The sequence below is a fragment of the Rhipicephalus microplus genome, chromosome 3 (genome assembly GCF_043290135.1).
Source record: "Rhipicephalus microplus isolate Deutch F79 chromosome 3, USDA_Rmic, whole genome shotgun sequence".
Lineage (NCBI taxonomy): Eukaryota > Metazoa > Arthropoda > Arachnida > Ixodida > Ixodidae > Rhipicephalus > Rhipicephalus microplus.
The window spans coordinates 87156882-87228970 of record NC_134702.1 but is presented as its reverse complement, the minus strand read 5'-3'; the positions used below and the strand labels follow the sequence as shown (position 1 = coordinate 87228970).

Genomic DNA, 72089 nt, shown 5'->3' with positions numbered 1-72089 from the left:
AATTAGAACCATAGGTTTTCTAGTCCGGTAACGATGAACCGCTGCGTGCCGGAACTTCAAATGGACAAGTGTAAACTTTGTAATAAGAGAGAGGAATTGATCGAAATTCTGTGGGTATGCCCGCAGGCCCCCATGAGAGGCGAATTCACGGACTGGAGTAGATTGAATACCGTGCTCCTCAGCTCTGACTCACAATTACGAGCTTGTTTATTACAGCAGGCTGAAGACGCCACCAAGGCCCACGAGATTATGGCCGTCGTCTAGGTTGAGTCCATATCCCCACGTCTGAAGGAGGAGGATTCTCTTTATGCCTATTATATAAAGTTTGTTCGTCATTAAACAGATTAGCATTTGTTAATACGTTGGAACGCTTTCATTGCTTTATGATAAATATTACATGACCGCAGGCTCATGGTTTTGGCGACTAAAATGTTCGCTATGAGTTGTATTAACTTTGGTCATATTCAAGCCTGTGTGTGTGCGTGTGCGTACAAGCGATTCAAGAAATGCAGACAGAGAAACTTACAAATGCAGGCAGTGCAACTTGGATTTGGTCAATTGCTGCATTCGGAGAGATTTGGTAGGTAGTGCAAAAATGCATAAGAGAGGGAAGAACTTTTAAATAGTATGGAAAAGATAGGCAAGCCAGACATATCAGACACTCCCTGGTGCTCCAATGCATAAAACTTCATAAAAACTCCATGCCGAAGTAATGTGAGTCGCGTGTGCTTTAGTGTGATGATACAATTGACAAATGAACGTGTACAGAATAGTACTGCAACTAAGGACTTGTGGGATTACTTTCTTCGCGACGAAAGAGAAATTACTGGTGCGATGATGTTTATTAGAACAGAGGAGTTGCAACGAGGTCGCGACGGAAAATGGGCGAACAGCAAGCCTGGCAAAGGCGGCACAGGTTCTCGCGCAATCAGAGCACGGGCTTCTCGTTGTCTTCCGAAGGCGCATACGCGTTGGTGCGTATGCTCCACTACAATACCCCCGGGGTGAAGGGTAGCCATCCTGGCGACTCAGGGAGTAGGCACAATGAGGGGGTCGTAGTAGGGCTTGAGACGGTCGACGTGTACGGTCTCGCGTCCTCGACGGCGCAAATCTGGTGATTGTGTTAATGGCTCGATGACGTAATTCACCGGGGAGGTCGCGTCAATGACACGGTAGGGACCATGGTACCGGGCCAGAAGTTTAGAAGACAGGCCAGGAACGTGCGGGGGCACCCAAAGCCACACAAGGGAGCCAGCACGAAATGTAGGAGCTATGCGGTGAGCGTCGTCGTGTCGAGTCTTTTGTAGGCCTTGAGCCTCACTTGTCAGAGACCGAGCCAACTGACGGCAGTCTTCAGCGTATCTGGTGACTTCCGAAAGCGGGGAGCACGCAGATGCATCAGGGCGATACGGTAGTATAGTATCGAGTGGGTGGGAAGGTTCGCGGCAGTACAATAGAAAGAATGGGGAAAAACCGGTAGTCGCTTGTGTCGCGGTGTTATAAGCGAAGGTAACAAAGGGCAATACAGCGTCCCAGTTAGTGTGGTCGGAGGAGGTGTACATCCTCAGCATGTCGCCAAGTGTGCGGTTGAACCGCTCAGTAAGACCATTTGTCTGTGGATGGTATGCGGTAGATTTCCGGTGGATAATGTTGCATTCAGCGAGGATAGCTTGGATGACCTCCGACAGGAACACTCGACCCCTATCACTGAGTAATTCCCGCGGAGCACCATGGCGTAGAATGAAGCTGCGGAGAATGAAGAGTGCAACTTCGTGGGCGGTCGCTGCCGGTAGAGCTGCAGTCTCAGCGTAGCGTGTCAGATGATCGACTCCGACAATAATCCACCGGTTTCCAGAGATACTATATGGGAAGGGGCCATAGAGGTCTATACCCAGGCGGTCGAATGGGCGAGCCGGGCACGGGAGCGGCTGTAACATGCCAGTAAGGTGCCGCGGAGGTGTCTTGTTCTGTTGGCAAGTGGTGCAAGACTGAACGTATTTCTGCACAAAGTGATACATTCCTCGCCAGTAATAGCGCTGGCGCAGCCTTTCGTAGGTTTTCAGGACACCTGCGTGAGCACTTTGGGGATCTGCATGGAAATTCATGCAGATGTCAGAGCGCATATGAGTTGGGACAGCAAGGAGCCACTTCCGACCACCAGGCATGTAGTTACGGCGGTACAGAATGTTGTCTCGTAAGGAAAAGTGGGCTGCTTGCCGGCGTAGCGCTCTCGTGGAAGGGACAGCAGACGGATCGGTAAGGTAGTCGACTAACAAGGCAAGGTGTGGGTCTTTACGCTGCTCCGAAAGCATGTCAGTCGTGTCGAGCGGTGACAAGGTGGTAAAAGGGGGAGACAGAGAAGCCACATCTGGTGTTAATGGCGATCGCGAATTGCATCGGCATCCGCATGCTTGCGACCGGAACGATATACGACACGGATGTCGTATTCTTGCAATCGAAGTGCCCAACGCCCCAGGCGTCCGGACGGGTCTTTCAAGGTGGACAGCCAACATAGAGCGTGGTGGTCTGTGACCACGTCGAAAGGACGGCCGTAAAGGTACGGGCGAAACTTCGTCAACGCCCAGATTATGGCCAAACACTCCTTCTCTGTCACGGAGTAATTCAATTCAGCCTTCTTGAGAGCGCGACTTGCATAGGCGACTACGTATTCAGCTTGGGTGCCTTTCCGTTGTGCCAAAACTGCACCAAGACCGATGCCACTTGCATCGGTGTGAATTTCCGTGGCCGCAGCAGGGTCGCAGTGACGAAGAATAGGTGGTGAGGTCAGCAGGCGGCGGAGCTGGCGAAATGCGTCGTCACATGCAGGTGACCATGCAGATATGCCTTTGCTGTTGGAAAGCAGGCTCGTGAGAGGTGCGATGATGGACGCGAAGTTGCGCACGAAGCGACGAAAGGAGCAGAGACCGACGAAACTTCTTAAAGCTTTCAGAGATGTGGGCAACGGAAAGTCAGCGACAGCTCGAAGCTTATCGGGATCCGGAAGAACACCATCTCTGGTGATGACATGTCCCAAGATGGTTAGTATTCGTGCTGCGAAGTGGCACTTCTTGGAGTTAAGTTGTAGGCCTGCGGAAGTTAGACACGTCAAAATCTCGTGGAGGCGAGCAAGATGTGTCGGGAAATCAGATGAAAAGACTACGATGTCGTCCAGGTAACATAAGCAGGTTTTCCACTTGTGGGCACGCAAGATGGTGTCGATCATGCGCTCAAATGTGGCAGGCGCGTTGCAGAGCCCAAATGGCATGACCTTGAACTCATATAGGCCATCCGGCGTTACAAAGGCTGTTTTAGGGCGATCACATTCAGCCATTGGCACCTGCCAATACCCACAACGCAGATCCAAAGATGTAAAGTACTCGGCGCCTTGTAAACAGTCAAGAGCATCGTCTATTCGTGGTAGCGGGTAGACATCTTTTTTCGTAATATTGTTTAAGCGACGATATTCCACGCAAAATCGTACGGTGCCATCTTTTTTCTTGACCAGAACCACAGGTGATGACCAAGCGCTTTGAGAAGGCTGTATGACTCCACGTTTAAGCATGTCATCTACTTGCTCCGTAATGACGCGGCGTTCTTCGGCGGAAACGCGGTAAGGACGCTGTCGCAGAGGCGAATGTGAGCCGGTGTCAATAGTATGAGCGATAGTCGTGGTGCGGCCCAAAGCAGGTTCTTGAAAGTCGAAAAAAGAACGAAACTTGTTTAGGAGAGCAACAAGTTGGCGGCGATGCGAGAGGGGAAGGTCTGCGTCAATAGCATTGTCGAAGGCTGACGAACTTGATTGCTCAGACGCATGAGTGATTGCAGCAATGTGACATGGCGTTTCGGCTGGAAGAATAATATCATCGATATGGTCGACAGGTTGCACATATCCTAACGTTTCACCACGAAGTAAGCCAATGGGGTAGTTGCAGTGGTTGGTGACCAGCATTACGGTTAAGCCAGACGCAATTGTAAGAACAGCAAATGGGAGAACGATGCCCTTGCGTTCAGTAAAAACCGGAGTTGGCGTAAACACCACCGTGCCGTCAGGTTGCGCCAGACATGAAAGGCTAATAGGGACCGAAGCTTCAGGAGGCAAGGTGATGTCGTCGTCAGCGATGACTTTGCAGAGCAGAGGAGAGCGGTCGGGTGGTGGAAATTCACATGTTGGCACAAGGGACACTTCGGCACGGGAACAATCGATGATAGCTTCATGACGTGATAAGAAATCCCAACCCAGGATAAGGTCATGAGAGCAAGATGGTAGAACAAAAAACTGTACGACGTACAAAACGTCTCGGATGACGACGCGCGCCGTACACACAGCCGAGGGATGAATGCGTTGCGCGCTAGCCGTGGACAGCACCAAGCCACTGAGAGATGTGGTCACTTTCTTCAGTTTCCTACAAAAGTTTGCGTTCATCACAGAAACGGCGGCCCCGGTATCAATTAACGCTAATGTGGCGACTCCCTCAACATCGACATCAACAACATTTTGCGGCGAAAATGGAGGCCTTGGGAATCGCGCACAAGTTGCAGTTCTTGCCTCCGGAACTGCACTGATTAGTTTCCCTCCTCGAGAGGTGGTCGACGACGCATAGGCGATGGCGATCGGCGACGAGGTGATGGGAAACGAGCAGTCGATGGGTGGCGATCCGAGTCGGAGTGCCTCTGTTCATATGCAGACGTGGTGGTCTGCTGCGGTGCGTAGGTAGGAGCTCCGAAGTATGCGTGCGCAGGCGTGGGACGGCGGCGGCAGAAGCGTGCAATGTGGCCAGCGATGCCACACGCGAAGCAGATGGGACGATTGTCTCGGGTGCGCCACTCATTAGATGGACGGAAAAAGCGAGGTGGGGGCCTGTAGACTGGAGGCGAGGCCGGAGGAGGTGGAGCCGATAAGGCGACTGGATGTGGTGGGGGCCGCGCGACCACAGCTGCGTAGCTGAGAGGTGAAGGCGGCGCAGTTGGTGCGTAGCCAGCAGTTGAGAGATCAGATGGCACCGAAGTGCACGGGTAAGAGGCCGGAACTGTAGGGAGTGCATTGCAAATTTCAGTGCGTATGGCCTGCTGCATATTCGAAGGGGGGCTTGTCGTGGGCGCGTCACTATGCGGCAGCAGGGAAAGCTGTCGGGCGACTTCCTCCCTGATTAAGTCTTTAATCTGGTTCGACAGAGTTCCTTGGTGAACGTTGCCATTGGCGAGTGCGACGGCCGAGATCGAATCTGGTGATGGAACACTCTGTCGGGCGATGGAACGCTGACGACGCAATTCATCGAAGCTCTGGCACAGGCTTACGAGGACTGCCACCGTGGTCGGGCTCTTCGCCAGCAACATCTGGAATGCGCCATCCTCGATGCCTTTGAGAATATGTCGAATTTTCTCTTCTTCAGGCATGGATGAGTTAACACGCCTGCAGAGGTCGAGCACATCCTCAATATAGCTAGTAAAGGTCTCACCAGGTTGCTGGGCTCGGTGGCGCAGACGCTGGTCAGCGCGGAGCTTGCGGACCTCTGGTCGGCCAAACGCTTCGGTCACGAGGGTCTTGAAGGTGGACCAGCTGGCGATGGCGGTTTCGCGGTTGGTGAACCATAGCTTGGCGACGTCAGCCAAGTAAAAGATGACATAGGCAAGCTTGGAGTCGTTGTCCCATTTGTTGCTGGCACTCACGCGTTCGTACAAGGAGAGCCAGTCTTCGACGTCTTGCTCACCACTGCCGCTGAAGATTGGTGGGTCCCGCTGACGGGTAGCACCGGGGCAGGTCGACGGGGCAGCCGATGGTGCTGGCTGTGCTGGGATGGGCTGGTTGGCGACTGCGTCAGTCATGTTGTACGGTAGTCTTTCGGCCAACTTGCGAGAGCGGAGCTCCAGGTCTGCTTGGGGATCTCAGCAGTCTCCACCAAATGCGATGATGTTTATTAGAACAGAGGAGTTGCAACGAGGTCGCGACGGAAAATGGGCGAACAGCAAGTCTGGCAAAGGCGGCACAGGTTCTCGCGCAATCAGAGCACGGGCTTCTCGTTGTCTTCCGAAGGCGCATACGCGTTGGTGCGTATGCTCCACTACACTGGCTTTGCCTCGTAAAATGTGTGAAACGCTGGCAAACCCAGCCAGCATTTCTTGCGTATTTTTTTGTAAGAATGCTTGTACAATACGCTAGGCATTTTCTGCTAAGCAAAGAAATATGCAAAAAACTTGAAAAGTTTTTCTTCTGTCTTTTCAACACGATCAAATTGGACGAGAAAAGTACGTTCAAATTTAACTTTGTTTGAAAGAAAAGTATCACTGGATAAAAAAAAAATGCATCAGAAAGTAAACGATACATGGCATGAACCAACAGCAGCGAAAAAAAGCAGCAATAGGCTGATCTTCTGCCTAGGATTGAAAAAAAATACTTTTTAGCAATGTCCGATTTTTTTTTTGCTCACTGTACGTTTGCTCTGTCTTTTCCGTTTTTTGCGTCTTTTACACCACTTCAAAACTGCTCTTTTCTAAAATTTCGCATCCCATTCGAGTACACTCTGTAGCAAGCAACTTCTCAATATTTTGGCGTATCCGCTGTTTGAAAGGTGTCACTTTCTCGTGTTCAGTGGAGCCAAAACCTCCCTCAAGACGCGCAGTAACATTACGTTGCTTTAGAGAGTTTCACTTTTCAAAGGCGTAGCCTGCATGCGGCATATGGTTAAACAGAACACAATACAAACTATCGCAAGCTATACCTTCCGGCACGCAAGTTTATAAATCGGCTCTCCTAGTTCGCCTATTTATGGGAAAATGCATCACGTGTCCAAAGTGGCTTATCGAGCTGCTACACCCGGTTCCCCGGCGAAAAGGGCCACAACTGACGTCAACTTGAAGCAGCACGTCGCGACCGGCTGTTTTCCCAGCGGGAGATTTATCTAAGCCATTCAGCTCTATTTCTGCGAGCCAAATGCTCCGTAAAATTGCACTACGAAAGAGGGAACTATTGCGCAAAAATGTTTTTTATGTGTAAACAACCCAAAAATGGAGGGCCTGGAAAGCTTTTGAACCCCGGCTGCAATTCAGCGCCATCGTGTCATTGCGCCTGGCTCTTTTCCTCAAGAGATCGTTTCATTTCACGTTTTGCTAGGCTTTCAAACACGTAAATCAATCTTCACCTTGAAATTCAGCCTTCTCGTGTTACTGGAATGTCCGTCGCTGTCAACCTGTGTGGGGTGACGTCAAAACAAATGTTCATACACAGCCACTGTGTGCGGGGACGTTCAGTGGTTGTGTCATGTAGCGACAAGCAAAAATAGCTAAGCTCTTTCATATGTGTTGTATGCCAACAAACAATTTTCAGTCTTCTTGAGTTGATTTATTATGAATAAGGTTTTCAAACTGTAGCTCAATTGTTTTCTATTTGAGGGAGACGTTTTCTGTGCGAAAAACTGATACGAAGATTTGAGAGATGAAGGCTCAGTGTTAATCTATTTGATTTGCACCCCTTTACAAATTGCAACCAGAACCATTCATTTCGGAATGAATACAGTACATGGCACCACCTCGGGTTCAACAGTTCAAAAAAATAACGGCGATTTCAACCGGCATCCAATTCACTTCTTGCATATCATAACAGCAAGTGCCCAATAAAAAGCTAAGCTGTGCAGCAAGGCTTCCTTCCATAAAAGTGGTTGATTAAATCCTCTGAAACTTTCAAGATATTTATTGCAAGTATATTTTATTATTGTCCTTAGTTTATCTTGTTCGCGTTATTACCAGAGGAAAAGGGGGTGTGAAAAAGCTGGACAAAAACGTAGTACAACTGACGTTCTTATGCTTATGATTTAGTTCTCTCTCTCTCTCTCTCTCTCTCTCTCTCTTCGTGTGTGTGAGCGCACGCGCGTGCGTATGTGTGTGTGTGTGTGTGCGCTCACCTTTTTTAGATAGTGTAGTGCAGACCAACGGTATTACAAAAGTAACAAAAGCAACTGTACTTCTTTGTTTGTCCAGTAACAGAACTGTTTCATGGATCGGTCACTGTTTCGGCAGCTGCATTTCAGTTATTTGGATCTGAAAGATGTCAATTTCCGAAGCAATTATATCACTGCGCAAAAATAAAAAAATACGTAAGTAGCCTTATAAAATTCGTTTAAGTTTGCTACGTGTATTTCTTTACTTGTTTATTTCTAGTTTTTTGTAAGAATTTCTCTGTGTTTTTTTTTTTTTGTGAAGCAGAAGGCAGAGGAATAGAGTGGCCGAAGTGACAAAACTTCAAGCATGGCGGAACAAGCAAGTTATACCTTGGCAGTAGGAGCCGCTATTTCAAACGTGTATTTAGGTACGCTCAGTACACCACCAATATTGTACACCACAAAACTTGGCGGCATGTACACTGCTCTATTCTTATGTCTATAATGACGGAGCATCGTGAGTGGAACAACACGAGCGACATCTGCAGCTGAAAATACGCCACATCTTAGCCGCGCGGTGCTAGTTATAGGCCTGCGTTTCACAACTGATCTCCGTTTATCACCTCGGATGCAACAACCGCTTTGGCCGTCAAAAGCGCTCTCAACAATTTAGCAAAAAAAAAAAAAGAAAAAAAAGAAACCAGCAAAAAAACGAAGCAAGTCGTTCTTGCTGTTGTATGTCCACGTTACTAGATACTTTTTTCAGTTTGCAAACTGCGGCGCCGCGAGTGTCACCCAACGTGTCACCCTTCCCTGTACCGGTCAAAAAGCCGCAAGCGCGCCCCCTCTCGGCGGTGCCGTCTGACAACGGCACCGACGCTGTCAGCTTTGGCGTGATCTGCATGGTGCCGGGTGTTTTTTAATGTCTTCAACTCAGTCGTCGCTTTCCCTGTGAGCTACACAGCTCACATGTGTCATGTGACGGTTCTTGAATGTGAGAAAACATGCCTCGCTGCTTTGTGACTGGTTGCCGAAGTGGGTACGATTCGACGAAATCCGCGGCCGAAAAGAGACATTTTTTCAAACCTCCCGCTGACGAAGTGCGCCTTCAGAGATTTCAACAATAAATGAGAAAACAAGGAAAAGGTGGCTGTAGCAAACAAAAAAGCACGTCTCCTGTAACTCTGGCTCTTGCCTTTGAAGAAAAGTGGCTTCCAGTTTGTTTGTTTCAGTGTTCAGTAAATTGTGTTTAATTTGACTTTGTTCAGTGTTCAATAAATTGTGTTTAATTTGACTTTGTGTTCTCGTCATCTCGCGCATTTTATAGCTTTAAAAAGGCCAAATTTTTATTGAAGTAGTTCGGTATCTTTCTATGCTATGCACTTCAATTCAGGTGCACGTTAGAGAAACCCCAGGTGGTTAAAATTTCCAAAGCCCTTCACTACGACGTGCCTCATAATCATATCGTGGTTTTGGCCCGTAGAACCTTCGATATTATTGTACGATGAGCCACGCACTACAGCCATCTAATGACGCCGGATATGTTAAAGTGTAAAGCCCAGAACGACTTGTTCGTTCCAGATAACTGAATCGTATGATTCGCAATATTTTAGAAGAAAGATACCGAACTAGTTCAATAACAATTTGGCCTTTTTAAGGCTATAAAATGCGCGAGATGACGAGAACACAAAGTCAAATTAAACACAATTTATTGAACACTGAAATAAACAAACTGGAAGCCACTTTTCTTCAAAGGCAAGAGCCAGAGTTACAGGAGACGTGCTTTTTTGTTTGCTACAGCCACCTTTTCCTTGCTTTCTAATTTATGGTTGAAATCTCTGAAGGCACACCTCGTCAGCGGGAGGCTTGAAAAAATGTCTCTTTTCGGCCGCGGATTTCGTCGACTCGTACCCACTTCGGCAACCAGTCACAAAGCAGCGAGGCATGTTTTCTCACATTCAAGAACCGTCACACGACACATGTGAGCTGTGTAGCTCACAGGGAAAGCGATGACTGAGTTGAAGACATTAAAAAAACACCCGGCACCATGCAGATCACGCCAACGCTGACAGCGTCGGTGCCGTTGTCAGACGGCACCGCCGAGAGGGGGCGCGCTTGCGGCTTTTTGACCGGTACAGGGAAGGGTGACACGTTGGGTGACACTCGCGGTGCCGCAGTTTGCAAACTGAAAAAAGTATCTAGTAACGTTGGTTATATGTCACGAAGCGAGAATAACTTTAGAGTATATAAGGACCTATCCTGGCAATTTCTGCGGTCTTTTTTTTTCTTCAATTCTATAACGTTGACAGCGCTTCGACGGCCAGAGGAGCCATCGCAGCTACGGAGATGACGCAGGGTTGAAACTGCATGGCAGGCACATCACTGGGGCCACGCATGCTAAGATGTGGCGCATTTGCTACTGCAGATGTCACCCGTATTGTATCGGGCGCAACGCTCCGTCGTTAGAGACATGAAAGTTGAGCACTGTACACTTTATTCGACATGGCGATACAGCAACGGGAAAAACTGACAGATTAACTCAATACCTATTATTGAGCAGCATAGGTGCAAGCGTAGTTCTCAATCAAATAAATATAAAATAGGCGTTTCGTAGACGTGTGATGAATATCAATCAGGAAATTTCCGAGCAGTAATTCCTGAACATATGTCATTATAAGTAAATAAAATTAAGGATGGTGGTCTGTCCAGTTGAACAACATCGTGATCCATACCTTCTTCGTTCAATCAAGTAGAGCAAAGAGCAGAAACTTATTTTACTCGAGCCAGTGTGTGTCTATACGTGCAATGCGCACAATTCACCAGAAAGTTACGCGATGGCACACCAGCCTTTTTTCGTGGTTCACTGTATCAAGTGATGAAAAGTTTCTGGAAGGCACGTGCGGCGATCGTGGCAAGCCGTGGGCAGTAGCAGTCATGCAAATCTGGCTCATTTGCATATTATTCCTACGAGAGCTCATCCACTCTACTGAGCTTTCGTTTGCTCTCGGTATGCGCTCTTGGTCCACCGCAGTTCATTACGTATTCCATTCGAATTCGCGCCTTCCTCGAAGAGTCAACACAATTTTTTTTTGGTTCATTATCAGAAATATTGCGCTATTCTAAAGTGTGAGATAGCACGTAGACACGGTACAACAAACAACTTCTGTAGCGGAAGTACTCACTTCATATTTCTGTAGTCGCAGAGCCTATAGGTTAACTTGGCAACATTATCAAGGGAGTCCCGCAAAAAAAAAAAATTGCCTCAGTTCATCCCTAGCAAGATCATGCTGTGTTTCGTTGCTAAGAAAAGTCGGAGGCGTCTTGAGAACTAAGAAACTTTGTTGTGCCAAGTGTATGAACTGCTCAGTCCATCGACAAACTGTTTTGAATCGTAGGATGAGTACAGACAGTGTCATGCATGGTTGTATAACGCGTGTGTGCGTTCGGGCATGTTCGTATGTGTGCATGCGTGCGTGCCAGCGCACGTGTGTGTGTGTGTGTGAGTGTTGATTGATTTGTGGGGTTTAACGTCCCAAAACCACCCTATGATTATGAGAGACGCCGTAGTGGAGGGCTCCGGAAATTGCGACCACCTGGAGTTCTTTAACGTGAACCCAAATCTGAGCACACGGGCCTACAACATTTCTGCCTCCATCGGAAATGCAGCCGCAGCCGGGATATGAACCCGCGACCTGTAGTTCAGCAGCCGAGTACCTTAGCCACTAGACCACCGTGGCGGGGCTGTGTGTGTGTGTGTGTGCGTGCGTGCGTGCGTGCGTGCGTGCGTGTGAGTGTGTGTGTGTGTGTGTGTGTGTGTGTGTGTGTATGTGTGTGTGTGTGTGTGTGTGTGGGTGTGTGTGTGTGGGTTGGTCAGGCGAACTTACAAATAAGTGGAACACTTTCGCGACTACTTTAGCGAGATTATTATCGGAACTCCCATTTGTTCGTTTTTCAACTACTGTTTTATAGGCTGTCCAATGCATCAAATAGCACAAAAGAGTGCTTCTCGCATACCTTCAAAAACTTTATACGTCATCACCCAAAAGTCGGTAAACTAGGCTACAAGTACAAATGCGACTGGGTTGGCAAAGTGATATCCGCGAAGCACTAAACCAAGAAGCACAAAGCCGTACATGTGGGTAATCCTGTTCTAGCACAGACCTGTAGCTTTTGGAAAATATTTGGTATTATTGTAGAAATCTAGGGTGGTTAACAATGTACTCTCTGCGTGAAAGATACCTTGAAACGCGACACTTCCACGCATATTTCAAATACGGATATGGTCTATTCGTTGGGGAATTCACATGTACACATCCCGGAAAATTTCGACAGCCCTGCAAACTTCATCGTGATTTTCCTTCGTTTTAGAGCATCTGAACTCTCGAAAAGACTTTGTTTTCTCGACTTTGCGGTGAGTTAGACAATTAATGGCTTATCTTTCCCTCCCCGCTTTAGCGAATTTCACATTTAAACTACTATCCCGTTACGGTAACACGAAGTGCCACATCGCCTACACCAAATAACAAATACGCGCTATCACTGAGACTTCCCTAGAAAAAATTACTCTTCACAACGTAACGGAGGACAAATACTTCGTGGTTCCAAAAGCAACCTACAAGTTACTTTTTTTCTCTAAACAACCGGCTGCAATAAAACTCTACAAAGAATCTATTTCTTGAACTTCGTAGGCCAATCACAACAACGCACAAACATAAAAAACAAATGCATCTCAGCATTTTTTCAGACTGCCGCCTACAGAGCAAGGCACACTGTACATAAAGAAGCTCTTGGACACTTTTTCAAGTGGCCATAGACTGATTTCAGTATTGAAACTTATTGCTTGGGAATCGGCCATCGAAGAAATCTTGTGGATCCATCAAAAGCAAATTGCGAAAATTCGTCGCACGCTGAAATTGCTTCCTTTCTACTGTCGCTTCGACGAAAGTGCTGGAAACTAAGCAGGGACGAATGGCACAAAGAAAAAAAATGGTTCCAAATCTTCATGTTACACCGCAAATGTCATCGAACGATAGTCTTGCATCTGGAGATAGTGAACAAAACGTTTATTTGATGTTCTGCGCAAGAAAATTGGTGACTGGTATTGTGGAGGCGCTGCGTTAGAGTGCCTCGAGCGTGTAGCGGAGACGAATGAGCGCATCGAGGCCCATTAGATACAAGCGCCACCTGGCAGTTATCTTCGAAAACGAAGACGTGCAGCCCGCGGAGACAGATGCACGCCCGTCTCGGAGGTGATAAGGTGTAGAACGCAAAGCGATGGGCAGGTGCCACCACCGTGAAGTCAGAGCAAAGCGTTGAAAACACCTTTTTGAGCATCGTGTTGCACTGTCAGCGCAGCGCGATAAACGCTATATTCGTTAGAGTCACTTGCGTGGGCCTCTTCTAGTATTAAGACAGACATACAAAACATCGAAGCGTTGTTGTAGCGCCTCAGATATGCGCAATAATTGCTTTTCAATAGACAATCTTACATCTATAAACGCTATACCTGGAGCAATATTAGTGGGTGCTGCGGATGTGATTGTCCGTTTGGTGCCATTTGAGGTATCGTTAGGGTGGACAAACAGACAAAAGTACAGACAGAGAGACAGACAGACACACAAACAGACACAGACCAAATTTTTTCCGTCGAAGGTCCCGAAATCGTTTTTGAAAAAGTACGTCACCCTCGCCTCGTGACCATGACTACTCTTTTGTCTTTTTTGTTCTTCGAACGCGCGGCTTTTAAGTGCAATTGCGCGTGCACGCACGAACAGGTTGCGTCCGCCCATGGCGGTCACAGTAGTTCTCGTGCGCGCCATGCTTAAATCAGCCAATGGCGTGATACTGGCATGTGGCGCAGCGACTTTTGAGCATGTAACATTATTCATCGAGGGAAAAAACAACCAATTTTAGATGACTTTGAGAATTAGTTGTAAGTTGCGAGCTTGGTGCTGCGCTAATATATATGAATTGCGTTTTCTTTAGGAGCCTTACCTACCAATTTTCAGAACATGCTCAGAAAATGTTTCAGGGCCCCTTCAGGTAGAGTCGAAAACAAATCGGGTTTTATACCAAGCTCCTGCACCAAGCGTGGCTGCCTCAACTGTAATTATGTAAGATATAAAAGTTGAACGTCTTGCGCCAAATGGACATACGTAAACAATGATAAACTTCAAAGCGAATGCTCTATTTTTGACCGCTGCGAGTAAAAAAGACTACTTACAAAAATATGACTCTCTCTATAAGCATCACTCATTTTGTCAATATGTTTTGTCAAATTATATTTCTGATGTGTTGTAAGAGTGCGAAATGCGGTTCGACAATTTACTTTATAAAAGCTAACGGCATAATTTGTTGACTGTCAGCACGCGAAAAGTACGGAGCTCGCACTTCTTCCAAAGAGACCCCGTATTTTGTTGTCAATCAAGAAGACTACTGTGTTTTTTTTATGCTGTCTGTACAGGTAGAGTAGTAAACCCACTCATAACGCAATTATACATGTGTGACATTGATACCTACCGTACATGAAACTAAAATTTCGAAAGTAATTATCATGTGGCTGCTTCCGAGAACAAATACGATATAACAGAGCCCCTCAACCAGCCATGTTCTTCTTGAATCATTTTGGATATTATCTCACTGACGTATTCTCCGAATATTATGCGAAAGTGGTGACAAGAATATGTGAACCTTGTGACGCACAAATTTCTTCTTAATCTATAGGCTGCCTAAAAAGAAATCTTCTCATTAATGGAGATTGATGAACTGTTGGTCGCTCTCCAACTTGACCCACAAGTTTCTCAGTGTCACTTCTCTGCGTTCCTAAGAACGTCGTTCTCTCGTCCGATTCGCAGAAAAGTGAGCTGTTCAAGCATTTCCTGGGATACTTTCCTGGCAACACCAAGCGCAAGTGATCAAGTAATTTACTCCTTCTGCGGCCGTCGAAGCAATGCAATATCATAAAAGAACGTTCGGAGCCTGTAACAACCAAATCGCACTTCGAGGGACGAGTTTTCGGCGATCAATAACAGCGCGCGTCTCGCACGAACTGTTTTTTTTATGCGTGAGGTGACTCTCAAACGAATTAGCTCATACAGCTCGGCAGCGTAGTATCATTTTTTTTCTTTTCTTCGCATTCTACTCTCCTCATTATTTGTCTTCGTGGGCGCTTCCTAGACATTTTTCTATCGACACAATTTCAGCGGAACGTCTCGTTAGAGCGTTCCGGGTAAGCCAGCATAATGTTACCTTTTTCTTCGAATATCCAGACGCTTCCTCGAATCAGGCCATTTTCAGTGTGCAGTCGTGGTTGCGTGTGCTATCAAAAGTCTTTTACAGGCCCCGGTGAAGCCCTGACGTTTGATTGCAAGTGTTCTAATTTTGTTTCCGCACTTATTGAAGATATTTAGATTAAGATTCTCGGAAGTACACTTAGGAATTCTTTGGCACACGCATTTCTCACTTTTTTCTTTACGGCCGAGCTGTTATAGTCGAGGTTTATACGTACACTGTAGACAGAGCAGTATCACTATGAAGCACAGCTTCTCCTTCTCACATAAATTATAGTTAAGCCAAAATAACAATTTCCAAGCCTAATAAGGCCTTGTAAAGCTAGCTAACACTACATGGTTAGCAAAGCCTATTTAAAATTGAAGCAAAAGTTTATTAGGCCTAATCAGGTCAAGTTTAATCATTAGTGCGGTTAGTAAAGTCGGACTTCGCAAGTGTTACCTCAATGACATCATTATTACTAATTAGTGATAAATATTTATAGTATGATTTGCGGTAATTAACCAACCGGTAATCTTAACCTGAGTTGTCATTGGGTATGCAACATACTTGAGACGAAACCGATAAATATTTGTTAGCCTAATTAGGATGGTTAGGTTAGTTACCCTTATTACAATACTTAATTCACGGAATGATCTTGATGCAGTGCTGCTACGAAATGGCTAATTTATACCAGTCAGTACCATTCTATAAGCTTGTAGCCACAACTTGGTTCAGGAGAAAGATCATATAAAGACTTCGTGTGGCCGGGCGTAGGTGCACGTATTTATTGCAGTACTTATCATAACTTTGAGGAGGCTATAGAGGATGCCACGCAGAGGACGCCACGCATGATAATCACATACGCTGCCGTGCACGTACGAATAGGTTCTGTTTTTTCGCCCCGCCGCGGTGGTCTAGTGGCTAAGGTACTCGGCTGCTGACCCGCAGGTCGCGGGTTCAAATCCCGGCTGCGGTGGCTGCATTTCCGATGGAGGCGGAAATGTCGAGGCCCGTGTGCTCCGATTTGGGTGCACGTTAAAGAACCCCAGTTGGTCAAAATTTCCGGAGCCCTCCACTACGGCGTCTTTCATAATCTTATGGTGGTTTTGGGACGTTAAACCCCACAAATAAATAGGTTCTGTTTGTGGTGCGGCAAAAGACGTGGCAGTCACGTGCGAGACTCGGCACGCACGCCACGCAGTTTGTCAAAACTGCGCATCATAGCGTTCGACATTCAGCGTGCGAATGTTGGAGGCCTTAGTGCTGCTTCGTGTGGTTTCGCATACAGATTCCAGATGATGGTAGAGTTTGTTGCTGTTGTTGTTGTTGTTGTTTTCTCCAGCACATTCACGCATGCGCTCAGGGAACGTGCGTACACGTGTCTGCACGTTAATGCAAGCCTTGGAATCTCAATCAGATGTCCTGTGAAAAGCGGACGAGTACAGAAATAGGAAGCGGTCTGTTTTTATTAAAACACCTAGGTCTTATACAGCGTCAAGCAGGTATTATTCGCACGGGAGAATCCTATCGGCCTACAGGACGGGAACAGCCCCTAATTTTTCCGGAACACATTTCTCGTACCTGCACGATGAGAGAACAACAACAAAAAGAGAGGCCAATGTTATTGAAAGTTTGGGACCCTCATTCATCGCGTGCAAAGTGCCACTTTACTCACCATTGCCATGGTATTTTGGTGCCACGCGAAAAACCATACTGAGATATGAATGGTGCTACAATATATAGCTGCTAAGGGTCACACCACATCTGCTTCATTCATCACACTCGTCTACACGTTCCATACATTGGCGAGTGCAAACATAATCATTGGAGAAAGCGTTAGGAGGATAAAAACATGAAGGATAGTAAAGTACAGAAAGAAAGAGAAAGAGAGAAATCTAGAGATGAGAAGAAAAAAAACAGAAACAGAGAGAATGAGATAAAGAGCATGAAATAGGGAGAGGTGGGAAAAACAGAAATAAACGAAGACAAAGAATACAGGAAAAATACGAAGAAAAAAGAAAGAAAAATTAAAACAAAAAACAGAAAACACCATGCGAATTTCACCTATTTATTTGACAACGCGTAAGGTAAAGTTTTCGCATGTTCAGAAAAATAAAAAAAATGGCAACATATCCACGGAGTGAATGATGGAGAGTGGGGCGAAGCATTTGTCCGTCCATTCGTTCTTGCTTCCGGCCGTCCATGCGTCCGTTTGTGTGACCGTTCATGCGTCCATCCGCCCTAGCGGGCGTGCGTCTGATCGTGCATCCGTCCCTGCATTCATCCATGCATCCGCCTCTGCGTCCGTTCATGTGTCCATCCATGCATCTGTCTGTGTGTCCGTTCGTCCATCTATTCAACACTTCAAGTGGCACTATCTCGCATCTTTTCATCATATATTACCCATATAGAAGCACCGTCATACAGCGGACATTTCAAGGACAAACCGAGAGGTGGTACACGCACACTTTCTAACGGCTTGCGCTTCGGGTCTACTTCCCATCATAGAGTTTCTTGATATACACTAGAGCAAACTCTGGCGCTAGTGTACATTATGAACTCAAGGTGGTTAAATGTGGGAAACATAGAGTTTTTCAAAATTAATTAGAGAGCACTTTGGCGCTGCGATCCTTCAGCGACCATGGGAATGATGGGTAGTACACACACTTGCCTAGTCTTCGTACTTGCGGGCGGCGAATCGTAATTGCGGCTTCATTTATTGCCGGTACGCCCACGCTTCAAAGCTGCAACGCACGGCGCTTCAGTGAGCATGGGAATAATAAGTAGTACACACATTTCTCTAAACTTCGTACTTCTGGCCTGCTTTTGGCTCCGTGTGTGTTCGAATGGCTTGAAGCTGTTTTCTCACGAAACAAAAATCAGCAAATGTTCAGCGATTGCGCTTCACCACCCTATTTTTTTCGAACTACCTTTCCAAATTGGGTAACAAAGTTCAAAAGGGTTGAATCGTTCTTTCAAAACAAAACCAAAACCCAGCAATAAATGAAGCCGCAATTACGATTCGCTGCCCGCAAGTACGAAGACTAGGCAAGTGTGTGTACTACCCATCATTCCCATGGTCGCTGAAGGATCGCAGCGCCAGAGTGCTCTCTAATTAATTTTGGAAAACTCTATGTTTCCCACCTTTAACCACCTCGAGTTCTTGGTATATACTAGATCACTGTATTCATGCCACTGTGGCCAAATGCTCGCTAAACCTTTCTAAAACCAAGGAGGTTACTCACAGTGAGTATAACGTAGCAACTTTTTCCTGTCAGATATTGGTCAATGTACATGCCAATGGCTGCTAATGGAGATTGCAGCATGCGCGTTATCTAAAAGCCGAATGCTCCTGTCTCTCATTCCCCATTAGCACCCATTGGCATGTACATTGATCACTATTTTTTATTGTTCAACAACGCAGGGAAGAAATCTCTCACCGGCACCACCTTGGAAGTCAAAATGCTATATTTGTTACACACTACAACGGCTACGAGAGACGAACAGGTGCCGCTATAAGGAGCTTCGCGCCTAAAATCACTCGCTCCACGAAAAAATCGTCTGCAGCCCACAGACTAGACACATCGTGCACTGCGTTTTGCTCTGGTTGGGCCGTGGCGTTCAATAATTCGAACAAGCCGCGTGTAGCGACCTTACCTCAAGTCTGGCGTCCAATAAATCGCGTTCTTCTGGCTGTCCCATCACTTTTTTTTTGGTTCCGCACTCATCTATAACCACAATAGTTTGTTTATTAATTATTGATAGAGGTTACTTCGCGAAATGAAGTTGTATGACTAAGCCCTAACGTGCATCCACATTAATTGGTATTATAACTGCCAAACACCAATTGACACTGCGCAAGCGTTCTTATATCTATGTAGAGTGAACAATAAACTACTTCTGTAAAGACACGTTTTGCTTTCGTGTTTTACTGATTACACGACGGAGGAATCAAACATGTTTGTTAGACAAAGACTTGCACCAAATGAGGGAGTGCGACCCTGTATGTGTGTGTGTCTGCGTGTGTGTGACTCTGTTGTGTGCGTCCTTGTGCTTTCCCTCCACGATTTCTCTTAGGAATTCAATATACCAGCTCTGAGTTTTACGTTTCACTGCGCTGTTCATTGCATGTCTACTGTCATTGTTCGCTTGTTAGGCATACGTACAGTTACATACACATTCGATCTCCTAATATGAAGACACGTATCCGCGTACGTATACGTCGATATAGGAACGATTTCGCTCTATCAAAGTATGCAAAACATATTTAGAGCAAAGAAAGCCCGAAATCTACATTGCCACGATTTTGCTCTATCAAAGTATGCAAAACATATTTAGTGCAAAGAAAGCCCGAAACTTACATTGCCGTCCACTGTTAGGGAGGGTAAACACGGCTAAGCGCGGCTGCACTCCGTGACACTCCAATATGCCGGTACGCCCACGCATCGAAGCATAGCGACGCATGCGCGCATGGACACACGCGAGATGCTTCACGTCGTTCGCTACATCGCTTGAGCGTGCCATTCCGTAGTAGCCAAGTGCCGGTCTCGCTTGTCTATACACTTTTTCACAGGAAGAAAAAAAACACCGCCATGATGGGCTGTGCGCGGGAGTACAAAGTCTAAGGACGCAGCGTTGTCAGTGCATTTTCGAGGGGACGCGCCCATTTGCACAGCCCAAGGAGGGCTATGGCGGCGCCCAGGGAGGCGTTTATGAAAAGGTGAATAGTACACCAAGAGCAGCACGCTCGTATGCGCCTGCGCCACTTTGACTAGATGCGGGGCCGCGCAGGCCGCACTGGTGGTCTGCAGAGTGTTGCCACGCTGGGCTGCGTTCACGCTAACAGTGGACGCCACTGTACTTGCACAAAAAAAATAACGCGTAGTCGTGGGCGAGCGCAGTGATGAGTTTGTACGTCGTTGCTTTAGAATAATAACAACGCGATATGAAATTTTCATATCTGTATAACATTCATGTTGTTTTGATTTGGTGGAGCGCATTGATTCGCAAGTGCGCCGGTACTCTACGAAAAGCTGCAAAATGTTTCCACGAATGAAACAACGAGCAAGTTCTATGACCTTTATGTTGATTATCTTTCGCGAAGGCAAAATCAATCACTGATAACTTGATGCAAATGGTCATTTTTCATTCGATGGAAGCGTGCCCCTAGATACAGTGAACAAAAGCGCAAGCGCTCACATTCATGCGCCTCTACTGTTTATATGAATTCGGAAATACCTAGACTACCACATTCAAGTTTTACCTCGACAAGAAAAGCCAGTGGTGGAATAAGACACACAGAGAGAATGCAGTCATCGTTTCGCAACAAGTATGCTGGGGCTGCCTCTGCGTTTGTTTTTTCGCGGATGCTAAAACATTGCTCGGTGCATCGATCGGCAGCATTATTATTCTCTCACACGTCTGAGGTCGGTTGCGCGCTTTCATTAGTGGGCTCCTTGTAAAACGAAAACACTTGTTTGTTCAGCTGCAAAGTATTTACATGAACATGAACAAAAAGCATGGACCAAGAAAAACTCACCATTACTACGTCGCAGTTACCTGCTTCTTGTAAGCAGACTTTATAAGACGCCACTTCAGTTGTTTTTGCTGCTGTAAAGTGGATCGGTGCCTTGCTCGGGCTTTAGAAAGCCCAGCGAGTTTGCTCTTTCGGAGAGGCGTGCGTGTGCGGCAGTGGGTTGTACAAGTTCCAGATCTTATAGACTTTTATAATTGCGTTCATCTCTGCCCTGAGTGAAACCACATGGTGCGTGGTTTCGCAAACGAGCACGCAGAGGAACTAGCGCATCTATCAAAGTGCAAGAACCCTGTGCCGAACCATTTGGAGCAAAACTTTCTTAGGCGTAATCATTCGAATAAAAAAACGGAATACGTATAAAAGCCATATCATCAGGTAATTGCAAGAACAAAGTATGACTCCATATGATTTGAAAAAAAAAATAATAGGAGGACCCTCAAACTTCACCTTTAAGAATTGAGCTTCATATCCCTTTCGTATAGTGCGTGCTTGAACCACTTATTCTATTCATTGTATAATGTTACTCGAGAAGTTTAAATTGCCCACTACTACAATGTAATCGATAAATTAGAAAGTAGCTTGTTTCAGTGTAGCTTTCGCACACGGCCGCAATCTTTGCAATGGGTATTACGCTTTCAACGATAAGCAGTTTGAACCAGGGTCCCCGGGTGACAGCCAAGTATTCTACCGCTGAGTAATCATGAGCAATTACGCACGTGAAATGTTTTCGAACTTGCTATCCATCCTCACATGGTCTTAAGAGAATTTCATTTCATTTCATTTCATTTTATTACCTTAAAGACCCCATTGAAGGGGTATTACATAAGGGGAATATGCGCGTGTGGGCCTTTTTATGGAATTTTTTTTACGGAGAGGAGGATCTCCTTTTTGGGCTGTTGCAGGAGAGTACAAAAGCCGACGTCACAGCCTCGACAGTGCATTTTTGGAGGGGTCACACGCACTAACAACAGCCCAGAGAGGGCTATGGCAGCGCCCAGGGAACCTTGAGTGAAAAGGCCTATATAATGGGAGGCCGGCTTCAAACCACGAAGTCGTTACGACAAGACATTTTCTGACGCCCGATGGCAATGTATGCTCGCACCACGCAATTTTAATGCAATGTTGTATGTTGTATTGTTATAAGCCTGTGTAAAGTATACGTGTTTTTGTAAAGCAAGCGTTACTGTGACTGCTTTTCGAAGCAAAAGCATTTATTTTCAATGTCTTTCCAAGCATACGCGTGACTGTGTGGTTGAATGCCTGCTTTCTACGCAAACAACCTAGATGCAATCTTAACTCGGACTCGAACATTTTTTATAATTCAATTCATGTGCGTCTTTATCCATATTTCGGAAACGGACGAAATAATGATTTTTCGTTCGCCACCAACTGCGCTAACACCTTGTGCAAAATTTCTATAAAATGAGCTCTTTAACGCTATCCAGTTTTTGTATACAACAGCCTGTGGCCTGAATAGTTAACAACCTGGTATAACGCTCACTTCACTCTTCACTGTACCGATCTGTGGGGGCGTACTGGGCGTAAAGCACTAGGTAAACTTTCCAGCGCCCATGAAGTATACACCTCTCTATCTTCAAAGATGGTATTTTTTCTTAAGAGACATAAACGCAGGAACTATCTTATGTATTTCTTGACTTCGTCTGAACGGTTCAGCCTCCTGGGCAAACTTTAAGCTCTTGCTGAACGCCCAGCTATCTTGAAATGGTGTCGGCGTTCGTACTTGTAAACATAGTCGATCAAAAAGCAATTATTAAGCATATTTGAGGTGCACCATCAATACATAGGTATTAGGAGGTGTGTTCCTTTACTAGAAAATACATAGATGCGCAATTATAAAGGCCCTAGTGTTTCTTAGGTGGCACTCCAAGTGTGACGCTATGATGCCGGCAGAAAACTATCGTCTTTCGGCGACATTTGCAGCGAAGTGCGCAGATTCACGGCAATTTTTCTCCCTGAACTTATATTACGTTTGTTGGAGAGACAAGTTGACGGAAAAGTGAAAACGGGGGAAAAGGGGGGGGGGGTGTTTTTGATGTGTTACTAGTGCTGCTGACGTCAAGCGAGTTTCTCATGGTAATTGTATAGCCGGAAGTATACCGAATGGTGATCACTTGTTGCGTAGACAATACCTCTCCACTGATGCTTTCATTCACAGTCATCAATTTGCATTTTATTGATGGAGCAAATAACAGCGTAGCTTGATTAGTGCGTTACAATTAACTTGAAAGGTCATTACGACCCGTCTATCTCTTCCGTTCGAAACTGTACGAGCATCCCGTTCATCCTGATTGGGATGTACACCACACTAGATCAGTGGTCAGTGGTCAGTTGCTGGAGCGAAGTACGCATGTTCGGTGCCGAACGCAGCGGTCGTATTTCGGTGGAGGTGAAATTGTAGCGGCCATTGTACCGTGCGATGTCTGTGCATCCTAAAGAACACCAGATCCTCAATATATCCGGAGTCCTTCTGTATAGCATCTTTGTTAGCCATATCGGGGTTACCACACGTAAAACGCCAAGTGTTGTTTGTATAATTTTTGTCTGGAAAGGTATTGGGGGGTGGGCGTGCCCTAGGCCAGTGATGCGGGATGAGTAATCACTCATTAAAGGCATAAAAGTGCTTCTCGCAAAGCGTCATTTTTTGCATAACGTTGTAGTGATAAAGGTGGCACATCTCAACAAACAACCGTTTCTATACCCTAACTGACGGGTGCAATTGAATGAACATAGGTTTCATGGGTTGTATAGAATGCTTCCAGCAATACGGTAGCTCTGTTCCGAACGGCGCATATTCAGAAAAACACAGCGTGGTAACTCGTAGATTTAGGCCATAAAGCGTTGCACTATATTGCTTCAAAGACGGGCTTTGACGAATATTCGAGAACTTCAAATACTCCGACGATTATAGGAGTATCATAATTCGCTTCGACTTGAATACAAGCTTATAGTAAACTTCATTGCACTCTAAGTGATCGTGTAAGTGTATATTGGTCAATATATAAACTTCTTGTAAATGAGGTCTCACTGTTGTGTAGAAGTATTATACCGTGAATACACTTATAAAAATAATAGTGTGCTCTGCCGTGAATCCGCACCGCAAGGCAAATTAAAGTGTTAACCTCAGAGAGAGGGATAATTTCTAAAAGTTTAAAAGCTTATTGTACCAACTTGTAGGCTCCAAGGCTTATTGTACCAACTTGTATGCTCCAAGTATCGCAAAAAATAAAACTAGACCGATTTCGCAGGTGATCACTAGAATTCTGAAGAGTGTCGAATGCTGCTACTGTTCGAAGTTGCTTTCATTTTTTTTTCGAACAAGAGAAATGATATTTGCACCTGCCCTGTTTCAATTAAAACTTTAGTATGAATGTTTGCTTGGTCTCCACAAATATGAGTTTAAAAATACTTGATTTATACCACCTGAATTCAATTCGAAATTATTCGCGCAAACAACTATTCGCTTTTAGGTCACAATGAAACAAAAATTTATGGATTTTACAAAGGCTAATCCAGGAGCATATTTTTCTTCGAGATTGCATGTATATAATACTAACATAAGCATTTTAACAAATTTTCCAACTCGGTCACTATTAAATTGCCTGCCTCATCAGCCATTGTTAGCGTTCCATTTCTATTGCGTCTTTCCACGAAATTTTCATAAAAGCAGTAAGAGGCACGATCAGTAATTTTTTTTCTCTCCCGAGAGTCACGTACACAGAAATCTTAATTTTCATAGATGCTGGGATCTTAAGAGAGAACCAATTATTAAAATCAGTACTGTGCATAACCGGCCCTTAAAATTTTCTACGATAAAAGTCGCACAGCGAATTGCACGCAGGTGAATATGAAAATTGAGCCCATAAAACCGCTGGTATAACTTAAACGCGAAAGATCAAATAAAAAAAAATTGGCACGAAATTGCTCGCACCATAAACGGGGCACAGAACAAGTGATTTAGGGAGCAGAAGCATGTACCTACATGCATGATCCTGCTTCGCTAGAACACTGTGACGGATTCGAATGGCTCCCTTGAGTGCTCGAACACTTTTCGCGAAACCATCTTCATTTAGGTGGTCCTCAGGGGCATGCCCCTCATTATGGACCATTCGCGGCAGCGCATATGTCTTTGTACCCTAACAAGGCCTTCTAGTACCTGCACCGTGATTTTTTGGGGCACGATACGCACCAGCTGTTGTGCATCTTCGGAGAGGCAAGCGGCGCGCGAGTGAGGATTTATGCCTGGCATTCCGTTCGCAATTACCATTAACGGGCGTCCTGGGGGAAACCGCATGCTTCGCCATGAAATATGTGATCACCTCGTGGAGATGAAACGCGGAGCTACGTGCAGGGTACCCATGGGGGTCTGGACCCATTCGGGCCATGCTTCTCTCATTTACGAGGTGCAGAGGAAAGTGACGAGCCTATTAAGCAACGCTATCCCCATGTTATCTAAAAGGGTTTACATAACTCACAAGCTGTTCCGTCCAAAGAGAACCTGGCAAGAAACCCGAAATGTACCGTGCCTGACCTTGACATAGAAGTGCCTTGCATGTTTTTCTCCTTTAGGACTTTTGATCACCAAGCAGTGCACGAGTTGCTATGTTCGTCGAAAATCTAAAAAGATTTTTCTCACTCCCATCAATTTTTTTCTTTCTTATTCGGTGTTATATCTTGCTTGATAATAGAAAAAGAAAAGACGGCGTCTCGCACATAGATCTCGGATAGGAGCCCCAAGCAGTGAAGGGTCTCAAAAATGCTACCACAATATAAAGCCCACATAAAACAGTCACTGAGGACGTACAACTGACTTGAACAGTCAGCACAGGGGTAACATATTGGTTACATTACAATGAAGGCCGTGGTAAAAGGAACATTCGAAAAGTACATTTGAAGACTATAAAAGAGTGTCCCACATGGAAGCTTAAGCATAGCATGCTTGGTTACCAAATCTCACCCCGCTATTTCCAACATGCGTCCAAACACCTCTACAAGAAGATTACAATTTGGCTCTTCTGTAGCCAAAGTCAATTTGTTTTTATCAAGAATGTATATAACCATTGAATAAAAATAATTATAATTGATTCCATGGTCATACGGGAATCGGCATACTATAAAAGTGAAGCGTATCATCAAAGGAGTAGCTTTTTTTTCTTACATAAAGGAGCTTGAACAATGCTTGTTTTTAATTGGCATTAAATTGTCAGCATTATGGTGTTGGCATTACGTTGCCATTTGACGATGACACCCCCATGTTAGCGCCTAAAGGTACATCCTCATACTGAATACAAATGCCCATAATTATATTCATTCTTTATGGGAGATTATGTATTTAACGTACACGTGGACACCGTATATGCTGAATCCCGCGCAAAGATGACATCAGAAAGCAAATAATACACCCTTGTACTACGTACGCACTCACTCAGAGCTTTGTCCATATGACGAGAGAAATGCCACAATGGGCGCTCCACCGGTTATTTGGATAACTTACACCTGGGCTCATGCATATCTTACACAAGGTCATGATTTAGGCACCATTCAATGAAACTGTTTCTTTCGGTTTTTATTTTTCACCTGTTCGTGCGTATCTTCTTGACCTCGAATGCACGAAGAAAATAACGCCAGTGAAGTTTCGATGGACCCCGGTATGAAATATTTTTGTGTTAAAAAGCAGACGAAACATGTTACCCAATATAATGCACTTTCGCACTGAAATATACATGTATAATAGCGTTGTGGTTGACCCTCTAGATAATACACGCAATCTAGAGCGTTAAAACAATCTTGGTATGTCGCCCTGAGCAGACATCACGGGTGGAGGTGACGAAGGTGGTGCTCAACGTCCTGAAGGCAACAGACTTGCACCAGCGATTACAAGCTTAATCTCTTATGACACAATGATAGTCTTAAACTCAGCTTATATGTTTAATGAAATAAAAAACACTGTTAGTACTTATATCGAGCTTTGATATTCAAGAGATACTCCCTATGATCTACGATTTGCTCGTTTTCGATTGCCTTTATTCATAACAACATAGGGTAAGCAAACAATCATATCAAATAACTTATCTACTCCACGAAAATAGCTATGTCCGTGAACTTTTGGAAGAACTTTACACTAAAAACAGTGTGAAGAAAAAGTGAAGATGTACTTCTTACTTGTAAGAAGCCATAATTGTAATATTTATTATAAATATTTCTTTGTTGTCATTCGTTGCTTTTGTATATTTGCTGAAAGTTGCTCAGTTTTTTTCTTCTCAAATGTATTTTTTTTCATGGTACCTAGTATTTCTGTCAGAATTCCTCATTGTTATTGTTCCAGATATATATATATATATATATATATATATATATATATATATATATATATATATATGAGATCTAACAGACAGTAATGCCAAGGAATGTACAGGGGAAGTTATTAGAACCAACGAAATGTAAATAAGAAGAAAAGAAAGTGAATGAAAAAATAACCAGCCGTGAGCAGGTTTCCACTATTTTTTCATCCACTTTTCTTTCTTCTTATTTACATTCCATTGGTTCTGATAACTTCCCCTGTACATTCCTTGGCATTGCTGTCTGTTAGATCTCATTAATATTGTGTTAAAACACGGAAAAACGAGCCCTTAGGTATACGCTTCTTTTCCTTATTTCATATATATATATATATATATATATATATATATATATATATATATTGATACCAGATGTGTAATTTAGGTATGTGCACCTGTGTAGCGGGGAACATGGGGCATGGGGATGGCAGCAGAAGAAGACGTTCGGTTGGTGGCAAGAGCTTGCTGCTGCGCGTTCACTGTACTGTAGAGTCGACCGTTACGTCGGCTCTGAATAAACCCCTCTCGTAGACGTGAAAGAGTGGTGGAGGTGCCGGGTACGGCACGTCGACGTACTACGGAGCCACAGCTGTTCAGAGTTCGCCGTCGGGAGCCGTCGTCTTGCCGGTCTGCCGCCGACAACAGTCGTCATGGCCCAGAGCGAAGGTCCGGAATCAACCGCCTCGACTTCGCGCAGGTCTATACCCTTGGTACACCTAGGCATCACTACATATGGAACCCCGCCCGTTCGCGGGAATGGCAGGAGAAGATGTGGACGCGTGGCTAACACACTACAAAAAGGTTAGCCGGTACAACCACTGGAACTCTATCGATCAGCTGGAAAACGTCGCGCTGTTTCTCACGGACACTGCCCTGATGTGGTATGAAAACCACGAAGAGTCCTTGACAACATGGGCTCTTTTTGCTCAAGAATTGAAGAAGTGTTTTGGTGACTCCGACTCAAAAAAGAAAAGCGCGGAGCGGACTCTTGCTGGAAGAGCCCAGACTCTTGGAGAAACCTGCACTGCTTATATAGAGGACGTTCTTAAGCTTTGCAAGATTATAAACCCGCAGATGTCTCAAGAAGACTGGGTCGGACACTTCTTGAAAGGCATAGCGGAAGACGTTTACAATTTTCTGATAGGCAGGGATCACCTGACCTCTGCCTCCGACGTCCAGCATCACTGCCGCACGTTCGAAAAATTGAAGACTCGTCGCATCTCCCCGAAATTTGGTAGTCTGGCAAACGTGACAATGGTCACCAGCGTCGACGTGAGCCCGCCCACCAACCTTGCCGCTACTACTCGGGCAATTGTGCATGGAGAGCTGCAGCGACAAGGTAGTAGGGTTGACGAAACCAGTCTTCATCGACCTACCAATCCACCCTACTACACGGTGGCGCCATTAGCTCCTTTGCCACCATCGGTATGTGTGGCAGAAATCAGATAAACTGGAAATCTGCGGCCACGTCGTGACTCATTCGCGGCCGACCAGCGATATGGCCAACGCCTTCGTCACGGTCCCGCAACACAGAGGTGGGCAGCCCCCGCTCAGAAAGATCGTCACCGACCCTTCACAGCTGAGTGGTCTCAACATTGGTTCGGCGAGCGTCCTCTACCTGTCTGCTACAACTGTGGCTTCAAAGGACACATTGCCAGGTATTGCAACAACCGACAGCCGCCGAGGTACGACCAATCACCGAGATATAACCGTTCTGGCGTTACCCAGCACACTACTCTGTTACGTCTACGAGAGGGGTTTAATCAGAGCCGGCGTAACGGTCGACTCGACGGTATACTGCAGTGAACGCGCAGCAGCGAGCTCTTGCCACCAACCGAACGTCCTCTTCTTTCCCCCATGTTCCCCGCTACACAGGTGCACATACCTAAAAACTTGTGGTAACAATATATATATATATATATATATATATATATATATATATATATATATATATATATATATATATATATATATATTCAAACGGGGTGTTGAACCAGCAGGAGTTCACTCGGCGAACAAAAGCTTTATTCAGCGCAAGGGCTAACTGAACGCAAGCCAGCGATCACAGCAAGTCTTCTTCCTTTTCTATATTCGAGCTCTATGCTTACTGCCCTCGTTACAATCACCCCCGGGCGATGAGGGAGCCATCCTGGCGACCTAAGGACAAGTGTACACAGAAGGGTCATGGTATGGCTTGAGCCGAGAGATGTGTACAATTTCTTGTCCCCGACGGCGCTTGTCCGGAGATGCATCCAGCGGCTCGACCGGTAGTTGACAGGGGATGTTTGGCGTACAACTCGATAAGGGCCATGGTACCTGGACGAAAGCTTGTGGGAGAGTCCTGGAGGAGTAGAAGGAATCCATAACCACACCAGTGAGTTCGGAGCATAGCTCATAGGCGTGGTTGACGCGTCGTGGCGATGTTTTTGGCGCGTCTGGTCATGTGACGTGAACGCACGAGCAAGCTTCCGACATTCTTCAGCGTGTGCTGCTGCTCGAGAAATGGTAGTCATCTCTGAAGGGTGCAGTCGATAAGAAAGAATAGTATCCATTGTTGATGATGGCTCGCATCCATAAAGAAGAAAGAAAGGCGAAAATCCAGTGGTGCTTTGTGTTGCAGTGTAGTAAGCATATGTCACAAAAGACAGTATGCTATCCCAATTTGACTGGTCGGATGGAGCGTACTTGGCGAGCATATCCCCAAGTGTACGATCAAAACGCTCTGTCATCCCATTAGTTTGCGGATGATAGGCTGTGGTACTGCGGTGTATGATGCGACACTCGGTCAACAACGGTTTGATGGCATCGGAGAGAAAAACGCGGCCGCGGTCGCTTAGTAACTCTCGAGGTGCTCCATGCCTTAAAACCAGGTTTTGCAAAATAAAACATGCAACGTCTTTTGCGGTAGCAGAAGGTAACGCAGCTGTTTCAGCGTACCGCGTTAGGTGGTCGATAGCGACAATGACCCAGCGGTTGCTACTCGAAGTATAGGGAAGCGGACCATAAAGGTCGATTCCGACACGATCGAAAGCTCGTGCTGGACATGGTAACGGCTGCAAGGGGCCTGTGGCATGCTGAGTGGGCATTTTGCGTCGCTGGCACGTAAGGCAAAACCTTACGTAACGGCGAATGAAACGGTACATACCGCACCAGTATTTCCGCAGCTGCAAGCGAGTGTATGTTTTTAAAACACCAGCATGGCCACATTGCGGATCATCGTGGAACGTGGCACAGATGTCAGAACGCAGATGTCGGGGAATGACGAGCAACCACTTACGACCCATCGAACTGTAGTTTCGGCGGTAAAGCAGGTTATCCCGAATAGCGAAGTGTTCTGCTTGACGGCGAAGCGTCCTGAAAACTGGAGCGGGCGTCCGGTTTGAGAGCAAGTCCAAAAGAGAAGAAATCCAAGCATCTTTGCGTTGCTCGGAAGGCATGTCCGAAATGCTGATGGCCAAGGCAGCACTGGTGGAGATATGCGAGCCGACAGGCTCTGAAGCCAATGGCGAACGTGACAGGGCATCTGCGTCGGAATGCTTACGGCCAGAACGGTTGACAACACGGGTATCGAACTCCTGTAACCGCAATGCCCAACGAGCGAGCCGACCATTAGGATATTTTAGTGAAGATAACCAGCAAAGCGCATGGTGGTCTGGTACAATATCAAACGGACGTCCATATAAATAAGGCCGAAATTTTCCGATTGCCCAAACAATGGCAAGGCACTCCTTTTCAGTTACACTGTAATTCTTCTCGGCTTTACTGAGGGTGCGGCTGGCATAGGCAACGACGTACACATCAAAGCCATCCTTGCGTTGGCCAGTATGGCCCCTAGCCCGACACCACTAGCGTCTGTATGAAGCTCCGTTGGAGCAGACGGATCAAAATGTCGGAGTATGGGAGGCGTGGTGAGGAGCCGTCGGAGTTCCTGAAATGCATCATCACACGCCTGCGACCACGCTGAAAAATCAGAACTTCCGGCAAGAAGATTGGTCAAGGGGGCGATAATGGAGGCGAAATTGCGGACGTAGCGCCGGAAGTAAGAACATAGGCCGATGAAGCTTCGAAGCTCTTTGATGGTGGTTGGCTTTGGGAACGCCGCGACTGCATTAAGTTTCGTAGGGTCCGGGAGAATGCCGTCCTTAGAAACTACATGGCCGAGAATTACAAGCTTGCGAGCGCCGTAGTGGCATTTCTTCAAGTTAAGTTGAAGTCTTGCCGTGGAAAGGCACGTAAGAACTTGCTCGAGGCGGCTGAGGTGGGTCGCAAAGTCGCTTGAAAATACCACAATGTCGTCCAAATAACAGAGGCACGTTTTCTATTTCAGACCTCGCAAAATGGTATCCATAATCCTTTCGAAAGTGGCAGGCGCATTGCAGAGGCCAAAGGGCATAACGGTGAATTCATATAGTCCATTTGGTGTTACAAAGGCTGTCTTCGGGTGGTCACCCTCTGCCATGGGCACCTGCCAGTAGCCGGAGCGTAAATATAACGAAGAAAAGAACTCTGCACCTTGTAGACAGTCCAGAGCATCATCGATGAGCGGCAGAGGGTATACGTCTTTGCGCGTTATCATGTTGAGTCGGTGGTAGTCAACGCAGAACCGGATGGATCCGTCTTTTTTCTTGACGAGAACAACCGGTGAAGCCCAGGGACTGTTTGAGGGCTCGATGATGCCACGTTTCAACATGCCGTCCACTTGTTCGTTGATGACATGACGTTCAGCAGATCACACACGGTACGGACGCTGTCTTAGCGGGGCTTTTTGACCAGTGTCAATACGGTGAACGACCGCAGAGGTTCGGCCTAAGCCTGACTGGTCACGATTGAATGAAGAGCGAAAGCGGAGAAGAAGATTTATAATCTCTTCGCGCTGAGTTGGTGCGAGCTCAGAGTCGATGGCATCCGAGAATATGTCGAGAACATCATTAGGCGTGTTGGTAGAGGTGACAGCACAAATTGGGAGCGAAACCGTAGAATCGGGTATAGTAGCCGGAAGAATGCACTCGTAAAGTTCGTAGCTTCCCAGGCATTCTCCACGTAGTAGGGATGACGGGCTGTCCGAGGGATCGCACACATAAATGGCAGCGTGAGCGTTGCAAAAAACGACGACAGCAAACGGAAGCATGATATTTCGACGGCACGCAGACGGGACCGATGGCATAAACAACACAGGCGATTTTGGGGGGGAGGCACACGACACCGAGACAACAGCAGCTGAGAAAGGTGCAATGTCAACGTCAGAAGCAGCAAACACTCTACACGAAGCGCCATCGTCGGGGTCATAGCACGGCACAGATAATGCGAGTTCGGAACGAGCACAGTCGACCAAAGCAGAATTTGACGAAAGAAAACCGCATCCAAGGATAACGTCATGCGAAGAACGGAATAAAACTACAAATGAGACGACGTACATCACACCTTGAATGACGACTCGTGCAGTGCACAAAGCTGAAGGCTGAATATGATGGGACGTAGCTGTCTGCAAAGATAGGTCGTTAAGTTGCGTGGTCACTTTCTTCAAGTTTCGGCACAGTTTTTCGCTAATTACAGATACGGCAGCTCCAGTGTCAACAAGTCCGTGCACCTTAATGCCATCAATATAGAGTTCGATTTCGTTCGGGGGACAGCAGTTAGGTCTTGAAATTTTCGCTGCCACAACAGTTCTTGCCTCCGGAACTGCGCCCGTCAGTTTTCCCCTCGCGGTGGGCTGTTGCGACGTAACATTGGAGAAATAGATCTGCGACGAGGAGAAGGCGAACGGCTTGAGCCGGATGGGCGGCAACCGGTACGTACGTCTAGAGGTGGATCGGCAGGAACGGGATATCGCGGCTGAGTGGGCATGTAGTGTGAAGCCCCTGCAATGTCATGAGAAGGGAAGCTGCGATGGCGGCAGTGACGAGCTATGTGGCCTGGGATGCCACATGAAAAACATATTGGCCGATTATCGGCAGTGCGCCATTGGCTGACGGTAGGGGCACTTGTCGCCGAATAAGGTACCGGAAACGGTCGTGCAGGCGGCGGCTTCATATAAACGTTTCGAGTTGTTTCGTATACAGCCGGAGACGGGACAGTCAATGGGCGGGCAGGTGGTGTCGACGAATAAACGTGGCGAGTCGCTTCGTAGATAGCCGGAGACGATGGAGCGCGTGGCCGAGCAACAGCGGCTGCATATGTTAGTGGTGCGGTAACAGATGGTGGAGCCTGAGCTGGCGGCAATGCTTCGGCAACTTGCGATTCAATGACCTGGCGAAGCGAAGGCGATAAGGGTGCCATCGGCTCGGTAGTTCTGGTGATTATAGATAGCTGCCGGGCGACCTCCTCGCGTATGAATTGCTTTATGAGTGGCATTAAAGCAGAGTGGTCGGCAGTGTCATGGCGATAGTCGAGGGATGAGAGGTCCGCGGTGTCTTGAGCAGCGCAACGTGTGGAAGCACGTTGCCTACGCAGCTCATCATAACTTTGGCAGAGCTCAATCACCTCGGCGACTGTCTGGGGACACTTCGCAGCAAGCATTTGGAATGCACCGTCGTCGATTCCTTTCATTATGTTTTTTATCTTGCCTGCCTCATCCAGAGTCGGGTTGACGAGCTGGCAGAGGAAGAGCACATCTTCGATGTAGCTCGTGAAAGTCTCATCTGTTCTCTGTACTCTGCCACGCAAGTGCTGTTCAGCACGAAGGCGGTCGACAGCAGGACGTCCAAAAACTTCCGAGAGGGTTTTTGCCAATTCCAACCAGGTACTGAAATCACTTTGATGATTCCTGTACCATAGTTTCGCCACGTCGGTCAGGTAAAAATTCACACTTGTGAGCTTATCGGCTGCGTTCCACTTATTGTGCGCGCTCACCAGTTCATACTCGGCAATCCAGTTGTCCACATCTTGGTCCTCTGTGCCATCAAATATGGGGGGGGGGGGTCGCGCTGCCGGAGAACGCCAGCGCAGAAGACAGGTATGGGTGCGAGAGCTGGAGTGGCGGCCTGAGACGGTCCCGGATCAGTCATCGCAGAAGGTTGTTGGAGTGTGTGGCTACGAAGTTCCAAGGTGAGGACCAGATGTACCCAGCACCTCCACCACTTGAAACGGGGTGTTGAACCAGCAGGAGTTGACTCGGCGAACGAAAGCTTTATTGAGCGCAAGGGCTAACTGAACGCAAGCCAGCGATCACAGCAAGTCTTCTTCCTTTTCTATATTCGAGCTCCATGCCCACTGCCCTCGTTACAATATATATATATATATCTATATATATATATATATATATATATATATATATATATATATATATATACTTTTCTTTCTTCTTATTTACATTCCATTAATGTTAATAACTTCCCCTGTACATTCCTTGGCATTACTGTCTGTTATATCTCATTATTATTGTGTTAAAAACACGGAAAAACGAGCCCTTAGGTATACACTTCTTTCCCTTATTTCATTGAACGAGGGTCTCGTACTGGCAGACTTGGTGTGTTTAGGTTGTATAAGAGGGACAATTAATCAGCTGCCCGCTCATAATAAGTTCACGTGCTACGTGACGCCAAACATGCGCATAAGAGTGTTTTCACACTCGTTGTTTGGCTTATAGATGGCGCTGACTGTCGCTCCTACTTCTAAATTCACAGATAAACCCAAAAAAGTGGATGGAGGGAGTGCCGCTGTAATAGCTCAGTGGTTAGAGCATCGAACGCGTAATTCGAAGGTCGTAGGTTCGATTCCTGCTTACAGTTGGTAATTTTTTCATCCACTTTTCTTTCTTCTTATTTACATTCCATTAATGTTAATAACTTCCCCTGTACATTCCTTGGCATTACTGTCTGTTATATCTCATTATTATTGTGTTAAAAACACGAAAAAACGAGCCCTTAGGTATACACTTCTTTCCCTTATTTCATTGAACGAGGGTCTCGTACTGGCAGACTTGGTGTGTTTAGGTTGTATAAGAGGGACAATTAATCAGCTGCCCGCTCATAATAAGTTCACGTGCTACGTGACGCCAAACATGCGCATAAGAGTGTTTTCACACTCGTTGTTTGGCTTATAGATGGCGCTGACTGTCGCTCCTACTTCTAAATTCACAGATAAACCCAAAAAAGTGGATGGAGGGAGTGCCGCTGTAATAGCACAGTGGTTAGAGCATCGAACGCGTAATTCGAAGGTCGTAGGTTCGATTGCTGCTTACAGTTGGTAATTTTTTCATCCACTTTTCCTTCTTCTTATTTACATTCCATTAATGTTAATAACTTCCCCTGTACATTCCTTGGCATTACTGTCTGTTATATCTCATTATTATTGTGTTAAAAACACGGAAAAACGAGCCCTTAGGTATACACTTCTTTCCCTTATTTCATTGAACGAGGGTCTCGTACTGGCAGACTTGGTGTGTTTAGGTTGTATAAGAGGGACAATTAATCAGCTGCCCGCTCATAATAAGTTCACGTGCTACGTGACGCCAAACATGCGCATAAGAGTGTTTTCACACTCGTTGTTTGGCTTATAGATGGCGCTGACTGTCGCTCCTACTTCTAAATTCACAGATAAACCCAAAAAAGTGGATGGAGGGAGTGCCGCTGTAATAGCTCAGTGGTTAGAGCATCGAACGCGTAATTCGAAGGTCGTAGGTTCGATTCCTGCTTACAGTTGGTAATTTTTTCATCCACTTTTCTTTCTTCTTATTTACATTCCATTAATGTTAATAACTTCCCCTGTACATTCCTTGGCATTACTGTCTGTTATATCTCATTATTATTGTGTTAAAAACACGAAAAAACGAGCCCTTAGGTATACACTTCTTTCCCTTATTTCATTGAACGAGGGTCTCGTACTGGCAGACTTGGTGTGTTTAGGTTGTATAAGAGGGACAATTAATCAGCTGCCCGCTCATAATAAGTTCACGTGCTACGTGACGCCAAACATGCGCATAAGAGTGTTTTCACACTCGTTGTTTGGCTTATAGATGGCGCTGACTGTCGCTCCTACTTCTAAATTCACAGATAAACCCAAAAAAGTGGATGGAGGGAGTGCCGCTGTAATAGCTCAGTGGTTAGAGCATCGAACGCGTAATTCGAAGGTCATAGGTTCGATTCCTGCTTACAGTTAGTAATTTTTTCATCCACTTTTCTTTCTTCTTATTTACATTCCATTAATGTTAATAACTTCCCCTGTACATTCCTTGGCATTACTGTCTGTTATATCTCATTATTATTGTGTTAAAAACACGGAAAAACGAGCCCTTAGGTATACACTTCTTTCCCTTATTTCATTGAACGAGGGTCTCGTACTGGCAGACTTGGTGTGTTTAGGTTGTATAAGAGGGACAATTAATCAGCTGCCCGCTCATAATAAGTTCACGTGCTACGTGACGCCAAACATGCGCATAAGAGTGTTTTCACACTCGTTGTTTGGCTTATAGATGGCGCTGACTGTCGCTCCTACTTCTAAATTCACAGATAAACCCAAAAAAGTGGATGGAGGGAGTGCCGCTGTAATAGCTCAGTGGTTAGAGCATCGAACGCGTAATTCGAAGGTCGTAGGTTCGATTCCTGCTTACAGTTGGTAATTTTTTCATCCACTTTTCTTTCTTCTTATTTACATTCCATTAATGTTAATAACTTCCCCTGTACATTCCTTGGCATTACTGTCTGTTATATCTCATTATTTTAGTGTTAAAAACACGGAAAAACGAGCCCTTAGGTATACACTTCTTTCCCTTATTTCATTGAACGAGGGTCTCGTACTGGCAGACTTGGTGTGTTTAGGTTGTATAAGAGGGACAATTAATCAGCTGCCCGCTCATAATAAGTTCACGTGCTACGTGACGCCAAACATGCGCATAAGAGTGTTTTCACACTCGTTGTTTGGCTTATAGATGGCGCTGACTGTCGCTCCTACTTCTAAATTCACAGATAAACCCAAAAAAGTGGATGGAGGGAGTGCCGCTGTAATAGCTCAGTGGTTAGAGCATCGAACGCGTAATTCGAAGGTCGTAGGTTCGATTCCTGCTTACAGTTGGTAATTTTTTCATCCACTTTTCTTTCTTCTTATTTACATTGCATTAATGTTAATAACTTCCCCTGTACATTCCTTGGCATTACTGTCTGTTATATCTCATTATTATTGTGTTAAAAACACGGAAAAACGAGCCCTTAGGTATACACTTCTTTCCCTTATATCATTGAACGAGGGTCTCGTACTGGCAGACTTGGTGTGTTTAGGTTGTATAAGAGGGACAATTAATCAGCTGCCCGCTCATAATAAGTTCACGTGCTACGTGACGCCAAACATGCGCATAAGAGTGTTTTCACACTCGTTGTTTGGCTTATAGATGGCGCTGACTGTCGCTCCTACTTCTAAATTCCCAGATAAAGCCAAAAAAGTGGATGGAGGGAGTGCCGCTGTAATAGCTCAGTGGTTAGAGCATCGAACGCGTAATTCGAAGGTCGTAGGTTCGATTCCTGCTTACAGTTGGTAATTTTTTCATCCACTTTTCTTTCTTCTTATTTACATTCCATTAATGTTAATAACTTCCCCTGTACATTCCTTGGCATTACTGTCTGTTATATCTCATTATTATTGTGTTAAAAACACGGAAAAACGAGCCCTTAGGTATACACTTCTTTCCCTTATTTCATTGAACGAGGGTCTCGTACTGGCAGACTTGGTGTGTTTAGGTTGTATAAGAGGGACAATTAATCAGCTGCCCGCTCATAATAAGTTCACGTGCTACGTGACGCCAAACATGCGCATAAGAGTGTTTTCACACTCGTTGTTTGGCTTATAGATGGCGCTGACTGTCGCTCCTACTTCTAAATTCACAGATAAACCCAAAAAAGGGGATGGAGGGAGTGCCGCTGTAATAGCTCAGTGGTTAGAGCATCGAACGCGTAATTCGAAGGTCGTAGGTTCGATTCCTGCTTACAGTTGGTAATTTTTTCATCCACTTTTCTTTCTTCTTATTTACATTCCATTAATGTTAATAACTTCCCCTGTACATTCCTTGGCATTACTGTCTGTTATATCTCATTATTATTGTGTTAAAAACACGGAAAAACGAGCCCTTATGTATACACTTCTTTCCCTTATATATATATATATATATATATATATATAAATATATATATATATATATATATATATAATCTTGCTACTGCTAATTGATTGGTGATTACTCTAATGCACTATTTTAAAACAGATGTTTCGACATCAGTTATACTTTTTGAATTTGAATTTTCTGTCCCCTAATTTAAAAGCAGAATCAAATTTTTATCTTTGTGCCACTTCACCTGAGGAAATCTATGGGTGTAGGAACCTTGGTCCGGCAGAGGTAATTTGCCTTTAATCCTTTACACCTAAGCAACCTTTGTTTTTTAATAAACAATGAATGAATAACTGAATGAATGAATGAATGAAACGACTGTGAAGCGTGACTTTTTGCGCGTGCTCTCTCCTCTCTCTTTCTCCATCGTTTAAAACTCCTACACTCTTTTACCCTGTGTAGGGTAGCATACCAGTTCTCCTAGACGTCTTCACGTTCGTGCATTTCCTTTCCTTCCTGTTCCTTCTTTCCGTAAAGCGGTATGCCTCGTACTATTTGTAGTATAAACAATACATTATTGCCCACACTGATGCTACTCCGTCACACAGTGACAGTTTCTTTGCCCATTTCTTGAAGCACGATTACCGCCCCGCCACGGTGGTCTAGTGTCTAAGGTACTCGGCTGCTGACCTGCAGGTCGCGGGTTCAAATCCCGGCTGCGGCGGCTGCATTTCCGATGGAGGCGGAAATGTTGTAGGCCCGTGTGCTCAGATTTGGGTGCACGTTAAGGAACCCCAGGTGGTCTAAATTTCCGGAGCCCTCCACTACGGTGTCTCTCATAATCATATAGTAGTTTTGGGACGTTAAACCCTACATATCAATCAATCATGGAGAACAAGTACTAACCAAACATAACCTTTAAAAACATCTCCGATTATAACGCGCAGCAAAGCCCGAGTGAGTCAGTCGCAGCAACTCCAGGCTGAAGGGGGGGAAGTGGATGTAGACGTGGCTGCATAATTGAAGTATGGCTGGCGCAGAACATGACACCCCAGACGTGGCATACATTAGAGTTCGCACATCCTCGACTGCATACTCTCGACCCATCTCTACGAGATACACCCAGGTGTTTCCCGCGAGGAAGGTCCAGTGCTGTGCCATCTGCATCTTGGTGTACCTTTCATCAATGCCTACTCATTGAGAAGGCCGACAGCGCAGAGTGCCACGACAGTGCTGTCGATGAGTCTATGATACATCTTTTGTGTTCCTGCCCTACATCCGCAGACAAGAGACTACACTTTCGCGCTGTTCTACATCAGCTGAACGAAAGTGATTTCACTGTCGAAAAGTCATCGGGAGCATAGCGTTGTTCATCGCAGTTCCGAAAGGCAACAAAAGCGCTGTTGAGTTTTCTCCAGGACACCGGTGTGATTCATCGTTTGGATGCCAAACGTTAAAGTGTCAAGCTTCAGCTCAATCAGTGAATTTTCACTCCTACACTGCGCGTGTAAATTTTATTCCTCATCCCCTGTTCCACAGTGCAGGGTAGCCTAGCTACAGACATTATCACTGGTTATCCTCTCCTCCTTTTTCTTTCTTCTCCCTTATCCCATTTCAATACATAGTCCACATTTAGTGTAAACATAAACTCAATAAAAACGGTGCTAATGAAACTAACTACATCCGTCTATAGATGTTTTCAACAAAACAATGCAGAGCTAGAATAAATCAACTTCTGTCTATAAAATTGGAATACGTGCGAGGTTTTCCAGCTCTTTCAAGAGTAAGATTAATTCCTGGTGCGTTTATTGCTGCATAGAACAAATAAACTTGACGCTTGTAGACTGGCTTGCGGACTTTTATTCGAGATCTGAGCAATAGCTTGTCGCATTTACCAGTGTAAACATTTATATTAACATGTCATTCCTTCCATTATATAGAATAATGAATGTGCATATTTTATATGATGGTAATAACTTATACGCTTGTAACACACACACAATATCGCAGGTCATTTTGCAGCTATGACTAAAGAATTCTGCATTGTCCAATGAAATTGCCTCACCGCAGTGGTATAGTGGCTATAAAGTACTCGGCTTCTGACCCGCAGGTCACGGGATAAAATCCTTGCTGTAGTGGCTACATTTTAGATGGAGGCGGTAATGCTGTAGGCCCATGTGCTCAGATTTTGGTGCAGGTTAAAGAACCCCAATTGGACGAAATTTCCGTAGTTCTCTACTACGGCGTCCCTCATATTGGAACGTTAAACCCCACATATATCAATCAATAAGTATCCACAAAATGAAGAGCAATGCGTGTTTTGCGATAGTTACTCCAAGGAGTTATGAAATAGATAAAAAATTGTGGATAGTGTGCATACGTCTCAACACAATCTATTGAAAACAGGGACGTGAAAAAACAAGGAGAAAAGCTATGACCCAGTCGCTGCATCTGTTGCCATCGCTAAGATTTTCAACAAATGGGTAGGACAATACCCTAATGCGCCGATTGTCATTCATTGTTAGCAAATGTGTCTGATTAACACAAAGTGATTTCAAGTCAGCCGACATTGAATTTCATTCAACAGAATTATATAGCTAATATATTGTTCCTTGCAAGTTTCACAAAGTATTTGTAATTGCTGTGTAACAAGAATCAACATCTCATTTTGCAGTCACTAGTCCTACAGTTCTGCATAAAAAATGAAGTCGTTGGTTCAAAATGAATACCCCATGTGCTTTCATATGTATTCATTTCAGGGGAAAACTTTTCTTTCAAACCTGTTTTAAAAGCCGTCGATCATATAGCAATGCTTCTTCGAACGCCATCGGCTGCCGTCACGCGCAGTACAATAAGCCTAAGCCTGGAAATTTGACGTTGAATTCATCTTAGGAGGAAGGTATCTAACCAATGTACACGGACCTTTTTTGGCCACAAGTCCTGAGAAGTGATAACGACATATCACGTTCATAAATGGGAACACTGGGTCAGCAAGTGGTCACGCAAAGCACACATTGCCAAAATGCTCCGAAGTTTAATTGGGTTAAAGACTTTCCTGATCTGATCCTCCACCGCCAGCTGGGGTATGTTGCCATTGCGAACAAAGCAGTACTACCTAAAAGAGAAAGCTTTCGAAACTTCTTTCACCATACACATCACAAAGCGGCGTGCACGCTTCGACGGGCAGAAATCAAGCGGTGCCTCGTAAGCGACAAGTGCATTACCGAAGAGAGAACAGATGTCGAATGCGGGAACTCGGAAAAGCGCTGAAGCGGAGTCGCACGTTTTCTCGACCGGCTGCATGCTTTCTCGCTGGAGCGGCACGGTTGAACGACGCTTTGAAATGCGCTAACTTCGTTAGCTCGCATAACGAGAGCGCCGCCCAACAAACCTGAAGATTGGGCGAGAATGCAGTTCGCGTCGGCACTGAAGGCGTTAACTCTCGACTCTGCTTGCATCGGAAGTGGTGACATAATCAGATGCACCCAGCAACGCCTTGTTTCCTACAGCAGAACCATTCGAAGACACGTAAGTATGGGAGCGGGGACGGAGTGTGGCGGTGACGTGTGAGGCGCAGACTACAAATACGCCGTGCGTACACGGCTCTACCTCTGTCTGCACATCATGTTTCGAGTTTATATACTCGCAGTGGTTTGGCGTGGCGAGTCAGCCAGACTAGAGTAATTCAACTGCCGAGTAAATTAGGAACTCCACAAAGCAAGGTCAGCTTGTATGTGAACGAATGAAGTAGCGAATCTTTAAAACGTTCCTCTATAACACACATTCGCACAACACACTTGTTTACAACTTCTAATGTCTCAGTATGTTTGCCGTTGCTCTTTAAATGAAATGTTTCTCTCAGCGTACCAGTGGCAGGGCTTAGCATTACAGGCCTGCATCAATACATGCAAGGATTGATGTTTCAATCAGTGCTTGAACAATACCCAGTTAGAACCTTCTTAATGTTGTCGTTAATTTCAGACGTCGTTAGCTCTTACGCGTTTCTCCACGCGTTTGGCGTTGCCCCAAAGTGCAACCAAGTGGAACGATTCCTACAAGGGGGCCACGAAAACAAGTAGCACCAGAGCTCCTGCCTGCGATGGCTTTCACCTCAAGACATCGAGCGACACTGCGATAGAAAAATAACAGTCACCGCAGTGTGTAGTTCAGTGGCCCCTCAGATCGGGTGCCGTTCTACACTCCGTTTTCATACATCAGGTGCGACAGACAACCAGCCTACCAAGCCATCTTGCATAAACGCGTTCCTTCTCAGAAACATAGGTTTCAATAGCTGTAGCGTGATCAATTTTTATCTTTTCGGCTGAGTAATGCACAGTGATTTTTTACTCATCATGGCAGACACTTCTGCATGTGATCACTGTGGAAGCCAGGAAATTACTGAGCACTTCCTTTGCGATTATCCTCATCATAGCTTTCAAAGACCACAGCTTCGGCAACGTTAGCATGGCTGTATGATCGGCCCCATTCGGGGCAGTGAACTTCGGAGTCCCTGAACGTTTGAGCTTCCAGCCAGGAAGTGAAAGAGGCGCTTCTGGTGTCTGTGTGGACAACAGGGCTAACAAAAGGACTATGACACTCCCATGCTTCAGCATGTACACGTTGTTTGTTTAGGGGCAAAGCTCCTTATAGCGACACCCGTTCGTCCCTCGTAGCCGTTGTAGTGTGTAACAAGTATAACATTTTGATTTCCAAGGTGGTGCCAGTGAGAGATTTCTTCTGTGCGTTGTTGAACAATAGAAATAGTGCTCAATGTACGTGCCTATGCCTGCTAATGGGGAATAAAAACAGGATCATTCATATTTTAGTTAACGCGCACGCTGCAATCCCCTTTAGCAGCCATTGGCATGTACATTGAGCACTATCTGACAAGAAAAGGTTGCTACGTTATACTCGCTGGGTGTAACCTCCTTAGTTTGAGACAGGTTTAGCGAGCGTTGAGCCGCAGTGCCACGATTACAATGAACTAGTATATACCATGAACTCGAGGCGGTTAAAGGTGGGAAGTAGATACGAAGCGCAAGCCGTAAGAAAGTAAAAACCGAATTCTCCTGTCTCTCATTTCCCATTAGCAGCCATTGGCTTGTACATTGAGCACTGTCTGACAAGAAAGGGTTGCTACGTTATACTCGCTGGGTGTAAGCTCTTCAGTTTTAGAAAGGTTTAGCGAGCGTTGAGTCCCAGTGCCATGAATATAATGAACTAGCATATGCCATGAACTCGAGGTGATTAAAGGTGGGAAGTAGATACGAAGCGCAAGCCATAAGAAAGTAAAAGCCGAATTCTCCTGTCTCTCATTTTCCATTAGCAGGCATTGGCATGTACATTGAGCACTATCTGAAGGAAAAGGTTGCTACGTTATACTCGCTGGGCGTAACCTCCTTGGTTATGAAAAGGTTTAGCGAGCGTTGGGCCGCAGTGCCATGAAAACAGTGAACTAGTATATACCATTAACTCGAGGAGGCTAAAGGTGGGAAGTAGACCCAAAGCGCAAGTCGTAAGAAAGTGTGCGTGTGCCACCTCTTGTTTAGTCCTTGAAATGTCCGCTGGATGACGGTGCTTCTATATGGAGAATATATGATGAAATGATGCGAGATGGTGGTACTTGGAGTGTTGAATAGATGGACGAACGGACACACAGACAGATGCATGGATGGACGCATGAACGGACGCAGGGGCGGATGCATGGACAAACGCAGGGACGGACGCACGAACAGACACATGCACAGACAGGCGTATGGACGCATGGACGGTCACACAGACGAACGGAAGCAAGAACGAATGGATGGAGGAATGCTTCGCCCTACTCTCCATCATTTACTCCGTGAACATGCTGCCAATTTTTTTTTGTTTTCTTTAAAATCTTTCCTCTTTTCTTTTATTTTTACGTCTTTACCTTTCTATCCCATTTTCTCTTCCTCAGTGCAAGGTAACAAACTGAAAATTTCGTTCTGGTTAACCTCCCTGTCTTTCACTTAACCTTTTTAGCGGCGAAGCTCCTAAAGGTGTGGGTCTATACGTCCTCCAATGTAAGTAGTAGTAGTGGGTAGCTACCGGTACATGCCCGCTCTAGAACGGGTATGTGCCATAGGGGATGCGAGATGGGAGATAGCGGTACCTATACCCCGCGACAACTTTCTGTGGCAGCACAGCCAAGGCTACGGAGCCGAAGCACGCTTGTCTTACTGCGCCACAGCATGTAGTCCCTCAACGAAAACGTTTGTATACTGTTCTGGGTAACTAAGATTTTACCATTCGTCACTTACATTTTTCGCGGATTTATTTTTTAATTAGTGAATAAAAACGTTGCGCAGTAGAAAAAATTTCGTTTCACGCTCTCTCAGTTTTTTGGGGGTTTTCTGGCTTCCGTCGCCTTTTTACCTCACCACATTCCTCACTGTCAAAGATGGCGTCCGCCGGTTACAGCTCGTCAACGTCGCTTACGGAGGAAACACTGCCGCGTGCCGCGAGTCCACCAGCTGTGCAGCCGTACCAGGCGTTGTCAAATCAAAAGCTGTCCGTACAGGCAAAGAAGGTGGCGTACAACGTTTACGCGCAAGTAAAGAAAAGCAGCGAAACGCGAGCAAACGCAGCGAAACGCGAGCAGCAAAACCTGCAGCGAAACGCGAGCAAACGCGAGCCGAAACGCGAGCAATTTTTAATAATTGTGACACGAGCCGAGTTTCGCTGCATTCGCCGCGCTTCGCTGCAGATGACATGCTTCATTTTTGTTGTTTATTCTTCCAGATCCATATACTACCTTGACGAAACCTGGGTCAACGCCGGACACACAAAGGATAAAGTATGCGCTGGTGAAATCGAAACCGAAACACCCGTTGAAGCGGTCGGACTACTTGGCGCAGTAGCACATGTGCATAGGCTCCGCCCACGTAGCCTAGGCCGTGCTGCCACAGAACGTTGTCGCCGGGTTATAAAGTGTTCACTTGATGGAAGCACGGTCGGACGCATTGGCAGATGGAGATGCAGACTAGCTGACGGATGGACGGATGGATGGATGGACGCGCTTACGTACAGACGGATGGACTCACGAAAAGATAGACAGACGGATGGACGCACGAACAGATGGACAGATGGATGGACGGAGTCACTGACGGACCCACGGAGATACGGACGGATGCATAAACAGACGGACGGATGGTCGCGCGGACGGACGTCAGCTAGAATGAACGGACTGACGGATATGGACACGGCTGACGTATGCTTCGACCCACTTATCATCATTCACTCCGTGGATATGCTGTGATCTTTTTCTCTCTTTCTCTACGCCTTATAAACAAACACTGTTTTACAGCATTTACTATGCCGATTCACATCACTTTCCATTTTATTGTTTTCGGTTTGTGGAATTTTTGTTATTTGCTGCTGGTCTCGACGCCCCTGTGAACCCTCATACGGCCGGCACGGCTCGCAACAGCGGTCACAGCCACGTCATCTGACCACGAGACGCCCGTATTAGTACAATTTGCGGACCATACTTCTCGCATAGCTTCAACAGCATTGTGCATGATTTGTGAAGTGGACTACTCCTCACATGTGCAGTAGCTCAGGCACCTATATCTTCCTGTATTGTGACGTATTTTCATGACTTACTTACGTGTTTGTAGCCGCAACTGGCATCATACACAAGGGCGCGTGAGGTAGGCTGGCGTAGGGCATATGTCCGCCTATAAAACACGACTTGAAAAGTACAACAAAACGCGTTTTCTAAAGGCAGAGTTCAAGTTTCTGGTCATTCGCCCTAAAACCCGGTGCTCAGAATAACTTCCACAACAAACGCATGTCTCACGACGTGTGACCAAACTCCTATAAGAATGTCTCACCTGTAAGCACAAGCGTTGAGACCCACTCGGAATGCCGACAGAGTGATGTCGAGTCATCGCTCAAGCGTTTGTCGATGCAGAGAGTTACGTCAACTCTTTCGATCCCTTCCATGAGAATCATCGTCATGACGAATACACCCAATATCGCAAAAAATGATTCCAGATGAAGCCTATCAAGTCTATGTCTGGCATAGTTCTGTTTTTCGGTGCTAGATGGCCTCACTTGCCCAAGTTATGCTATTTATGTCTAAGCTTTCTATTTATTGCCATCTTCCATTATATTGCAATGCAGTCAAGTTAAGTTTAACCTGCGTTTTAAGCAATTAGGGAAACAAACGATCCTGTTTATATATAAAGAGTGCTTCATTTTATTGGAAAAAGGTCTAAAAAATTAAGCGAGAAAGCTGAGTAAATATGGTGACGTTTATTACATTTTCTGAGTGTATAAGGGTTTAAAATACTTATTTACAAGAAAAGTGCATGCGATGACTGCAGAATTTATCGATGGATACTGCGTTTTTATTTTGTTTAATGTGTTAATAGTAGCATACGACAGTAGTGTTTACGCATGATTAATTCTGTAGTCTCCCTTAGACCTGCATCAAGAGTTTGGTTGGGCTTCTGTATGCATTTCTCTGCGGTAAACATAACTTCTCGGAATGCGACCCGTCATTAAGCGAAACGTGCGCAAAGCCCGCACCAATCTTCTTTAAATCTGACTCAAGTCATGTAAAACTTTTTCCGGCGCACTTAAGCAGCTCAACAGCGCTATAGGCACTCAGCAACAAGCTGACAAGATTGTGGCTGGACGATTGAGCTGTAAAAAAAAAACTTAAGTAGGCTTCTGAAAAACAAAGTAAAATGTGAGCACCATATAAGAGTTACCCACCGTCTGAGAAATTTCAAAGTTTGATGTCAGGATAATCAAGTTCAGTGAATGCATTCAATAATGGAAGACAAAGCCAAAAAGAGGTGCGGTGGCGGAAACGACGCGAGGAAGAGAAATTTGAAATCCAGTTTACCTGACTTTAGAGATTTTGCCACTCTATGGCTTTCTCGGTGTACATGGTACTGGGAAGTTTTGCTTATCTTTCATTTTCGGTGTAATTCAATACAATATTGAATGCTCCTGGAACCCACACGCCTAAAGTCCAACTTCCAGCTCGAAAAAAAAAAACACCACTTCTGGTGTAGGGCTTCTAAGTAGGTAAGGATATGTATCCAAACTACGACAACTATATTGCAATAGATAATCACAAAAGACTTCTAGAACGTGCTTGTGGTAATTTAATCTAACCCTGTTGAATAGGATGTGGGTACCGAGAATTCTGGACTAGCACTGCACCGCTCATGACAGGTGCTTGCCTTTCAGCTTTTGATGACTTGGACTGTGCACTTTGTCGGGCAAGAACTGAATTAAATATTCAATTAGAGGACACAGCTGGATATAGAACAGCAGCAGTGCTGAATAAATGTTTGAGAAATGATGCTGCAGCATTGAAGTACTATAAGATGCTAAAAATCCGGCATACGAGCGTTCGGAGTCTCTAAGCCCGTCATAGAAATTTACCTTTACCTACTTATGATGTCCAACCAAGAACGTCCTTATTTGGTGTGGTATGATGAACATTGTGGCGTGTGGCATGATTGACACGTTACATCCCATTTATATTCTGATACTTTCAGTTCATGCCTTAACAACTGATGTACATCAGGTATCTCTGCTGTCTACAGTCCCAGTTTCAAAACTTGTCGATGCATTTTATAACTACCCGACTAAAAGCATCTTGCTTACTATTGTATGGACTAAATGAAAATAGTGTTCGCTTCCCGCATAGTTGTCTAGTTAAATAAGCCAAATAATTATATTTTGAAACAACAAAGATGGAAAAAACTGTAGATCGGTTCACGAGACGTCCGATGAGACAATTTCCAAATTTTTACCTGTTAATTACTAGAGTTACACTGGTAATACAGATGTCCACAAAGTGCGAAGAACGTACCACATGATATGCCTCATGTGCCAGGGTGTTCCGTGATTGCAGTGACTCCCAAGTTTTCACATTCGATGAATACGCTTCCTTTCCGACTCTTTTTGACAGCGACAAGCAGACGCAGTGGTTATCGCTTTTGTTACCGCTAACAACACCTGCATCATCACAGAGCCACCACGTCTTTATTGTCATCTCGCCAATGCCGCAACTCTAGCAATCGGTGAAAGACTACATAATGCATAACATGATAAACGTTTCCCAAATGGGGCGTTTCGCAAGCCGATCGAGTTTTTTTCAATGAAATTCTTTGCCCAACACAGCTGTTTCAGACGTTAGTTATCTATTATGCTTAATCATGCATGAAGGAAGAAAACCGGAACGGTGTAATTTAGTCTGTGTAATAATCATCAAAATGCATTTCGTCACATCGTCGTTCTCGTAGACAGCATCGGCGTATTTTAAACTCTGGCTACACATAGATGACGCACGGTGTATATAAAATTCATGAGACAGCTATGAAAACACCAAAGACCATGCGACATAAATAATGACGTGAATGGCATCTATGAAATGATTTTCATGTGAGAACCTCTCATATATGTTTGATGTACACATGTCACGCCACAAAATTGTTATATATCAGGCAATGAAACAGCCACGAGAGCACCAAGGCGTAGATAGATAGATAGATAGATAGATAGATAGATAGATAGATAGATAGATAGATAGATAGATAGATAGATAGATAGATAGATAGGTAGATAGGTAGATAGATAAAAACGCTCAAATTGGCTAAATTTACGAAATAATGCTTCGCATTCATTTATTAAAAATGCGCTCAATAACGTTCTTTGATTTAATATTCTTTAGATATCTCTACCGTGATAATTCCAACTTTGCAGTAATGTAAAAAACAAGATTATAAAATGTGCTTTAAAATAAAATCAAGCCACAAGCCTTTGTAGTTCGACTGTGCACGTTTGTATTAAGGGCGCCCTGTGCCGTTTCCAGCAGAATTGAACTAAAAAAGAAGCACCTATAGGCGGAGCCGCTCAAGTGTGTTAGTGACAAACCTTCTAAACTGGTAATAATGCCAGAAGAAAAAACACTGCTGCATTTCGGAAGCCTTGGGGCGTGCGTAATTGTAAATAAATTTCGTCGTTTGTCCTGGTTACTCTAGATTCGCTGATTTGCGATAGATACCTGAATGGTGCATCGAACAATTTCCTCGAGGGTGAATTTTAATTGGGAGCTCGCTTTGCCTTAGAGGTTTTTCGCAGAACCCGTGGAACATTACTTGCAAGAACAGCAAGAAAAGAAAGAGCTTTAGCAAACAAGGCAGTATTGAAGAGCAAAAGTAGCAAAGGAGTGCTTAGGCGTCGTTGTTCGATTTAAGTTGCTTACTAATTAATCTGCGAACACTTGCCGAACACGCATGTGACAGACTCTGAGAAGAAGGGAGGGAGGGTAAAGAGTGCATGCAACCATGTCGTCGACCTCACGTTAAGCACTTGTTACTTTTTACATGCTTGCAACACGTGTACGGTGCCGTCATTTCCTATAGGCCGCTTCCGCGATAGTATTCATCTTTTTAACTCTTGCATCAAGGACTAAGAAAGAAGCGAAATTCAGGCGTGATTAGAATTAATGAAAAAGTTTCACTTCATTCTTTTTAAAACTTTTTGAAAAGTATTATCTTAAATAGGTGACATTGTGTGCAGACACGTCAGCTGACGTTTCATGGGTACAGTAGGCTTAACTACATTGAATAGTGAAAGCGGGACGGTGAGCAAAGGCCTTCTGTCTATGGGGCTAATACAATAAATCTGTGTGAAAAGTCATGTCATTGAATAATTTGTTGTTTATCGTTCTTGTTGCCCCCCCCCCTTTTTTTTTATAGTCTACTCTGCTGGCAAACTCTCTAACCGTTATACGAATTCAAGAAACACTGTGTTTTTTCTAACGCCTGCAAGAAAAAAGCCACTTTAACAAACGCAATTGTATTGATTTGTAACGAAGACATAAGCATGAACTACAAGGAGACAAACAAATCAGAACCGGTTCTGGTGATCCGGCACATTTGGGAGGATAAGCTAAATGATAAGAAGTCAAGAGATGCTACCTTTCAAACACTTCTGTATCTTCAAGTAGGCGTGATTTATTTGTTGTCTATCTATCTATCTATCTATCTATCTATCTATCTATCTATCTATCTATCTATCTATCTATCTATCTATCTATCTATCTATCTATCTATCTATCTATCTATCTGTCTATCTATCTATCTATCTATCTATATATCTGTCTGTCTGTCTATCTATCTATCTATCAATCTATCTGTCTATCTATCTATCTATCTATCTATCTATCTATCTATCTATCTATCATCATCATCATCATCATCAGCCTGACTACGTCCACTGCAGGACAAAGTCCTCTCCCATGTTCCGCCAGTTAACCCGGTCCTGTGCTTGCTGCTGCCAACTTATACCCGCAAACTTCTTAATCTCATCTGCCCACCTAACCTTCTGTCTCCCCCTGACCCGCTTCCCTTCTCTGGGAATCCAGTTAGTTACCCTTAATGACCAGCGGTTACCCTTAATGACGCCCTACATGCCCGGCCCATGTCCATTTCTTCTTCTTGATTTCAGCTATGTTATCCTTAACCCTCGTTTGTTCCCTAATCCACTCTGCTCTGTTCTTGTCTCTTAAGGTTACACCTACCATTTTTCTTTCCATTGCTCGCTGCGTCATCCTCAATTTAAGCTGAACCCTCTTTGTAAGTCTCCAGATTTCTGCTCCGTAGCTAAGTACCGGCAAGATACAGCTGTTATATACCTTCTTCTTAAAGGATAGTGGCAATCTACCTGATTGAATGTACCTGATTGATTGAATGTTCTCCACCCCATTCTTATTCTTATAGTTACTTCAATCTCGTGGTTCGGCTCCGCGGTAATAACCTGCCCTAAGTAGACATAGTCTTTTACAATTTGAAGTGCACTATTACCTATCTCAAAGCGCTGCTCTTTACCGAGGTTGTTGTACATTACTTTCGTTTTCTGCAGATTCATTTTAAGACCTACGTTTCTGCTCTCCTTGTCTAACTCCGTAATCATGAGTTGCAATTCGTCCCCTGAGTTACTCAGCAATGCAATGTCATCGGTGAAGCGCAGGTTACTAAGGTACTCTCCATTAACTCTTATCCCTAACTGTTCCCATTCTAGGCTTCTGAAAACCTTCTGTAAGCACGCGGTAAATAGCATAGGGGAGATTGTGTCCCCCTGCCTTACACCCCTCTTGATTGGTATTCTGTTGCTTTCTTTATGAAACACTATGGTAGCAGTTGATCCCCTGTAGATTTCTTCCAGAATGTTTATATATACTTCATCGACACCCTGATTCTGCAGTGCCTGCATGACGGCTGATATTTCTACTGAATCAAACGCCTTCTCGTAATCTATGAAGGCTATGTATAGTGGTTGGTTATATTCTGAGCATTTCTCTATTACCTGATTGATAGTATGAATGTGGTCGATTGTTGAGTAGCCTGTTCGAAATCCTGCTTGTTCCTTTGGTTGATTAAATTTTAATGTTTTCTTTACTCTGTTAGCAATTACTTTTGTAAACAGCTTGTATACTACAGAGAGCAAGCTAATCGGCCTGTAATTCTTAAAGTCCTTGTCATCTCCTTTCTTATGTATTAAGATGCTCATTAAGAAGCGTCAAACCATGAAAGTCTCCGCTACAACAGACAAAATAGAACTGGCAGAGCTTTCGAAGTTGATTAATAGGCGTAAGGTATCCGACGTAAGAACTTATAACATGGAGAGAATTGAACACGCTCTGAAAAACGGAGGAAGCGTCAAAGCAGTGAAGAGAAAACTTGGGATAGGCAAAAATCGGACATATGCACTAAGGGACAAAGAAGGCAAAATAATTACCAATATGGATAGGATAGTTAAAATAGTGGAGGAGTTTTACAGAGATCTGTACAGTAGCTGGGACAACCACGACTTTAATAATATAAGAACTAGCAGTAACCCAGATGACACCCCACCAGTAATAACAGAAGAAGTCAGAAAAAGTTTGGAGAGCATGCAAAGAGGCAAAGCTGCTGGTGAGGATCAGGTAACATCAGATCTGCTAAAAGATGGAGGACAGATTGTGTTAGAAAAACTAGCCACCCTGTTTACAAGGTGTCTCCTGACGGGAAGAGTACCAAAGTCTTGGAAGAACGCTAACATCTATCTATCCATCTGACCATAATTACGTGGATTGACAAATATGACCCGCTGATCATGATGTGAAAAACGGCAAAATACCATCGCGTACGTCGTCACACTCTTTCTTTCAGGCGTGTGTCACATGTATACCCTCGAGCAGGCGTGTGCCGCAGGCATGCGGGTGTGTACCAAAGTGTTTGACAGTGTATATCTACCCAGGAATAGTGAGAACAGACATAGGTAATTTTAACACGAGAGCATTAAAAAAACCTGACATTGGCAGCGTGTACACGTGAAATCTATCTATCTATCTATCTATCTATCTATCTATCTATCTATCTATCTATCTATCTATCTATCTATCTATCTATCTATCTATCTATCTATCTATCTATCTATCTATCTATCTATCTATCTATTTATCTATCTATCTATCTATCTATCTATTTATCTATCTATCTATCTATCTATCTATCTATCTATCTATCTATCTATCTATCTATCTACCAGACAGCGCACAGCTATGGCCTTCATCAAATTTTCTCGAAGACGTATGGCACTCCGTAGCTATTTTACACTAACCTCGACTTTCAAAAGCTCCACTGTTAAAATTTTCAATACATGACTGGGCTTCTAGTGCTCGTTCTTTAGCGAAGACTTTTTTGTTGGGAGCTCATTCCAGCAGATCAAAGCTCGAAGTTCAGAGGAAAGTATTCATGTGCTCATTAAAGTGAGATAGTTTTCGTAAGCTTAATTTGCAGACATTTAAAATTCATGTAGGCCTAGCGAAAAGTGTGCGCGGAATAAAAAATGCTGCTATATAAAAATAATTTTACCTGAAAGACGAGCGCGTTGTGTTTTTCGCAGCAGTAATGAACAGTGAGGTGGTTCTAGAGAAAAGCGAAAAGGTAGTCGCGTTGTACGGTTCTCATATGAATGTTTCAATTCCCCGAAGTATTGCCTCTTGACGAAAAAAAAACAGTCGCATGAAAGCGTGCTCTTTACATCTTTACTCCTGTTCTTAGCACAATGAGATGTGCTCGCTGCTAATTGCTCGTTAGCTAACGTAGTTTTACACATAGATTCAGCAGTGACCAAAAAATAAAATATGCCTCCTGTGAAGTGACGAGTCTGACACCTGTGCTACTTCAGTTGCAATTTTTTTATGCGTGGCGTAAATGCCCTCTCTTCGGAATGTAGGTAGCACATCCTTTCATGACAACAGCTACGTGATATTAGCGTGATAGCGGTAAAATTTTCATTTCACCAGAACTTCAGCGTCAGCGTCGTTGTCGACGTTGCAGGTTACGAGCGAAAAATCATCATCCTATGCGGGACTGAAAAATCGAGAAGAGTGCAAGTAAATTAAATATTAAAAAAATCCGGGTTCGAGCGAAGATTGTACACAGGCCATTTTTGTGGCAAGCAGGGATTCTGTCACACGACCACGAGTCTGCCTGGAAAGTCAAAATTGTTTCTGCATTGCATTGCTGTGGAAATAAAGTTCATGCTTTACAAACACAGGCGTCCGTTTACAGGCCTCATTAATACAACGTGTAATATCGCAGATATATTGTGGAGTACAAGCGTGCACTGAATTCGGGCGTCAGAACAAGTGATTATTATAACGACTTCCTGGTTTGAAGCAGGCCACTCACCACAAAAGGCACACTAATTACTGCACATTTTTCCATATTATCATGCACTAGGCATAACAACTTACGCGCAAAAGTCTTACGCGCAATATTGCTCGTGGCTTAAAATATACTGTTCATTACGCAGAGTGCGCCCACATTCGAAAGTTTCATTTACACAAGCACAAGCCACTTTGAACTCAATGAGTTACATTACAGTATTCTCCAATTTAAACTTCCGGAGTGACACTATACAATAAAAGATACGTTCAAAGTGGTGGAAGTGCACAGTAAAGACAGCATAATTCTGTCGCATTCAACTCTTAAAGGTAAAGCTTAGAGCCCCCCCCCCCCTTAATCCTTTTTTTTTGTTCTGTGCATCTTCATGTCTTGGGAGAACGAAAATGAGTAGGGAAAAAAAATAAGCACATGTGCTTTTAACACACTTTTCCTCAAGAATACTTCATCATATTAAAAAGAATTGCGGGCGTCTATAATTATCTTTTACCTACCCGTACCATGTGGTCAACGGCAGACGATTGCGGGATGTGCTGCGCCACCTACCGTGTGTTTCGAATTCAGTCAAAGGCGTCTTTACTTGGCTTTCACTTGACGTTATAGGCAATGCTTCTCCTTCATTCAACTAATATGCTTAATAAAGACGAAATAACAAATAAGCATTCCCAAACCGTATACCAGCTACGCAACATTCACGCAATGCTCCCACCACTCTGCGATGCATTGACTCAAGTTCCCCCCGTGAGAAGCTTCTTAGTTAACTAGTTATTTAACATACAAATATTCCTCGATGACGAAGGAGCGCTAACTTGAAGCGAGTCTATGCGCACAACAAGATAAAACTTATATTTGTTTCACGGAGCAGCAATCGGTCAGGAAACATCTCCTTGACGGAGGCAATCAGAACAGCTAGAATAAGGACAACATGAAATTACCAAAGTTATCGTTTATTTAAGCCCTTCTAGTTTGAAAGACTGTGATTACTAGGTAATGTCTTGAACCAGGCCACGTAATGTGACATTTTCGGAGCCCTACAAGAATCCCTTGATTCAGCAAAAAAGGCGTTAAGTTCCTGAAAGTGTTCGAAAATCTTTGAATGCGTTTAGAGAAAGTGGTTGAAATTTTAGAGTATAGAATGACTGCTAGTTGGGCGTGTTGGTAAAGGTTCATGATGAAACAAGCGCTAAAAAATACACACACTCAGAGAGGACACAGACGAGCGCTTATGTCTCGATTCAGAATACTAGGTACTCTACTAAGGGAGAGCATATAGCCCTTCCATGGGCCTCATACTTGATAAAGCCCTGTCGACAAAAATTTCTTTAAGGCTAAGTTTCTAGCATTGGCATCACTGTGCTGACACATTCCAATGAACCGTAAAGGCGTGGCCACTGGATAAAAAAATGGCCTCGTATCTGCATGTTAATCTCTGGAGAGAGTGAACAAAACATTTATTTGATGTTCTGTGCAAGGAAACTGGTGAATGATATTCTGGAGGCTCTGCTTCAGAGTGCCTCAAGCGTGCAGTGGAGGTGAACAAACACAACAAGTCACGTCACACGTGAGACATGAGCGCTATCTGGCAGTTCTCTTGGAAAACGATGTGCGTGGGTGCGCGCCCGTCTCATAGGTGATAAGAGTTGAACGCAAGGCGATGGGTTGGTGCCACCACCGTGTCGTCTTAGTAAAGCGTTAAAAACACTCGCCTATGCGTACAAGCTTTGCATGGTCCGAGCAGCGCGATAAACGCTACGGTCCTCAGAATTACTTTTTTATCTACGCTTTTTCGAGTAAAAGGCATACATACAGAATATATACTTGTTCTTATGGTGCCTCAGGTATTTCGCAATAATTGCTGGGACTCGCTCACCAATCGTAGCTGGTTGTCAGGGTCTTTCATCACCAGCAAAGCCTCCCACTGGTCTTCGAATGCTTCCTCTTTATGCATTTTTTTTCTTTTCTCTCAGTCTTTGTATGTATGCTGTATGTGCCTCAGTGTACTTCTACTCATTTCTTTCTTGCTGTGCATCGCTATCTGTATTTCGGGCCGACTGGTTGTGCCCCCCCGATCTTCGATGACAGCGCAGCTCTGGCCAACTGGCTTGCTCTACGGCATCTCCTGCAGCCGCCAAGAGCTCTCGCTGAGTGGTGCCCCGTCCTCGGACTCCTGCGACCGCGTTCATCTTTCCTATTTTCTCCTTGCTTCTGGGTGTCGCTGTCTCTGCGCCACGCTCTCTCCTTCCGCTCTCTATCTGTATACCTTTAATCCTATCCTTTAATTCCTCCTTACCCCCATCTCTCGTGAGCTACTGTTAAGGTGTCGCACTCTGATGCAGACAGTTACGGGGCTCCTTTTTCTTTTGTTTTTCCTTTAAAAATCGCATAACAAAATTTATTGCTTTCTAATTGAAAATCGCACACGTATGAACGCTGAGTCTTGAGCAGCATTAGTGGGCGCTGCAGATGGGGTCGGCCGTTTGGGGTATCGTCTGGTGCCGTTTAAAACACTCGTTAGCGTTACGGGTGGACAAGCAGACAGATGTACAGACAGACAGACAGACCGAAATTTTTGCACCGAAGGTCCCCAAGAAAGACTGTAAAAAAAAAAAGATGAAGCCTGTTGCTTGCTGCGGAAGCAGCGGGACAGGCCTAGTTCACCTCGCGCCCGCTCTGGCACCACCACTCTACCCAGCGTTTTCATACGCATTTCTACGCGGGACAGTAGGCCGTTAATAACGCATTTCGTAGCTGCACATGACAGGTTCGATTCCGAATTGTTATTAGAAGTACCTGTTACACCACATATGTCAACAGCTTGCCCTAGAAGGGCGAATCATCCATAGAGTATAGCCCTCAATACTCTCCATGAATGTCCCCGTTTCACTCACCTGAAATGAAAAAGGTCACTCATTTCGTTCATGGGGAGGCAATCGCCAGGCAGATTCCGAAAGCAGACGCATCGGCCTTCCACAACGCACCACAAAAGCCCTTAAAATTTAAATGTAGGCTCTTTTAGTACACAACAACGCCAATTGTGGTCCAAAGACAGAGTTAAGAACCAAAAGTTTACGAAACAAACAAAATATGTATTCTCAGTAAAGGCATAAAACAAATCTTGCACACTCGGCAGGTACCAATTACAACTTACCAAATCATTTAGAAAGTATTTAATACAATGAGAAGAAACTTACCACTATACAAATGCCATCTGACGCATTATAAAAAGCGCCAGAACACTTAGCGGCCCCAAATATTTACCACACGCATGTACTCCGCAATTCTTTTTACGTGTCACAAATATGTCTTTTGAAGGAAACACTGAAACGAACTGCAGCGCCCGTCGTCCTCCCGGCAACACTCCTCAACAAGTCTTTAACATCGACTGACTACACTACACGACGCACTCACACCGCTCAAACTTCACAACTTTTTTGCCCATGTTCACCACAAGCCCTACCTTCCGACACTTCTAGTTTGGACCCTTTCCGGCTTCGCGAACATTCAAGGTAACTGTGTGTGCGCGTAGTACGTACGAGGGTGGCAGCCAGGAGAAAGCGTTTCATCCCAGTGGTTCATCTTCCAAAATAGTCGGTCCTGAAAGTGGCCCCGCTTCGATGTTTCGTTTTCCCCTCATCTATGCTTGTGAACTGTCACATGCGCAGAGGGTGAGCACACGCCCTGAGCACCTTTTGATGCTTGTTTTCTTGTTTCGTTTCACGCGCCCGTGAAGCAAACGTTTGGCAGCTAACTTCAGCACTCGTTTGTGACAATAATAGGTGTTCTGTTAAGAATGATACGCATCCCGATACTCTTCTTGAAACTGTAGATTGCAGGAGAATACGTTGTGCTTCAATGTAGCGTCTTTTTTCGCGTTGTAGCTGCTCACCGGCACCCAACTTCGCGGCGTCAAATGACTAAACAATCGCTTGCCTCATACACGCGCACCAAAGAATCGTACTCGATCACAAGAAACATGAGGCAAACTGCCCCCCACACACGATCGCACACAAGTAAAGCACAAGAAAGCGGGCAAAAAAACACAGCGACATGCACCAATTCTCCCGCAACCACATTAGTGAGTTTTAGAATACCGTTTGCAAGCGCTGCGGGCGTTGCGGGCGTAGCGGGCGCTCATGACTTTTAGAATAGCGTTTGCCCTGCTGCAAAGCACAACGCACAATCGCAGCGACACCGTAACCTTGAAACCACCCTTTGCGGGCCACGCTACTTCGAATTTTCTGCGTGCGGGCCGCGAACGCGAACGTCGACTCGCGTTAAGACGCATGCGCTGTGGCAGCGACCACACCGCAAGCGCTCGCGGTGCACTATTCTAGAACTCCCTATTGAATCGCCGTATGGTGATTTTGGGACGTAAACTCCCACATATCAATCAACCTATTGAAACACGAAGTGCCGTCTGCTTTGGCGGTTGGAATGTCAGCGCCATCCCCAAAAAAGCGGCTGAAATTGTTAACTCTGCTTAGACGCGCTCGCCCATTGGCGACGACGCGACGCAGAAGGCCACACCTTCTTTCTTATCCAACGGCCGTGGTCAGGAATAAATCTTTAGGTTGGCATTACTGTACGTGACGTCACAACCTTACAGGTACTTATGCATGTGACTTGACCGCACAGGGACGTGTTCATTTCGATAGTTGTTGGTCGAAAAAAATCACTTCTTGGCAAATTCAATTGAATATTCCGACGTCACCACTCTACGAAACATCACAGTTTAACAATAAACTATGAACTTTTAATTCATATTATACGTATTATATTAATTATCAGCAAAAGAGTGCTTATGATTCGAAAAAAAGCTGCCGATCGTTGCTAGTGGAGCACGAATTGATTCTTGGGATGTATCCGACTATATTCATATCAGCGAACTTTTCATCAGCACTGCGAACGCGGGTTGGCCCAACACAACGGAGTGTGGGCTAATATTTGTATAATCAACACGTTGAGATAAGGTGAGTAATACTAATAGATTGGTTTCAGTGATGACGACTTGTGGCCTACATTAAATTAGAGCTTACGCTATGTATTCTTATTGTTTATTCACGCAGAAAATGAATCTCCCACCAGCACTACATGTACAGTCATATTTCGGTGCTTATCACGGGTAGGTCGGTGTTCGGTTGTGCGGAAGAAACAGTAGCTGCATGGTATTGTAATGTGCGACGTTTTGTGTAATCGGGGAGTACGAAGTACTCTAAATTACGAAACATTTTTTTCTAAACGATGTGCGACGTTCGTACGAGTTTTAAGCTGTAGTGTGAGGCCCAAAGGACGGCTTTCTTCTCTCCTGTAATTGAATACGAAATACACTAAATAATTAACAATATTTTCTAACACAGCCTTATTTAGCGGGGCTTTTCGGGGCGACGTACTGTTTTTTCTTATAGCTGAGTACGAACTACTCAACTACACTCTTATTAATCAATAAACACTTTTTCTAAACACAGCGACTACTCCAAATCGCTAAGCACCTTTTGTAAACACACATGACTGTGGGTTTGTATGTATATCACCGAAACTATAATCGATATTGGGTTCCAAGACGTTCATCAAATTATCAAGTTCAAGGGCGCATGGTGTAATCACATACCTAGATTCTTATTGCAAAAGAACGTATGTTCACAATTTCAGCCCAATTTAGGGGCGAAGCTAATTATGGCGTGGCTTCTGCATCTTCAGATGTCGTTGTGCGTAACCACGGGTGGCACATACCCGAGAGAGCGGGTATGTGTCACAGGGGAAGGAGAGACATGATCGCGGACTACGATCGCGAGGAAAAGATGGGAAATGGCAGTACTTTGAGTGTTTGATAGATGGATGAACTGATGAACGCGCGGATGGACAGACAGACTAGCAGATGGACGTACGCATGGACAGACGGGCGCACGAATAGAAAGACGGACGCACAGCTGGACGCACGGGCAAACGGACAGACGGACGGCCGGACGCATGGCTGGAAGCAGGGCCGGACACACGGACGAACGCAGGGATGGACACAAGGATGGACGCATGGATCCACAGATTGGCGGATGGACACACGAATGGATGCATGGACAGACGGACGCACGCACGGAATAACGCACGGACAGACGGAGGCAAGAACGAATAGATGGACGGAAGGGCGGACAAACTGACGGACGCTTCGCCCTACTCATCATCATTCACTCCTTAATAGGCCGTGATTTTTTTCTGTCACCGTCATGCCCCAGATATGCATATGCATTTATATTGTGATAATGGCATCAAGAAAAAAATATGTAGAAAAAAATTGGCAGATTCACGTCCTTTAGAAATTGGAGTTTTACGAAGCTTGTGGTTGAAATGTGATTGCATTGGAGTCCTTAGAACGAAAGTATCTTACGCCAGGGATCACTACAGCTTCGCTGACGTATTTCCGTCTTGTATATAACGTTGTAAAATATTTACTAACAGATTGCAAAGGAAAAAAAAAAGTAGGGGACCCTGAGGCTCCGCCTTTAGGAGTTGAACGCGATAACGAAATCTAATTCTTGTGCGTATTTCAAACAAATGGGTGTGAAACCTTTTCGAATTACATGCACCCACAATACGCGGCCTTAAGGGAATAGACGCAGTAGCGTGTGCGCCTTTTGTAGTGGTGTACCGGCTTTCAACGACGGGGCCATTATAATAATCACATATTCTGAAGCCCGTTGACAATGAGCACTTCTGCTACGCATTATTGATGCAATATGTCATGTTGCATTGTGAAGCATGTATATATACCGGACGCGTGTGTTTGTGAAACATGAAGGCTATTTGCACTGCATTTCCAAGCAGAGGAAGTTCTTTTCACTGTTTTCAGAAGCAGATGCATGACCGTGTGATAGAACATCCGCTTGCCTCCCAAACGACCGGGTTCGATCCCCGCTCAGGCCCACACAACCCTGGTTCCATCCCCACTCTGCTGCAAGAAGTTTTATCATTCATTTATTTCATTCTCATCGTTCTCCATTTTTCGCTCGCGCATAAGTTTATTTTTCGCTCACAACCACTGACGCCGACACTGACACCGACAATGTCGCCGACACCCGAATTTCTGCGAAACGAGGTTTTTAGCTCTCCCACGTTCAAACGAGAATCAAAGGTTCTGTCGCGGGGCGCAACACCACAGAACTCGCTTTACGCAGTGCACGACACTAACCACTATAAGCCACGGAGCATACGATACGTTGTCAAGGCTGCATATACACCGTGTACTGTTTGGCGCTATTCGGAGCTCCGCAGCTTCAGCGCAATTTTGCCACCTTCATCATCATCATCAACACCGCGATCACGATGATGATCATCATCACGATCATCATTTCTTAGTCACTGCGCTGCGCCTGTCGTGCTGCTCGTGCTTGGAGCTCCAGGCGCACCCTAGAAGAGAACGAGTCCTCGCGCCTGGCGGTACGGACGCTGGCAGCCTTCAGGAGAATTTCATAAAACGATTCCACCACAGATATTCAACAAATTCTATTATTTCTCCCCCCCCCCTTTTTTTCTTTTTTTTTCTTTTTTAACATTGCGCCAAATTAATTTCACAGTCAAAACACAGTATTCATATTCCCCTAAACTATAAAATTTATAGGTATTTACTTGCATTAACCACCGGCTTCTTGGCCAATCTTCCTTAGTGGGTGAGAGCCACAAAAGAAAGGGACAAGCAAGCAAGCAAGGCAGCCGCCGCCGCTGTCCTTTGGCTCTGAAAAATGAAGTAGCACCTCTCTCATCGAGATGGATGGAAGGACTCGCGAGGGAGCGATTTCAAGCGGGTCAAGAGCAAGCCCACTTATGACAGGTCACTCCGAGAGCTCCCAGGCGTTCGGCACGCCAGCTGTGAGCCATCTGACGTCACTGTTCCTTGGGCGTTCGCAGAACTGCTCACAGTGAGCCATGCGATCCTGCTAAGCCACGCCCAGTGTAACTTACGCTACAAAACATATGCAACTGTTCAATATCTCTCTGTGCGGATACCGTTTGTACACATATTCAATGTCATTAGGTAACGATTCGCTTAATAAAAAATTACAACGCAAACACCCTTCCTCCGCGTGCTTCACATAACGTCGATTCCGCAGGTGCGTCATATCTGCTAATTTTTTTCTTTGCTTCTGATGTACCAATCTTTACTCTTTGTGACGTCTGACACGCAGACTGCGACTATGCATGATTTCTATTTGAATATTTTACATCATTATTGTCTTTAAGCCGAATACTTTGTTAGCCCACAACACGCTCCGCTCCCCCAGCCCGCTTCTCAGATTCTTCGTACAGCCCCCCTTTAGTGAGCTTCACACAACTGGGCCCCAGTAGGTTTTTGACCCATGCTCAAAGGGACAAACTGCTTAATCTCTTCTCATTATTTTATATGAGTGTATGGCTAATATGTGTCTGTGCATGGCAAAAACCGCCTAGAGTGCTTACATGACAACGAAGTCCGGCAGAATCCACTACTCGTTAAAGGTGAAGATGTTGTCTCCAGGTAAGAAAAAGTTGGTACCACGCAACGTGCGTAACAAAAATATTCGAAGAAAAAACTACGAGTTCAGTAAATACAGCATATCATACACGTAATTCGTGATGTGGATTAGGCAAGTCAGATAAGACTATGTACACTGTGAAAGGAGACTGCGGCAACGTATAGGACTGGTGCTGCTGTACTGAAGAACTTTGAAGAATCATGCGCTAAATTCATAAGAAACTTTTGGAGATAAAGTTTGGATGATGCTTCACGTCGTTTGATCAACTAATATAGTTGGAACTTTTTCATCCCACCTGTGTTACGTGCTGAACAGTGTCGCAGAGGGTTGTGGCTCAAACTATTTTTATTAAGCATCTGTTGTTGCCACACCTCTATACGTCATTTCAAGGTATGACTATGCCAGTGTCAGCAAATGTTCTGTTTTCAACATTTTTATATCAGTGTTGCGTGTAACTATTGAGAGCTCTGCAGCTTAGGCAGGAAACACCTCGAAGCGTCTGTGCACACACCACAAAAGGTAAGCCAATCACATTTATCATGTAGTTCCCTCCATCTAAAGCTTCAGACATCATAGAAGTGCAACCGTTTAGGCATGTGCACAATCTATTAAAAAACCCGCTTCGGTGTGGCACGAAATGACAAAGCACTAAGAGAAAAAGTCGTTCATCACAACCTTTCAATGGGTGAGGAAAATCAAGCTCGTAAACTGCAAGAACGAAAGGACGAGGTTCAGCTTGTGATCGGAACAACATATATGATGCATTCAACACATAGTAATCAGGCATTTTCTTGGTGTATATAGACGGTTTCAAGGTCACACGCGTTGTACCCCCACCCCAAAAAAAAAAAAAAAAACTTCCGGTCACCTCATTCACCAGCTCCTAACGTGAAAACGGAAAGCACGTTTTAAATTTCTTTTCAAGCGAAAGGAAACTTTCTCTCTCGTTTTTCATATAAGAGAAACGTTCGTAAAGTACAAGGAAATGTTTTATCACATTTAGGTAGCTCAAAAGAAATCTTATTTGCTTATTTTTTGCTAAATAAGAAAAGGAAACTGTAGAAAATCAGCGGGCAATTTTCTAAAGCTCTTGTGATCCACCAAAGCTAGTTCAGCACATCGGTAGACAAAACTGGAAGTCATCAAAAGGCTGATTGTTCCTTGGGAGGGTCTATAGTCGAGTCGCATCGGGGATATTTCCCCTTTTCATGGTGCTTCAGCTCATGAACAACAACAGACACACCAATGGCTGGAACAAATATATATCTGTGGAGAAACGACTATATATATATATATATATATATATATATATATATATATATATATATATATATAGAGAGAGAGAGAGAGAGAGAGAGAGAGAGAGAGAGAGAGAGATGAAGGCCAGACTCTGGGCCGAAACGTCGAAATAAACCATGTTGCGACCGCTCACGGAGGATCTACTATACTATATATATATATATATATATATATATATATATATATATATATATATATATATGAGATATAACAGACAGTAATGCCAAGGAATGTACAGGGGAAGTTATTAAAACCAATGGAATGTAAATAAGAAGAAAGAAAAGTGGATGAAAAAATTACCAACTGTGAGCAGGAATCGAACCTACGACCTTCGAATTACGCGTTCGATGCTCTTATTTACATTCCATTGGTTTTAATAACTTCCCCTGTACATTCCTTGGCATTACTGTCTGTTATATCTCATTAATATTGTGTTAAAACACGGAAAAACGAGCCCTTAGGTATACACTTCTTTCCCTTATTTCATTGAACAAGGGTCTCGTACTGGCAGACTTGGTGTGTTTAGGTTGTATAAGAGGGACAATTAATCAGCTGCCCGCTCATAATAAGTTCACGTGCTACGTGACGCCAAACATGCGCATAAGAGTGTTTTCACACTCGTTGTTTGGCTTATAGATGGCGCTGACTGTCGCTCCTACTTCTAAGATCACAGATAAACCCAAAAAAGTGGATGGAGGGAGGGCCGCTGTGATAGCTCAGTGGTTAGAGCATCGAACGCGTAATTCGAAGGTCGTAGGTTCGATTCCTGCTCACAGTTGGTAATTATTTCATCCACTTTTCTTTCTTCTTATTTACATTCCATTGGTTTTAATAACTTCCCCTGTACATTCCTTGGCATTACTGTCTGTTATATCTCATTAATATTGTGTTAAAACACGGAAAAACGAGCCCTTAGGTATACACTTCTTTCCCTTATATATATATATATATATATATATATATATATATATATATATATATATAGATATATATATATAGATATATATATTGACATAGCTTCAAATAACTATATTACCTACAGCGAGCTTAACCATATTTGTGCTAATTCAGCTCGACGGGCGACTTTTCCTTATGTATATTTCACGAAGAGTGCTTCTAAACTAGATCAACTCTTAGTTTTGAAACGGTGAACAAGTACTTCCAGGAAGTGCTTGTTCGCTGTTTCTTCCGTTTTCGTAAATTTGTATGTTTTTCGAAAGGCTCTTGGCACATTAGCGCCGGGCTCGAGCACTCGGTGAGCGCTATCTGCGCTTGGTCCATTCTATTTTGTTTCGTGTGAATGCGGAATGGTTTGTGTTAGCGCGCTCATTATTTACCCTTAACTCGGTTAGTGCGGTTCCCTGCCAGTTTAAATCCGTGGAAATACATCATCAGCGATAAAGTTAAGTCCTGCTGAGAAGAGGTTCCTTAGGTTTCCTTAATTTTAAATGTTCCGACTTTGTTGACGCGTGCAAGTGTTTCTAAGCGAAATGATGGTGATCTTAGTGTAATGACGCATCGTTTGGGAAGCTATTACCAACGATTGAAGGCATTTCGTCAGTTACAATATGTTTGTCGGGTGAGGATAGGGCTTTCATAAGCAGAAATGGCTGGAGGCCTGCTAATACTTTCCCAGGTATATTTTCTTGCGAGTAATTTCTTTATACGTACTTTGTGATTCCAATCGCAGCGTGACTATTCTGTCTGTGCAGCTGAAGTTTTGTCACGTAGAAAATGTGGAGTTTATAACGGCAGAGTTTCACCGTAATACCAGTATAGTCAGTCCTTTTCTGCCAATCTGACATGCAGCGATTGAATCCAGCCTCGAAGCGCATGATTTGTTTCCTTTATAAGCTTGAATAACATTTGAAGTTTGCCAGATATGCTCAACCGCAGATGTGGTGACGTCAAGAGTATGAGAGAACCTTACATACGATTGACGTCCCTTTGATGGTAATCGTGGTCTACTCCTTCTGATTCTGAAGAAAGGTGACGTGACCGCAGGTAAAGTGATGTGCCTGGGCTGAGTATGGTCCGAGCATTGGGAGCATACCCGGTGGGCCATCGTGTTGAAGCAGGATAGCATGCCCAGGGACAAAGCCGGCAAAGCAGTTTGCTACTTACCATTCTGTGAGTAATCAGCTGTGTCACAAGTGATTGATGTGTACTCAAGAATTAAATACGGCAGGGCAGGCATAAGCCTTGGAGGAAAGAAGAAAATTGAATGGAGAGCATGCTTGTAAGCGTTCTAATAAGGTATTACGGGATGCAATCTGTGTTTGAATTTTGATGAACGGTAGTCGTTTCATGCTCCTTCCATGGATTGTGAGCGCCAAAATGTCGCGGATGCATTTGTACGGAATGTAATCAATGTGATTAGTGAAGCTTGAAAAGTATGGTTTTGCGCGATAAAGTGAGATGTAAAATTACGCATATGCAAAAAATATCCTGGTGTTCTGCAACACAGCTTATAGGCAGTGTTTGTCTGAAGTCGAAACCAATAAGCGAGTATTTGTGGCAATATGCGGTGACTGCTGAAAATTGCTGTCTCTTTGGGAAAAAAATATGGTGATGGTTTTCTTATTTTTTAATGGTAAAATTGTCGGAAGTAAATTGTAATCAAGTATATTACCAGCTCACATTTCTGATACTATTTTGAAACAGCAGACCTCACGAAAAGTTTTTGAAAATCCCCAAAGCAGTGGCAACTATGACGTAAGACCTATTATCTGCAACTATCATCCTGAGAATGTATTAACAGAGTAAACTTAGACACAAGAACTATCACAAGAATATATATGTCCAGGACAAATATTCACTAAATAAAAATGCGTGACGTTTTTGTGAATCTCAAAGTGTGGGGCCTACCATATATTTCGTATAATACTAGGAATGCCTTATGTTGGCTAGCGTTGAATCCTGCCAAGTAATGAGGGTTACTTATATATATGTCCCTTTCCTTCTCAGCTCAAGCATTCATATAAGTTTGAATGGTAGGACGCTGGCGTACATTTTGCTAACGAATGTTTTTCGTAATTATTTATGAATGACAAGGTTGCGCCTGCTACAAAAAATAATGTGTTGTTCTCCTAGACCTCCAAGGCGCTACAGTTTTTATAATAATGGCAGTCACTAACGCAGGCTACCAGATTTAACTTCGTGGGCACGTATTCACAAAAACATCTCACGCAAAAAACTTTCACGAAAAAATACGTCAGTCCTCACAATACAAGGCTTATCGTTTGCTCGACCGGCTGTTTAGAAAAAGTAGTTAACGATTTCGAGTACTTGGTACTCTACTATGGGAGAGCATAGAGCCGTTCCGCGGGCCTCACAGCACTATTTGCAACCTGCGCCGAACACTGGAAAAATGCAGGTGTTAATTTGTTTAGTAAACGTTATTTACAATTTAGAGTACGAGGTACTCTACTATGAGAGAGCATGAAGCCGTCCCGTGGGCTTCACACACTGCTACACGAAAAGACCCAACTATAGTTACATGCAGTTACAAAAGAGGACTTTCTCGAAGTCGGCTCCTGTTGTTGGAGGACTTCATGTGGCGAAAGCAAAGGAAAATGATCAATGTACCGTTCCATGTAGTTTATTTACCTAATGAAACAGCACTATCTTTTAGAAGCGAAACCTTTCCGCTTAGTGCATCTAAGAAAAAAACACAAAATCTTTATTATGCTTCTTTTCTTAGGTACATTTTCACTGAGAAGCAGCTTCGCTGGGCTAGAGAAAGCTGTATCTTTTATTCACGTCATCACCATCTTACTTGATACACACCAAAAAAACATTCGCATACGATGGCCTTTGCAGCAATGAGGAGAACGTGACTGAGTTGTAGTGAGGAAACAAATAGGGGATGCCTCCTGTCACTCGACACGATTGTATTGTCGCTCCGTTGCCGGCACAGAAGCCAGCGGGAAGTGTAGGCCATCAGCCGCATTACGACGCAAACGTGCTTTCGGGCACAGCCACGCTCTGTTCTCCGGAGACGCAGCCTAGACGATGTACGAAAAGCAAATTCCAGCTGCGCTCGTATTCTCGCAACACGTTTCGTAGTTGATAGGCTGGCATTTCTAGCCTCGAACCATCCAAAAACGTTTCAGTATTTATTTATTTATTTATTTATGGTACCCTCAGGGCCCGAAGGCATTACAGAGGGGAGTGGCAATACAAAATAATACAGCAAGCGGCAAAACGTAAAGGAAAAGAAGGGAAAATACAAAGCGATTGGCAAAAACACACAGTAACAAAGAATTAAATGTAGTAGCGGTAATACATTACGATTTTGTTAAAAAAAAAAAAACGGCAAAACGGCAAAACGTAAAGGAAAAGAAGGGAAAATACAAAGCGGTTGGCAAAAACACACAGTAACAAAGAATTAAATGTAGCAGCGGGAATACATGACAACGATTTTGAAAAAAAAAAACGACATATATAACACGAAGCAAAATCAAACATCGCAAAACATGTTTTGCAAAAAGGCCCTAAAACGTGATGTATCGGTAATAGCCGTAGCTGATTGTGGTAGTAGATTCCATTCGGATGTGGTTCTTGGAATGAAGGCATGCGAATAGGTTACGGTTCTGCAGCAGGGAACATGAACTTTTTGCAGATGGTCCAATCTGGGTGATATGAATGAGGGGGGTTTAATAAACTGTTCACGAAGATTTTTGCTATGATAAAGTTTATGAAGGAGACTGAGTCGGGCTATTTTACGCCGAATGGCGAGTTCAGGAAGGTTGAGCTGGGACTTCATTAAGGTAACACTGGCCGTGCGGTTATAATTGGCTAAAATGAAGCGAACTGAACGATTCTGGACTGCTTCTAATTCATGTGTAAGTGTAGTGCCACCAGGATCCCAGACGGATGATGCGTATTCAAGTGATGGACGAATATAAGTAGTGTAAAGAAGTTTCTTAAGGGATGAGGGCGCCATGTAGAAGTTCCTGCGAAAATACCCGAGAGAACGGTTAGCCTTGGCGATGATGTGCTCCACATGGTGGTTCCATGACAGGTTACTGGAAATATGAACACCTAGGTATTTGTAAAATGAAACAGACTCGAGGTGGGTATCATTGAGATGATAATCTGGATACGCAAGTGAGGTGCGGCACACACGCATTGCTTTGCATTTTGAAATGTTTAGTTCCATGTTACATAATTGACACCAGGTAAATATGTTATTTAAATCCGTCTGGAGCGAGGTAACATCATTTTGGTTAGTTATTTTCCGATAAATTACACAGTCATCTGCGAATAGGCATACCTTTGATGAGACATTAGTTGGCAGGTCGTTCATGAAAATTAAGAACAGTAAGGGTCCCAACACAGAGCCTTGGGGAACACCCGAGAGCACCGGCTGGACGGGGGAATCAATATTGTTAGCAGAAACAAACTGTGTTCGGTTGGAAAGAAAGGCTCGAATCCAGTTAAACACGTTAGGGTCTAGGTTTAAGTGTTTCATCTTAAGAAGTAGTAACTGATGACTGACCTTATCGAATGCCTTAGAATAATCTAAAAAAATACAGTCAATGGTGAATCCAGAATCGAGTAGGACATGCAGGTCGTTTGTAAAGACTAAGAGCTGCGTTTCGCAAGAAAAATTCTTGCGGAAACCGTGTTGCGAGGGTGTGAAAAACTGGTTAGACTCGAGAAAGTTAACAAGGTGGGTGAAAATGATATGCTCAAGTATTTTGCACGGGACAGATGTCAGTGAAATTGGACGGAAGTTTGATGGATTGTGTGTTAGCCCTGATTTGTGAACTGGCACTATCTTACCGACCAGCCAGTCTTCCGGAAGGCTAGAATGCTGCAGGGACTGTGAAAAAATGCATGACAGGATAATAGAGGAGTATTCAACAGTGTTCTTCAGGAATTTAGCATTGATACCATCAACTCCACATGATGATGAGTTTTTAAGTTTCTTAATGACCGCACGAATACCTTCCGAGGTAACGAAGATAGCGTCCATAGGTAGGTAATGGGGTGACGGCAAGGAGATTTGGTTGTTGATGGTCGCCTGGTGAGAGAAAGCTTTTATGAATGTGTCATTTAGTACAGATGCGCATTCTACGTCGGGCACGGGATGCCCTTCAGCTGTCAGCAAGGCTATAGCGCGGCGCTCGCTGCCACGCATGAAATTCCAAAACTGTCTAGGGTTATTTTTCAGCATAACCGGTAGAGTGTGACTAAAAAAGGAAGACTTAGCTCGTTTCACTTCAGATAAATAGGTTGTGGCAGCAGATTTGTAAGTAGACCAACGTTTATCAGACGGGGATTCGACAGCAGCACGATAAAACCTTTTCTTACGGTTTGAAAGGCGGTTTATGTATCTGTTGTACCATGGAGCACGTGTATTGGAAAGAACTTGTTTTATAGGGATATGTTTAACGGTTAGCTCTGAAACTTTAGCTTTAAATAAGTCCCAGTTGCTCTGCACCGATCTTTCAGGGTAGTTGGGTAAGAACTCATCTAGGAATGTGCCCAAATCCTTGTTAATTGAGTCAAAGTCAGCCTTTCTGTAATCCCGTATAGTTTTAAGCTGCTTACGCATGCGTGAGAATGGCAGCAATATATTTGCTTGAATAATATCGTGATCACTGATACCAGGTACATTGGACACTGAAGATACAATATCTGGTTCTGATGTCAATATAAGATCAAGAATGGATGACGTAGTATCGGTAACGCGCGTAGGAAAATTAACAAGCTGCGTCAAACCAAAATCTGAACAGATGCGAATAAAATGCTCCGCTTCCGCTGAGTTAGGCAAGGAATATGAATAAGAATTTGACCACACAATGTTAGGGAAATTGAAATCGCCTAGTAGAATCACAGCTGCGCGAGGAAACAAAACCTTCACATGGCTCAGACAATCATGTAGGTCATTGCAAAAGTTTGCACTTCCTGAAGGTGGGCGGTAACATACGCCAATGACAACTTTTCTAAAAGCCACGTTGAGGCAACACCATGTTGCCTCCAAAACCGAGTCTATTGCAACAGCGTAGTTTTCAATGCTCTCATTCACCGCAAGAAGAACACCACCGCCACATCTATTAGGTCTGTCGCAGCGATATATTTTGTATTTTTTATCACAGCACAGCAGCTCTTCGTTTCGTATTTTGTCGCAAAGCCAGGTTTCAGTTACCGCAATAATAAGACCGCAATAATAATAATATGTAAACAATGTGGGCACATGCACCTGCATTATTTATTAATTAGTTCATAGCTTTTTGTGAACTATGGTCGACTGCGACTTTGTTTTGTCTTTAGAACGGTTGACTGTTATAACGCTATTTCGAGACGTCCGCGTAACACGGACTGGAAAATTCTCAACATGGAATATTTTCAATGTACTTGCGCGTTTGCTGCTGCACGAACTTTCAGTATTTTCTGTTGCTATCTTTCAAACTGTTTGCCGATCGATGTCGGGAAGTGGCTGAGCGGAGACTGATTGAAGAACCAGCCGCAAGTGGAGAACGATGAGGTGTCTACTCGAAAGACCAATAGCTTACGGTTCATTGGCATTTCTGATGTTCTGATATGGAGGAATGGTTGGGGAAGCAGTATAATGTATGAATATAAGCGAAGTCTTCAAAGAGCTTCAGGGACAGGCACATGTGTAGAAGACAGTGTGTGGCTAGCACCAGGAAAAAGCCAGAAATGAAAACGAAAAACTGTTCATTTAAAGCAGAAAACTCAAGATGCTAAATATAAAAGAAGCTGAAGTGACGTCCAAACGTCGATCGCTTACGCTGTCACTTGTATATGCCACTGCTGTCCTCATGAGATCTCACCGGAAAATTGCGTCCAAAAATAGCCAGCTTCTTGGACATGCCCGTCACACTGCTTTAAAGTAGCTTTTGTATAAGCTATAGGTACCATACAACTTTGCTATACATGCCTGTCAGGAAAAAAAAGCACTTTCGGATCTCTTTAAAACTGGCGGACAGGTCCCCCAGGCCTGATGCGGTGGTAAAGAGCTCTTAGGATATATAATGGCTTTCTTTCTGCGTCGGCCTAGATAACAGCTTCAAAAATGACAAGTGTTTACCGATTCCTCTATCCTTAGAAAAAAAAATATTTTAGTAGCGTAAAATATACACACGCGCATATATATATATATATATATATATATATATATATATATATATATATATATATATATTGCGAAGAAGTGAATGGCTGCTGTGGCTTAGTAAACAGTCGTCCACTTCGAGTTAATTAGTGTCTATCGTTTTTCCTCGCGACAGACTAGTAGAGGTGCTGAGTATCAATTCCAGTACCTCTCGTTACGAACGTTGTAACGAAATCAGGCAGTTCGTTCATTCCTCACCACCATCACAAGTAGAACCTCCCATGCTTTCCTACGCGGATGCCCTACGCGTCTCTAACGCCATCGACGGCACATTTTGCTCATCCGCCTGCTGGGACCCCCAGACGCTTTCCAAGTCCAACCCATCGCACGCCTTCTCAGGCCGAT

General features: G+C 44.5%; 7 non-coding genes across 7 annotated transcripts; all 7 read left to right on the top strand.

Annotated features, from left to right (window-relative positions):
- The first annotated feature begins 34689 nt into the window (after positions 1–34689).
- TRNAT-CGU (transfer RNA threonine (anticodon CGU)) lies at positions 34690–34762 on the top strand. Its single transcript has one exon. It is a non-coding gene; the product is annotated as a tRNA-Thr (tRNA).
- Positions 34763–35601: 839 nt separating this feature from the next.
- On the top strand, positions 35602–35674 carry TRNAT-CGU (transfer RNA threonine (anticodon CGU)). The gene has a single exon. It is a non-coding gene; the product is annotated as a tRNA-Thr (tRNA).
- An 839-nt stretch (positions 35675–36513) lies between these two features.
- Positions 36514–36586, top strand: TRNAT-CGU (transfer RNA threonine (anticodon CGU)). Its single transcript has one exon. It is a non-coding gene; the product is annotated as a tRNA-Thr (tRNA).
- A 383-nt stretch (positions 36587–36969) lies between these two features.
- On the top strand, positions 36970–37042 carry TRNAT-CGU (transfer RNA threonine (anticodon CGU)). Its single transcript has one exon. It is a non-coding gene; the product is annotated as a tRNA-Thr (tRNA).
- A 383-nt stretch (positions 37043–37425) lies between these two features.
- TRNAT-CGU (transfer RNA threonine (anticodon CGU)) lies at positions 37426–37498 on the top strand. Its single transcript has one exon. It is a non-coding gene; the product is annotated as a tRNA-Thr (tRNA).
- Positions 37499–37881: 383 nt separating this feature from the next.
- Positions 37882–37954, top strand: TRNAT-CGU (transfer RNA threonine (anticodon CGU)). Its single transcript has one exon. It is a non-coding gene; the product is annotated as a tRNA-Thr (tRNA).
- Positions 37955–64300: 26346 nt separating this feature from the next.
- TRNAT-CGU (transfer RNA threonine (anticodon CGU)) lies at positions 64301–64373 on the top strand. Its single transcript has one exon. It is a non-coding gene; the product is annotated as a tRNA-Thr (tRNA).
- Positions 64374–72089: the final 7716 nt, after the last annotated feature.